Genomic DNA, 68894 nt, shown 5'->3' on the forward strand with positions numbered 1-68894 from the left:
TCTCTTGGAGTGAACAGCCTGAACTTCCTTTGCCCCATCACATAGGCATCTGCCTGTCTGAAATTTAAATTTCATACTATCTCATTCCAGTTTTCCTTATCATATTTTTTTAAATCTATCTGTGCCTTGACAGTAATTTTTTCTTAATGAATGCTTTTGACTAAGCCTTTAGAAACATTAAGATATTTATTGAGCATCCTATCTCATGCCAGGCACTACGCTAGGACACAGGATAAACAACTGTCAGGAAGAGGCCTGCTCAGAAAGGCTAGCGAGCGTTCCCTGAAGGTCAGCTGTGCTTTTGATTTAGTACAGTCCTCTTGACCTGGTGAAGAAGATCTGTCAAGCTGTATTTTCTCCAAACTGAAGCAAGAGCAGGGGTTGACTGGGCAGTTTCACTGAAAAATGTGGAGGTGGGAAAACTACACAGGCATTGTGGGGGTGCACAAAAGGGTGTGCAAGGTTGTGATGAGAATCAACGGAGAGGGGTAAGTAGGGCCAGCAAGGGGCTGATGGGGCAGGTGACACAGCCCGGTGGTCAGCCCTAGGATTTCTGCACGGAGCAGTAGGAAGTTGGCACAAAGGGGATAAAGGAAGATGGTGTTTGGGGCTGTAGAGATGGCTCACAGGTTAAGAGCACTTGTTAGTCTTGCAGAGGACTCACATTGCAGTTTACAGGTGTCTATAACTCCACCAGTGGATCAGTGCCATCTTCTGGCCTCTGGGAGTGGCAGGCCCAAGACCTACCCTAACCCATTTATGTACACAGAAGATGAATTCTAATAAGGACAGCTAGTTGGTAGCCGAGTCTTTCAGCTTTAGTCATTTCAGGATAATTGGTCAGTTTAGTGCGGGTGAGACAGGCGAAAGATGGAGAGCGAGGGTCAGAGGTGCCTGGCAGCTGTACACACCAGGCTGGTGATGCCCGAGAGGTGCAGTCTGCGGAGAGAAGTATTGAGAATGATTCTCGGATTCTGGCTGGTTCTAGATAGGAGGGAATGGAATTAACTTGAGGCACAGGAAAGAATCAGACCTTGATGTGCAAAGTGAAGTAAGCTGAAGTGTAGGAAGGACTGATGAGGAAGTCACAGATCAGAGGGAGCTGTTGCAGCATGGTGGTGAAGCCAGAAACCAGAAGATTGCAGAGCAGGGGCAGACTCTGACGGCTCTTAATCTGAGCTCTTACAATGTTTCTATTTCTTAAATTGTACATGTGTATGCAAGGGCTGTGCTGCAGAGGCCAGAAGAGATCATTGGGTCCCCTGGAGCAGGAGTTAGAGGTGGTTGATGAGGTGGCAACTGAACTCAGACCCTCTGAAAGGGCAGGAGCCATCTCCAGCTTTTTCATCTAGAAGACAGGTTGGTTCCCAAGTGCATGGCTTTTCTTGCTGATGTGATAAAAAAAAAAAAAAAAAAAAAAAAAAAAAGTGTACTGACAGAAGCGATCTAAGGGAGAAGGGATTTACTTTGGCTCCCAGTTCGTGGAGGGCAATCATGGAGGCAGGAGCTAGAGGCTAGTGGCATGCACAGTCAGGAGGCAGAGTGAAGCATGCCAGCGCCTTGCCTTTCTTTCCTCAGTGCAGAGCCCATCCTATGGAATAGCGCCTTCCCAGCTATTAGTCACTAAGCTAATCCACAGGATGCTTGCTAGGTATGCTCAGAGAGGCTGGGCTCTCAGTTGACCTTAGAGCCTGTCAGTGTGGTTGAGAAATGCACTGGCCATACTAAAGAGTCATTAGTTTTCTGTTACTGGTCTGGCAGGATTGGCTCTGCCCCCTCAGTCAGCAGTTCTTAGACAGCTGGTATGTGCCAGATCCGCAATAGGTGTTAGGTATCCCCTACCAGACAGGCCAGTCCCTGTCTCATGGAGTTTATGTTCTAGTGCGAGGGAGGAGCAATACACAGTAAAGAGATAATTTCTGCAGATAACGGAAAAATCCACCCTCCTAGCCAACCATTTTTAAGGCATATAGCTCCGTGGTGCTTAGTGTGTTCACACTGCCGTGAGGCCAGCCTACAGAAGTGTCCTGTGTTGCAAAGTTGGAATTAATTCCATTAAGCAGCTGCCCTCCCCTTTCCCAAAATCTGCCCCCACCCGGAAACCTGAAAATGTAGTGGGTGCTAGGCAAGTGTTGTGTTGTTGAGGCCCATCCCCAGCAGAGGCATACAGCACCTGACTTTTGTGGGTTAAATATTAGAAATAGGGTCAGTCAGCTGTATGAGATTTAAAAACCCTGCAAGGGAGCCCGGGTCGGGGTGGTAGCATGGTGATGCTCCTGTCTTAGCTGCCCTCAGGAAGTCAGGGCAGGAGGATAACCTTGAGTTTGACCTGCCTGGGCTGCATACTGGTTTCCATTTTACCTTGAGCTAAGTAGCTAGGCTATTTCAAACAAACGAAGCAATGGTTGAAAGGCCTGTAATGACTGAAGATCTTTGCTTAGGCCTCCCTGCAAGACTTGCTAGGCCTCCTCAGAACATTTGTTCTCAAGATTTCTGTCTCCGGACGAAATCTCCACCGTCTGGACTTTCACTCAGTGGCTTAATCTTTTGAACCTTGTTAGACGTCAGACTTCATATATCTTGTGGAAGCGGTTAAGCATGTAAAACATGATCCTAGGTCCAGGAACCATCCAGTCAGAGTCAGCTGCCCAGGCTGGCCAAGCCAGCTTTGCGGGCAGGCCCCTTGGAGGCCCGCCCACGAGAAGCTCCGCCCCTGGGAGCCCGTCACCACCCCGCAGGCTCCCTCCCACGCGAAGCTCCGCCCATAGGAACCCGCCCACGAGAAGTCCCTCCTGCTTCCCTCCCACCTGCGAGCACGGATCTCCAAGAGAAGCTCTGTCCGTGGGAAGCCCCGCCTACGACAGTCTTGCAGAGCTTTGGGCTGTTTTGGGAACCTGTGAACGAGGAGTGGGCACTGAGCATGGCGACGGGCTCCTCTTTGCTGCTTTGCTCGGCGCTGCTGGCCGCGGGGTGCACGCTGGGCCTGCGTCTGGGCCGCGGGCGGAGCGCGGTGGAGCGTGGGGTGCTCGCCTGGCTCTGTTACGATGCCCTGGTGCATTTCGTGCTGGTAAGCGTTGCCGCCTTGCCAACTGCCTGGGTTCCGCCCACGGGAGGAAGTTTGGGAACCTGCTGATGTCCCGGGAGGCCAGAGGGCGCCCCCTTTGCCGAGGCTGATTTCCTGGTTCAAACCGAGCCCTTCTTCCCAGGGGCTGCCTGGTCTTCTATCAAAGGTATCCCCTGAGAATTGCTAAAGGAATTTCACCTCCTCCAACCCTCTCCCAACACCATTCATCTTGGTTTATCTTTTGTGTGTCAGATATATCCAGAAATCCATTTCTTGTAGCTTTCCTAATTCTGTAGACTATAGGTTTTTCAAGCATGTCCCTACGAGTTTCTGAATTTCTCTGTTTGTTAAGAGATCTTTTCATCTCTAATTTTATTAATTTAGGTCTTCTGTCTTTTGGTTATTTTGGCTAGGGATTTGTCAATCTTGCTAATCTTTTCAAAGAATCAGCTTTCTCTTTTATTGATTTTTTTTTATTTCTCCCTCGGTTTTAATTATTTCTTCCAATCAATCTCCTGTTTTGGAATTTGGTTTATTCTTGTTTTTTTTTTTTTTTTTCAAATTCTTGAGGTGCATCATTAAGTTATTTATTCGAACTATTTCTGATTTTTTTTTTTGTGTGTGTGTAGGTGCTAAGAACTTTCACTCTTAGTACTGCTTTTATTTCATCCCACAAGCTTGGTATTTTTCATTTTCACGTAATTCCGAGATTATGTTTTAAATTTTCCTTGATTTATTTAACTACCCACTCATCCACGAATCTGTTGTTGTGTGTGCATTTCTGGTCTTATGCACTCAAGATACAGCTAGAAAGCAATCAGATTCTGTGTCAGGGTGTAATCTGAATGGCGTCTAGGTCAGCTTCTCAGAGGCCTTACACCCCTGTGGTGTAGGAACGCAGCCTGCTCCTCCTGTTACTACACCCCTGGGCTCTCATGAGCCTGGTTTCCGCTCTCAGCTTTTCTCACAGTATTCTGGCCTTCTAAACTTTTGCCAGAATGGCCTATAAAACGTTGCTTAGAGCATTCTAAGGCTTTTCTAGTCCAAAGTTTCAAACCATTCACGTTCTTCTTATAATCCAGTTCCAAAGGCCCAAGAACTGCATGGTCAGGTTCCCAAGTTCCTGTATTAGTTACTTGTGTTGTTGCTGCATCAAAATCCTGGCTGGAGAAATTTTAGGAAGGAAGGGTTTGCTCTGACTCACAGTGAAGGGGCCGTGGTGCGCTGAGGCGGGGAAGGTTTGGCAAGAGCAGGGGGCAGCTGCACACCTAGGGTCCACAGTCAGAAACTTCAGCCCATGCCCCCGCTGATGGCATAGTACCACCCACATGTACAGTGGGTCTCTTCCTCTCAGTTAACCTAGTATAGACAATCCCTGACAGGGCATTGTTTCCATGGTGATTCTAGATCCTGGCAAGTTGACAGTCCAGATTAACCATAATGTGTCCTTAATATTCACCTAAAATAAAGTGAATAACTTTATTTTTTTTTTCATTTATTTAATTGGATGGGTTGGGGGATCGTGGACCGGCCACAGGATTACATCTGGAGAGCAGTGGACAACTTGCAGTCACTTCTGTCCTTCCAACTATTGAGTTTTACGGCTCAAACTTTGGGCTTCGGTTGGCTGAAGGGCCTTTGTCCACTGAGCCATCTCTCTGGTCCCTCACCCCACTTTATAAATAGCCAATGTGACTATACACAGATAGTACTAATGAAATCTACTCCCCTCAAATTTTTAAAAATATAATCTTAAATACCCCCTTTTTAAAAAATAAAATAAAATCTGGCCTTCCCTTCAGCTAATGTGAAGTTAAACTCCATAGTTTTGAAATACAAAGAAGACATGGTGTTTGGCAATGGTTTAGGTCAATGAGCATTTCCAGTTAAATGTGTCAATACCAGGTGTTTGCAAAGATGAAATTCCTTCTTTCCCAGTAATTTCCTAGTGATTTTGTGCAGAGACTAGAGCAAGGTTCTTTCCCTTGAAGTCTTTGTTTAAAGAATTGATCTTTAAGCTACAGAGTCTCCCAAAAAGCAAGAGTAGTGAAACAGTACAGTGTGTACATCTGCCACCCCAGCGCTAGGGAGGGAGGCAGAAACCAAAGCCATCTTTGGTTATATAGTAAGTTCAAGGACAACTTGGGGCACATGATGTCCTGTCTCAAAAACAAACAAGCAAACGTGTCCCACTTAAAGGAAAACATAGCGATAATAACATTCCAGAAATATATAAAGGTGTAAAGATTCTCAAAAAAATATACTTGTATGTCCGCAACCTAGTTTAAGTTGACTAAGTAACATGGCACATGCCTCTATTTACGCTACCTGGAGGTGTGGTCTGTATAGAAATGGTCAGTCTCTGCCCCTCTCCACGCCCCACCACCTCTCCAGATATAAAGGAAATGCCCCCAAATAGCCTTTGATAGCCTGGTGGGAAGGGCTCCTTTGTGATCACCCTGCCCCTGCCCTAGTTCTTCCCACATGAGGTATTTTCTCCATATATGGACGTGATCACTGAGAAGCACAAGCCACTTGGTTGGTACTTTAATCTCTCTGAAATGAAGACAAATCTTACAAATCTTAATAAACTCACATTAATGGACGTTTTGCAGTTACTAACAGTGCTTTTGCCCGGTGTCTTTAGAGATCAGTGGGGAGGACAGGAATTAGCAGTGAGGCCTGTAAGTACTTGCCTGGATTAGCTTTGGTTAGCAGTTGGCTGCAAATGAAGCCTCTTAGGTAAGGGTATCCAAAAGTACGGGATGAGTAGATACTACAAGATAGAGCCTTGAGAATCAAAAGCTTCGCCCTTGGTACTCAGGCTGCCCTCATTGCCTCTTAGACCTCCCAGGTATAACATGGTATAGTTGTAGTATAGTCACCTGTGTTCCTGTTCAAATCCTTCCCACCACGTAACAGCCTTGCTCATTATCTGTCACCCTAGTCCCCTCACACAGAGGGGGTTCCACTCAGCTCCAGGCACTTCTGAATCCAGTCAGGTGGATAATCATGATTACTCAGTACACTCTGGCTGGACACCTGAGGTGAACTGCCTGTGGGATGCATAGCTTGAACCTTTGAGCTGAACTGCCCTTGGGGCTGCATGGCTTGAACTGCTGTCCCAGAGGCTGTGGTTTATCAGAAAGGTTCGGGCAGCAGCGTCTTTCTCCTTCAGCAGCTACATGGCGTCTCTTAGACACCTACTCTCTCTCTATGTCTTTTCCAGCTTGGCTCTATTCTGTCCTGCCATAGGCCAAAACAGCTTTATTCCTTAACCAATAAAAGCAACACATATACAAAAGGACATCCTACATCATCTCCCCTTTTCTGTCTAATTAAAAAAAGGAAGGTTTTAACTTTAAAATAGTAAAATTACATAAAACAGAAATCAAGCAAGAATTACAGTTACGGTATTTAGTCTATTTGTATTTGGCAAAATAAGGAAAATACTCTATCATCTATCATATCTTTGTGAGTCTAAAGTTTTATATCTAATTTATCCTTTATTATAACTAAGGAAAACTATAATTATAATTATCTAGTCTTTATCTCCACCAAAGACCCCAGAAGGATATGATATTACCTGAGTAAACAGGAAGTGCAACTTCCAAAGTTCTAGAATTGACAAAGATATCTTACTATCTGAACAGTCACCCAAAGTTCTTCTGTAATGTTGGGACATACATCTTTAGCCTACAGGCCCATAATATCTGGCAGACTTTTCAGTGAAGCAGGAAATTTGAAGATCTTTTCTGCCTTATAATGGTAAAGTTCATTAGTTGCTTTCTTTTGTGTCTTGCAAAAGATCTGGCAGTTTTTTTTCTGTGAAACAGGAACCTTGACGTACCATTCTGTATTTTGGAAAGTTCAGCAGTCATTTTTCTGTGGGTCCTGCATCTCCAGTTCATACAGCATACCATCAAGCAGTCTAGGCAAGAGCAGTTTCTTGCCCAAATTAATTGAAGGCAAATTCCATAGCAAGTTTCTTCAATGCCCATCAACCTTTCTGAAGTAATTGGTGCTGCCAGAAGCAGACATATTTCATTGTCTAGAAAAGTCTTAAGTTCTTAAAACATTTTAAATGCCATGTTTTGTAGGTCTTTGAAGTGATTAAGATTATCTAACTGAAAAATATCTCTGTATATCTAGAAAACCTAACTAACATGATTACAAGTTTGGCTATTATAAATGACTACCTATTAATCTGCAACTTTTAATTATAGATTACATTTTTAAATGAGATGTCTAAGCATAATACTTAAGAGTAGAAATATGCATATATACAGTGTAACAAAATAGCCCTTAAATCTGTATCAATAGACCAAGATTCATACCAATGGAAAGTGTTCATCTCTATATCGTATCTTCCCCCTTTTTTTTTTGAAATTGACTTGTCCATTAATCACTTATAATTAACTTCCTTTAAATGAAAACAAACATTTATAAACAATCATTTTGGGTTTTTTTTCTCAAAAAATTAATTTTTCCCAAACTGCTCCTGCTGTTTGTTGGGCGAGGTACTTTTAAGGTTCATGAAGACCTTTGGGTGGGTCTTGTTCCATCAAACTACATTAGCGTGGTAGGAATCCAGAGGTTCTCATCTTCTGTAGAAACAAAAGCAGAACCTCTTTTGCAAAGCAGCATATTCTTAGACCCAAATTTTGAAGTCAAGATACCTTTATGTTGGCTTAACTTAGCAGCCCCCAGAATCAAATGTCTCTCTGCAGTCAAAAAATTCAAAGAAAACACAATAATATGCATAATCCAGACTATCTGTGTATTTTTCACCTTTAAATGGCTTTTTTATTCTATTACTTTTAGGATTTATTTTATTATCCTTACTCCTTTAATCTATGACTGTCTGTACTCTTTCTTCTCTTTCATAAGCCCATTACAGTTATCCAACACTGTGACCCATTCAGAGGTGGGTTTTTTGTGTGAATCTGTCTTTATTACGTGCCTGTAATAATTTTCTGACAAAGAACACCTTTTTTTTTTTTTTTAAATGCTAAGCAGACATGACTAGGACCAACTCCATGGCCCTGCCTGCTGGCTTCACGCCATCCAAATTGGTAGAGGTCTGTTCACCGCCTCTGCCAGCTGTGCTCACTGCCCCGGCTGCAGGGATGCGGTCGGTCTATGTCTCCATTAAGCAACTAGTAGCATGCTGTTCACAAAACCCTCCCAAAAGTTCAGGACCTCCCAAAAGAGCCAGAGTTCCTGCTGCCAGCACAAATCAGGAAACCTTCCCTTAAAGAGGCTGTGCAGTTTTTGCTGCTAGTGCTGAGTCAGGAAGCCCGCTCTTAAAGGAGCTACACCTCTGCTTGCTGCCAGCAAACAGAGCCTATCTGAAAAAATATGGCTACCAAGAAACTGCTCGTGGCTTCCATTTTTGTGAGTCTAGAAGCTCTCTTTTTTTTTTTCCCTTAAGCTTTTATTAGGTCTTATGTGGATTCATGCCCCAGATGGTGTACACCATTTTGTAAACGAAGACTGCTAATTCATTTCCTGGCCACCCAGACCCAATAATCACACAGAAACTATATTAATTACAGCACTGCTTGGCCAGTAACTTATGTATATTCCTACCTAGCTCTTATATCTTAAATTAACCCATTTTTATTAATCTGTGTATTGTAACAAGGCTGTGGTTTACTGGCAAGGTTCCAGCCATGGCGACTTTCTCCTTCAGCAGCTAAATGGTGTCTCCTAGACTCTGCCTATTCTCTATATCTCTTCCAGCCTGGCTATATTCTGTCCTGACATAGTAGGCCAAAGCAGCTTTATTCATTAACCAATAAGAGTAACACATATACAGAAGGATATCCCACAGCATTGGTGTGCGTGTGTGTACGTGTGTGCGTGTGTCGTGTGTGCGTGTGTGTGTGTGTGTGTGTGTGTGTGTGTGTGTACATGCTGATTGGCTCTTGGCCGCCCATTCTTTTTTGTTGCTATTACATTGATTTATTATTTATTTACTTATTTGGAGGAGCATGTGTGTTTGCGACAGCATGCATGAGGTCAGAGGACAGTTTGCAAACCTTGGTTCTCTTATTTTACCATGGAAACCCTGGGGAGCAAGCTCGTCAGACTTGGCAGCAAATGCCTTTATCCACTGATCCACCTTCCTGGAGTCCCATGACTTCTTCCCTCTGTTTCTCAGTCTGTATTGCAGAAGGCAAAGATGTCATTGACCAGCTAGTCTCTGCAGGGGACTACTTTCCACCAGCCGTCCGTCTGGGAGTTACTTCCTCGAGGGTTAGTAGGTTCTGTCTTCATCTTTGGTCCAGTCACCTGCGACCTCCACAGCTATTGTGGAGAATGCCATGATAGGATTATCTGTTTGAATATTTGCTCCACAGTTGGTGGAACTGTTTGGGAAGGATTAGGAGATATACCCTTGTTGGAGGAGGTATGTCACTGGAGGCTTTGAGGTTTCAAAGCCCACACTATTCCCAGTTAGTTCTCCAACCTGCCTTATGCATTTGGATCCAGATGTAAACCCTCAGTTTCTGCTGCAGCACCATGCCTATCTGCTGCCATGTTCCCTGCCATGATTGCCATGGACTCTAATCTTCTAGAACCCTGGTCCCTCAAATTATTTTTTTCTTTTTTAAAAAAATATTTATTACACATACAATATTCTGTCTGTGTGTATGTCTGTAGGCCAGAAGAGGGCACCAGACCTCATTACAGATGGTTGTGAGCCACCATGTGGTTGCTGGGAATTGAACTCAGGACCTTTGGAAAAGCAGGCAATGCTCTTAACCTCTGAGCCATCTCTCCAGCCCAAGTTAATTTTTTTATAAGTTGCCTTGGTCATGGTATTAGAAAACTAAGACAGCTGACATACTGGAAGCTGGATGGGCTCATGCCAAGCACAGCACATACTACATAGATGTATCCCAGGAGCACCAGATGCAGGGACAGAAGGTGATAGCAGAGATATGGCAAGATGTTTTAGTTGGTAAAGGCACTTTCTTCCAAGCTTAAAGAACTGAGTTTAATCCTCAGGACTCACATGCTAGAAGGAGAAAACTGACTGCCACAAATTGTCCTCCAGCCTCCATGTGTGTACTGTGGCACATGTACACACAGCCAAAAAAGATGTCATAAATATAATAAGTAAATGTAATGAAGAACGAAGGTGGTAGCAGCTGGGTCTGAGGAACAGTCTCACGTCCCTAGTGGTTTCATTGGTCCTGGAAGCCAGGATCTTCCTGGCACACCTACTTGCCTGAGAGCTTCAGTGAGCACCATTTCTCAGGCTGGAGCAGCCCTATTTGTAGAAGTCTTTCTGATATGGAATTGAAATTGACCTCTGATGGCTTTCTTTGCCAGGCCCAGCCCAGCATTCATTTGTAACCAAGGGTAGTGAGGTCATGTGTCTACCGGTTGCTAGCTGGCCACTCTTCTTGTCCTCCCCCATTCCTGCCGGCTGTAGATTCCTCTTTACACATCGGATTGGTGGGCATAGTGGCACACACCTTTAGTCCCAACACTCGGGAGGCCCAGGGAGGCAGATGTCTGTGAGTTCAAGGCCAGCCTGGTCTACATAGCGAGTTCTAGGAAAGCCAGGGCTATTTAGTGAGACCCTGTCCTGTAAAAAACCAATAAAATAAGGTAAGCTCAGGGTCAGTTATTAAGTATTTGTTCACTGCTTGGTTTGGTAGCTCTGGGGATGGAGGGAAGGATGTGAGCTGTGAGGAAGAACAGATGTGCACTTGAGCCCAATGCTGTGCTTTGCCTGCTGGGAAGGCACAGGCAGGCCCCTCCCACAGTAAACCCTTCCAGTAATGAGGAAGAGGAGGAAGGATGGAAACTCCCGTCTCTGTTTCCTTATCCATCATTCTAGTTTGCTTGCTGGTGCTGTGATGTTCTGACCAGAAGCAGCGGGGAGAAAAGGGTTTATTTCACCATCTGCCTCCAGGCCACAGTCCACCTCTGAGGGAAATCAGGCAGGCGTCGTGGCGGAAGGAAGGCTACTTTGCTAGCTTTCCTATACTTCCCCTCCACCTACCTGGCAAGATGGTATCACGTGCAGTAAGCTGACCTCCTGTGGCAAGCTGGGCTTTCCCACATCAATCAAGACAACTCTTGGGCTGGGAAATTCCTCTGCTGAAACTCCTTCAGATGGTTGTGACAGCTGAAGCTCACTAGCATCCGTTTAAAAAAAAAAAAAAAAAGATGTATTTATTATGTATACAATGTTCCTCCTGCATGTACACTTCCATGCCAGAGGAGGGCACCAGATCTCATTACAGATAATTATGAGCCATCATGTAGTTGCTGGGAGTTGAACTCAGGACTTCTGGAAGAGCAGCCAGTGTGTTTAACCTCTGAGCCATCTCTCCAGCCTTGAGTAGCATCCTTAAAACATGGAAATAATCATTCTCTTCAAAGGGTGCTGCAAACCCAGGAGTCATGTGGCTCACTCTGAAAAGCTCAGTGTTTGAGACAGGGGGATTTTGAGATGGAGGCTAGTGCACACCACAAATTCAGACCCTGCCTCAAAACAAACAAACAAACAACCTGTTATAAGGATTAAATACCATTTGTGATTTCAAGCAGCGTTTCTCAAACTTGACCATGTACACAGTCACCCTGGGATTGGCTGAGATTCTGCACTGGTGACAAACTCCCATAGGAGATCTGTGATTCCTGGACCAGGGCTGCAAGGACACAGAGTGCCTGGCATTTCCCCAGCCTCTGCCTGCATCCTTCACCAACTCCCCTCTGCCCTTTTCATCCTGTTCATGTACCAGACAGCATAATCCCCATGTCCAGTCACAGTGATCCTCAAGGCTTCCTGACTGGTCCTTAGCCTGAGAACAGCTGTCTCAGCAGAAATGAGGATTCTCTTAGGAGGACAGAGGTTCCCATGTCCTAAATCCAACACTAAGCCCAGTATCCCGGGTGCAGTAGAATTAGTGTGACTGACACCAGGGTTAGCAGGAGCCGTCACTATCCATCGGTAATGTCAGGTGACATCCGTCTGCTGGGGCTGGGAAAGGCTCCATCAAAGGGAAGTGGTCATTTCAATAGGAGAATGGCAGCTGTCACTAGACATGTCTAAAGTCAGTAAAGCCTGGGGAAAGGGCTGCTGCAGCTGGTCCTCCCTTGAATGGTGGTGTAGGCTGTTGCCATGACAACTCCATTGTGATGAGGCTGAGACATTTGGTCAGATCTGAAAGTACTGATACGTGTCACCAGGGTTAGTGTGCACTAACCCACTCCACCTCGTTCTCCACTCTCAATGCAGAGTGCTACATTGTTTCTGAGTCTTCATTCAAATACTTTTCAAGCAAAAAAGAAAAAAAATGCCAAGATGTTTTACATACAAACTGGCCTCATTTTGTGTTTTTGTTTTTTAGTCTCGGTAAAGCCACTTTTTTTCATCTCTTTGAGGACTAAAAGAGTGCACGCACCCCTTCTTGTACAATTGTTACTCAATCCTAGATCACAGTAGCAAGATGCTGGCTTCTTTTGACTCCAAGTTTCTTGAAATCTATAAAATACATTGTTACAAGCCACAAGTCTGAATACCTGAAAAGAAAAAGGAGGCAGAGTTTTGTTAACTTCATCTGCCAAGGTCCATTTAAAGTGGCTTTGCAAGCTTCTCAGTTAGACAAAGTTAGCTCATTCCTGTTTTAGCCTTGCAACAGGAACTATCTTGGCTTTTATTGTTGTTGTTTTATTTTTTTTTTTTTGGCCAAATACCTTGATATTCAGAACCTTACTTTTTTTTTTAAATAAGCAAACTTGGTCACCTTATGCAGACCTCACTGGAGAGTAATATGCCATCTACAACCTGAGGCAGGGGTGAGCATTTTGATGACTGGCCATTTCCCATCTGGGCATGTGTGGGGAGCAGAGGAAGCCCTGAGTGAATGTGTGTTAGTGACACAGCCATGTCAAGGACCCAGTGCATCAGATCCATGAAAATGGCAAAGCCTTCCCCCGGGTCAAACTCAGGGAATTAGCACAGCCTCCCTGTGGTCCATGTGTGAGTGTTGACAGAGTAACGGAATGCATTGACTACACTCCCAGATGTGTGTGTGTGTGTGTGTGTGTGTGTTTGTGTCTTGTCTTTGTTCATTCTCTCATCACCCCAGTCCAGCTAATGGGACCAAGCTGTGCAGGAAGTGGTTGGCATGGGTAATGTTTTGGTTTGGTTATTTTCATTTTTCCCCCTTTGGGAATTTCATACTATATATATATATCATTCTTCCCTGTCCTCCAACTCCTCCCATCTCCTCCAGGCTCCATCCCTCCCCACCCACCTTCTTGTTCTTTCTCATTGGTTTCATCCCTGGATAACACTGATAATGACTTTTCTCACTTGGTTGTGTGCACAGCACCTTCTAGCACCATGGACACTAGCCAGTAGTGGTGAAGCTTCCAGTTGAGCACCAGCCTGACTTCTCCATGTTCTGTGCCAAAAGTATGCAGTGTCTCCCTGCAACATGGCCTTACTGTAAGGTTGTGGATGGTTACCAACAGCACTGGCAATAGTCTATAGAGTATGGTGGGCCTTTAAGTCCTCTTTGGCCAGTGAATCAAAAGATGCCAATCCCTATAACTGGGGTCTTTACATAGTGCCATTTGATGTCTAGTTAGAGTATTGTCTTCTCCGTTACATATTGACTCCACTTAAATTTTTTTATGTATGTATGTGTTTTAGGAAGCTTCTACAGTAGTAGGTTTCTGTGTGGGTTTTTTAGTATTATTACCATGTGAGTATATGTGTATCTACCATGGCGCTTCTGTGGAAGTCTGAGGACAACTTTGTGGCCTTGGTTCTCTTTCCATCTCTATGTGGGTTCTAGGCTCAAACAGGTCTCGCAGCTTGGACAGGAAGTGCCTTGACCTGATAAACCATTTTGTCAGCCTGATTTCTGAGACAGGGTCTCATTATGTAGCTCAGGTTAGCCTGGAATTGGAGATCCTCCTGCTTCAGCCTGGTTCTGAGATTAAAGGTGTATACTACCATTGTGCCCAGCTAGATTTTTTTAAAATTTATTTTTATGTATATGGGTGCTCTTTCTGCATTTGGAGGAAGGCATCAGATCTCATTATAGATAACTGTGGGCTGCCATCTGGTTGTTGGGACTTGAACTCAGGACCTCCGGAAGAGCAGCCAGTTCTCTTAAGCACTCTGAATGTCTCTCTAGCACCCATTCCTTGTATGCTAGGTATCCCAACTGATGTTAGATAGAGTCTCAATGTAGTTCAGATTTACTTGTCCCTGATGGCTAAAGGTGTTGAAAATTTTGTTGCATGCTTGTGGCCCTTTGAACCTTGGGAAATGTTGTTCACTTGTCCATTTGCTTATTGATTCATTGACTTGTTTTGGTGTTAAAATTGTTGTTAATCTTCTGGTTATTTTTAAGTTGTCATATACTTTGGCTCTTAATCTGAAAGGCTGGATATGGAGTGTGTGTTATGTTGAAAAACTTCTGAAGCTAGTAACTCTGGGTGCTGCTTATGAAAGGGTCCCTGCATATTTGAAGCTTCAGAGCCTAAAATAACTTGAAGGGGTAGAAAAAAAAAAGCAGCTTTTCAGTTCATCAATGCAAAGTGGATTCATGTCAGGAGCTCTGTAAGTCTCCTTCAACAATGTTGGCCCCTAGGAAATCACACTAGATGGTTTCTGGTGTAGTTCCTGTGTGGTTAGAGCAGACTTGATCAGGGGTCATCAAGAGTCTTTAGAACCCAGGTCACTGGTCTCCTTCTGTGTCCAGATTCTGCCTCCAGTGTCTTTCTGAGTGTGTTGTTGGGGCGTCTGTGGGCATCAGGGTAGCTGCTTCAGTCGGCCTGTGCTGACTTATTTGTGTTTCTCCCAAGTTCTTCCAGTGTAAGAACAGGCCAGGCTGAAGTCACAGAACCTTCCAGGAATACCATCTGAAAGAGGTGACATCTAATTGGAAGGTCATTGAGGGATATGGTAGTCCTCATGGGACCCGTTGACAGTTCACACAGAGGATTGCTGTAAAAGGACCAAGCCTGGTTTGAGATGTGGTTTCTTCTCCACATAGACTCCACCACTCTCCATCCACCCCAGGCTGGGCCATCCAGACCCTCACTCCCTGAAATGGTGAGCTGAGGGACCCCTTCCTCTGAAGTCAGCCCTTCTCGGAGGAGCTGCTGTGGTAGTGGATGCCTGGCTAATGTGGTTGCTGGGAAGGTTTACCAGATTAGAGTTGCTCTGAGGGAAAGGAGAGGGTTTCTCAGCCCTCATTGTTAACCTTGAGGAAAGACCTCACAGTTGCTCACAGTTGGTGCCTTCTCCCTTGGCCTCGGAGACCACACCTTTGTGAGATGCCAGTGTACTCTACACCTTTGTGAGATGACAGTGTACTCTCACAGCTTGGGTGCAGGTTGATGCAGTCTGCTAATCTTCTTCTTGAGACAAGATCTCGTGTGTCCCAGGCTAGCCTAGAACTCACCAGAAAGCTAAGGCTAGCCTTACTGTCCTGATCTTCTTGCCTCCACCTCCTAATGCAGTGGTTCTCCACCTTCCTAATGCTGAGACACTTTAATACAGTTCCTCATGTTGTGCTGACTCCAACCATACAATTATTTCATTGCTACTTCATAAATGTAATTTTGCTACTGTTTACAAATTGTAATGTAAGTGTGTGTGTGTGTGTGTGTGGTGTGTTGTGTGTGTGTGTGTGTGTGTGTGTGGGTGGTGTGTGGTGTGTGTGTGTGTGTGTTTGTGTGTGTGTGTGTGTGAGAGAGAGAGAGAGAGAGAGAGAGAGAGAGAGAGAGAGAGAGCGAGAGCAACTGAGATAAACTGGGTAGTTTGGTGCCCAGTCCAGTGATCAAGAGTGCAAGTCAAGAGTGCATCCTGTGCTTACAGAGGACTCAAACTGGGCTCCTAGCAACCACCTAAATGTTCACCTCGGGGAACCCAACTCTCTCTTCTGACCTCCTAAGCACCTGTACTCACTTGTACTACCATGCACACAGGCAGACACATGCATATGATTATAATAAAATATATCTTAAAACCCTTCAGCTGCTCTTGGTTTTGCTGGGAAGTAGAGATGGAATGATGGTTCTTGTGCACGCCAGACAAGTGACCTGCCTCTGCGCTGCGTCCTCGGTCTGAACACTTTAGATTCTGTTTTTCCCTTTCTCTCCCCTTTTCTTTCTTCCTTTCTTTCATTCTTGCTCTTCCTTACCCCCTATTCTTCCTTCTCTGGCTGGCCCATAACTCACAGTGCAGACTACACTAGCATTGACTTGTGTACAGGTTTTTTTTCCTGCCATGCCTGGCCTAAATCCCATGTCAAGAAGATGCATTTTAGATTGACTCAGACAAAGCACATTTACTAATTAGGTGACCCAGAAAGAGAGTCAAGAAAAGATAGCATAGACCCGCGTCCAAGCCTGTGTTAGTAGAGATTAGGGCGGGCAAGGGGCTGAATGACAGTCATGAGATTGTCATATGAAGCTGTTGTGGGGGCAGAGAGTGCCAGTGTCATATGAAGCTGTTGGGGCGGGCAGAGAGTGCTGTTTGATTTTTGGAAGCTTGGGTAAAGAAACACTTCCATGATTGGGGAATACTAGATACTTGCAGACATTTTGATCACTAAATATCCAAAGAAAACCTTTGTGGATTTTCCCTCAGGCAGCATAGGGAGGGGCTCAACTCTACTATAGACATTTGCTGGCCACATGTGTTTCATTTTTAAGGTTAAAAAGTGAACTAATGCCAGACTTGTTGAAGATTTAAGATCTTTGGAATAATCTAAAGCTAACTTTTATTTTATATAACAGTCAAGCACTCTCCATGAAATTTTCACATTTTTTCTACATAAGAACACACCTCTGGTTTGATAATGCCAGTCTTTAAAAAGTAACATTTATTATTAGGCTTGGTCACGTTCATATCCCAGTCTGGTTAGCCTCCAGAGATGCTGTGGTCCTAAGGCCTTGGACCAAATGTGAACACCTTACAGAGGGGCAGGGGGAGCTGCTGCCATGCAGTGCCTTGTGTCTGCCGTGCCCTGTGGTGGTGAGGCTAAACAGAGCCTGTCTCCCTTTTCTTCCCTCTAGGAAGGTGCTTTCATCTACCTGTCTTTAGTAGGAAATGTTGCGGATTCCCAAGGCTTGATTGCATCTTTATGTAAGTAATTAAAGACGTTTACATTTGAAATGTCTGAGGAGATTAATTGCAAGAATGGCTGTGATGAACTGAATGTCTGTATCTCATGTTGTAGGATTCCATTGACCTGTCCTATCCAGAAACAGGTGAATCTGTAGAGACAGACAGCAAATTAGTGGTTGTCCGGTGCAGGAGATGAGAGTCAGATTGTGGGCGGGAAGATGGGTACATACGTGGATGTGCTTGTATTTTACAAGTAGAGCAGCTCTCTGCCTTGGGTCTAGGGTGACGGGCACAGTAGCCCCAGACCGCCCTTGCCCTCCACAGGCATTGGGAAGGCTGTAAGACAATGGTCATTCTCATTAACTGTCATAAAAAGGCTTACTAGTCACAGAGCAGCGGACTAGGATAGAGGACCCAGACACAGACCCATGCAACAGCACAGCTCCCAGATGTTGGGCAAAGCGACATAAACACACATTGGGGGAAAAGATTACAACCTCTTCAACAAGAGTGCGAGGACTGGAGAGTCCATGAGGAAGAGTGGAACTAACCCCTCTTCCACACTGTATAAAAACCAACTCTAGGCGGATTAAGGACCTTAACATGCGGCCTGAGATACTAGACTAATAGAGAGAAATATAAGGAAAACTCTTCAAGATATCGGCACAGGCAAGGATTTTCTGAACAAAAATCCAATAACACAGGAAATAATAGCAAGTATTAGCAAATGGGATTGCAGGAAGTTTAAAGATTCCTACTCAGTAAGGAATGAGGAGAGCCCACAGAAGGAAAGATAATCTTTACCAACTATACATCTGTGCCAGATTAATACCTATTATCTATAAGAACTCAAAAATTATCAGGAGAGCCAGGCAGGCCTACACAAAGAAACCCTGTCTCAAAAAACAAACAAACAAACAAACAAACAAATTAAACAACAAAACCAAATTATCCAATCAATAAATGGGCAAGGACCACATTTCCGCAGATATAAATGAAAAGCTATACATGGCATGGAAGTAGAAAGCCGTCATTTAGGGGAGAAAAGAGAGCAGCAGAGGGGGTAACGAGGTGGCGCGCATGAATAAACCGAATAAACTGACGGGCTTGTCTGAAATTGTCATGATGCAGCCCATTTGTTTGTCTTCTCCCTAAAAGATTAACAACACAAAATGTTTGCCAGCTGAGAGACTAAACACAGGTATTTTGTCTTTAGGGAAAGAATACGGCAAGGCTGATGCAAGATGGCTGTATTTTGACCCAACCATTGTGTCTTTGGAAATTCTGACTGTTGTCTTGGATGGGATCCTGGCATTGGTTCTCATTTATGCCATAGTCAAGGAGAAATATTACCGGTAAGTTCACTGCCATCCAGCGGGAAGGGAGGGACATTAGCTGCCCAGTGCCCGCGCCACGTTTGGATACAGTTGCAAGCGTGTTTACCCACAAGACAGGAGCTTTACGTAAGACTTCAAGATGTAAAGCTTTGTCATGAAGTCTCAGATTTGAGAGTGTCCTCCAGCTTTTAACCCCCTTTCCCCACCACTTTCACAGATAGTTAGCAGTGATTTTTCTGGACTGCTTTAACATTGTTTTGGCTCCATGACCACATTTGTGGACACATTACAAATGTACATGCGTGTTGTCTCCAGCACTGATAATATGTGCATGACCTGTGTCAGCCACAGGTAATGAAGACCCTTCATCTACATAATCCATTTACTCTCCGCAGTGCAGTGCCCTTTGAGGAAGGACAGTTGTTACCTTTACAACAGATGAAGCTGGCTGGGGTCAAGTTCATATCCAGGTCTCTTGGAGGGTCAGCAGTGACCTCACTTAATCCCGAGAGTAGTACAGGCCACTCAAGTGTCCTGAGAACTCTAAATGCTGGGAGGGGCAGCACTACTTCTGCAAGCAGGGATGGTGTCTTTGCTCTCTAGGCTGGCTTGGCCCATCAAAGAAGCACCACCCGGGAGCCCACAAGTTTCTGTAGCAAAGCCTGTTGGTGCTGCCCTAAATAAAAGATGCCACAATTCAGAGTCCCAAGCTGTCCCTGCTTCATGTCGTGTGTTCTCCCACAGGCATTTCATACAGATCACCTTGTGTGTGTGTGAACTCTATGGTGGCTGGATGACCTTCTTCCCCGAGTGGCTTGTCGGAAGCCCCAACCTCAACACCGAGAGCTGGCTCTACTTTTGGGTCTACTTGCTGTTTTTTAATGGCTTGTGGGTTCTGATCCCGGGACTGCTGCTGTGGCAGTCATGGATGGAGCTGAAGGAGACACATTACCAAAGGGTCCACCTAGAGAAAAAGCACTTGTAAATTCTCAAAACGTTCCATGTGAAGTTCTGCTTTGTGAGCCAGAATTGATCAGACATTCCAATAAATACTTCCTTTTTCAGTGTTGTTCCAAGCGGCCATTACCAGATGGGTTGGAAGGTGGCAACTTTGCTGTTTGCTTTTGTCTTTATTACATGAAAATATAACGAAAAGAGGGGCTGTGGGGTGTGGTGCTTGCCTGGCACTCACAAGGCCCCGAGTTGCACTCTCAACAACAGGAGGGGGTGGCGGGTAAGTTTTCACTTGTAATAAGGTCCCATTTAACTCGATGCTCTTATGACTTGCATACTTTGTATGCCATATAAGTAAATGTACAGTATTGCAGAATAGTGTAAGGAGTAGTATACATTTTTATTCCAAAATTACATTTTCCTTCAGCTTTTATTCTTCTCAGTGGTCTTTTTGGGTTAGTGGTTTAAACCCAGAAGTAAAAGGAATGATTCTGTTTTGTACTTATATTTTTTCAAACTTGTGCACCAGGAGAAAACAGCAGCGGTGCCTGGAGCAGTGGTGTTTGTGTGTACTTGGCAAGCTAAGGCAGTTCATGGGTTTGAGGCCAGTCTGGTTGACATAGTGTATGTAGATCCTATCTCAAAAAAAAAAAAAAGAAAGAAAGAAAAGAAAGAAAGAAAGAAAGAAAGAAAGAAAGAAAGTGGTTTTTTTTTTTTTTTTTTTGAGAAACTGTTTCTTTATGTAGCCCTGACTGTCCTGGTACTCACTTTGTAGTCCAGCCTTGTCTTGAACTCATAGAGATATCCCTGCTTCTGCCTCTGACCACTGGGATTAAAGGTGTGTGCCACCATGACCAACTGGTAAACCTTAACAATATTACAAGAGCTAGTTCCAGGATAGGCCCAAAAGCTACAGAGAAACCCTTTCTCATAAAACCAAAAAATAAAATAAATTCCAATAGATTTGTCACAGTGCGATTTGTGCCTTAACAGTCGGGGTGACCGAGAGAAGTAGAATAGAAACGTGGTGTCTGTGTTCTGCACTAAGATGGGGAGCCCCGTGCTGTTTTTCAGCATGCTGGAATCAGTTCTCCCCACCATGTGGGTCCCAGGTATTGAATCCAGGTTGTCAGGCTTGACACTTTTGCCCTCTGAGCCATTTCACCAACTCTTCAAATGTGGCTTTATGCTCTGTTCTGCCCTGCTCTAGGTCCAGGGAGTTTCTTTATTAATCAGTGGTAATCACAGCATACAGAAGGGAATCCCACATCACATGAGGGTTCTCAATTCCCAGCAACCATGTGAAAACCAGGCACGGCAGGACACTTCTGGAGTTGTAACTCTGGAGAGCCAGAAACAGGAGAATCCTGGGACTTGCTAAGCAGCCGGACTCGTAGACTTGGTGAGCTTTGGACTTAGCAAGAGACATGGTAGAAAGCAGTTGAAGACATTAAACATCAATCATTGGCCTCCACACATATGTGTACTTTTTTTTTTTTTTTTTTTTTTGGATTTTCGAGACAGGGTTTCTCTGTAGCTTTTTTGGTTCCTGTCCTGGAACTAGCTCTTCTAGACCAGGCTAGCCTCAAGTTCACAGAGATCCGCCTGCCTCTGCCTCCCGAGTGCTGGGATTAAAGGCGTGTGCCACCACCGCCCGGCACAGACGTGTACTTGCACAGACAAATACACACATAAGTATGAACATGTTGCACACACAGACATAAAAATAAAATCTAAAAGCTAGAGAGTTGACTCAGTGGATAAGATTACTTGCTCTTGAAGAGGACCTGGGTTTGATTCCCAGCATTCACACACTGTCTCACAACTGTCTGTAACTCCAGTCCCAGGAATGCCCAGTGCCTTCTTCAGATGCCAGGCACACAAGTTGCATAGACATGCATGCACGCTTTAACCATCCAGGCACATACAATGAATAAATAAAACATTTAAATTTTACATTTTGCTTAGGAATCAATTGCCCTGTGCTTGACTTCTCATCATATCTGTTGTGTGGAGGCCAAAGAAACTAGGAACCATGGGAATGGAAAAAGCAGTTTTGAGGTTGTAGGAGAGGGAGGGGGTAATTAGAACACGTGGGACATGAAGGCTGAAGTAGGAAAGAGGAACCGTGGGGAAGAAGACAAATAAGGGCAAAGTATGTTTCAAGATGTCAAAATAAAACCCATTGCTTGGTATTTTTTTTAATATTTATTTATTATGTATGCAATATTCTGTCTGTGTGTTTGCCTGCAGGCCAGAAGAGGGCACCAGACCTCATTACAGATGGTTGTGAGCCACCATGTGGTTGCTGGGAATTGAACTCAGGACCTTTGGAAGAGCAGGCAATGCTCTTAACCTCTGAGCCATCTCTCCAGCCCTTGGTATTTTTTTTTTTCATTAAAACATAAATCCTGGGCTGGAGATGTAGCTCAGTTGGTCAAGGGCTTGCTTAGCATGCTGCCTAATTTTATGCTAACTTGGCACAGCTAAAGCCATCTGAGAGGGGAGAACCCCAATTGAGAAAATAAGACAGGGCAATAGGCAGGCCTGTAGGGCGTTTTGTTAATTAGTGATTCATGTGGAAGAGCCCAGCCCATTGTGTGCGGTGCCTCAGCTGGGCAGGTGGTCCTGGGTTCTGTCAGAAAGCAGGCTGAGCAAGCCATGATGAGCAAGCCAGGAAGCAGCACCCCTCCATGGCCTCTGCTTCAGCGCCTGCCTCCAGATTCCTGCCCTGTTTGAACTCCTGCCCTGACTTCCTTCAGTGATGGACTATGATGTGGAGGTGTAAACAAAACCCAATGTCTCTGCACAATTGGGCAGTCCTTGGGTAGCACAGAGGAGTTCTGGTGGGGATCCAGTGAAGACGGTGTACCAGAAACCAGAGCCCTTGATCCAGACCAACCACTCGGCCGGGCGGTGGTGGCGCACGCCTTTAATCCCAGCACTCGGGAGGCAGAGGCAGGCGGATCTCTGAGTTCGTAGACCAGCCTGGTCTACAAGAGCGAGTTCCAGGACAGGCTCCAAAACCACAGAGAAACCCTGTCTCGAAAAACCAAAAAAAAAAAAAAAAAAAAAAAAAAAAAAAAAAAAAAAAAAAAAAAAAAAAAAAAAAAAAAAAAACCAGACCAACCACTCGTTGCTATGAACATTTGCTTCTAAAGCTGATTGGACAAAAGGGTGTATCATGTGGCATACTGCTTCCGATGCCACCAGGACAAATGAGGAGGTATTGGAGAGGCAGGAAAGGAGGAGAGGCCAAGAGTTTTTTTCTGTTGTTTTGTTTTAATTTCTTGGGATGTTTTGTGCCTATTTTTTTGTTTATTTTATTTTGGTTTGATTTTTAAAAAGTTTTTCCTTTGGGGGTACTGCAGGAGTAAGGGGAGGCAATAGGGGAACTGGAAGGTGAGTGGAATTATGGTGCATGAAATTCCCAAAGAATCAATAAAGAAATTATGTTAACATAAACAAATCTATAAAGAGATTAATTGGGCAAAGTCTCAAATAAGCAGCTTAGCTGCCATACTTCCCAGGCCCTAAAGTACGAGGCAGTGCATGCCCGGCATAGGTGGACAAGGGCACCACCCTCCTCCACCCACTCTTTAATTGGAGACTGCATCTTCTTCATGAAGCACATCTGGACATCCCTGCATATCGCGTATGTAATTCATTTCTCACCTTTGCTTCACTGTAGGAAGCAATCACACCCATTAGTTAATCCTAAGAAGTTAATAGTCTAGGCAACCCAATATAGTATGCTTCCTGGATGAACTTCCTTCAAGACTTGTTTTATTACAAGGGCTTGGCTGTGGTGGTAAAGTGTGTGCCTAACACCCTGAGTTCCAATAAAAAAAAAAAAACTCTCAAACTAAAACTGGTAGATGTGCAATGCTGAGAATGGAAAGTTAGAAGAGTTAAAAGAAAAAAAAAATCAAAACAGTCTGGGTATTGGGAATGTGTATCTGTGGGTTGAGCTACTCCAGAGGCTGGGGCAGAAGGACTTTTGAGCTGAGACCAGTTGGATGACATAGTAAGACCCTGTCTCAGTGGAGAAAGAAGGGGAAGGATGGAGAGAGCATGACTCTGACCAGAGAGAATCTGGACGACAAACTTGGGTTCAGTCTCCTAAAGATTCTCCTGGGTGTGTATTAACATCTGGAACGTTACTATCCTCTGGCCCTTGTCATCTGCTTCCCACTGTGCAGCTGCAGGTCTCCGTGTTATGTGAAATCTACCTGTGGATGGTGTGAAGGATCTTTCACTTCTGAGAAATGTGTGCGCGCAGCAGGGGCCGGGTGGTAACGATGACCCTTGACTTGTGAAGCCAGTTTCTTCGGATGTTTATGTGCTGTGGAGCAAGCAGACTGCGCTGTAAAGTATTTAGAGGGTCTCTTGTCAACTCTGAGAGAGTCTCCAGTACACCCATCATGCTGCAAAGTTAGGTCCTGGTTTCATCCCTTCCCCCTGAACCCTTACCTTGTCCATGTCTCCAAGCTGTTGTCTCTGTCACTTAAGTGGCCCTGAGGAGCATTCAATAGTAATTTTTCTCACCCACTTTTCCAGTGACACAGAAGCCTTCTGAGGCCACACATGGAATCCTAGATTTGTGTTGCTTAAAGGGGTCTTTAAAAAAAAAATCCTGTTTATGAACAGGGAAACTGAGGCACACAAGGGTTAGAGGACCAATGGACTAGGTCAAATTTCACTTAAATGGCTCCATCCAGCAAGGTGTGATAGGACGTAGTTAATTAGATCCTTCCTGCAGGCGTGGTAGAACTTAGGTAATTAGATCATCAGAAGGCTGAGGCGGAAAAGCTCCAGTTAGAGCCAGCTGGGCTACAGGGCAGGACTGTGCCTCCAAGACAATAGCAGCAGCAGCAGCAGCAGCAGCAGCAGCAGCAGCAGCAGCAGCAACAACAACATGGTTTTCCTACTCCAACCGTGAGTCTCACACAGATCACTAGAGATGCTCCCAAGGACATGAAAGGTCTGAAAATCTCAGAGCGGAGGCATTGTGCACTAAAAATTACCCATGTGTCTTCTTTAATTTTCTATTGCCATGAGAAAACACCCTGACCAAGGTAACACATAGAAGGAAGCATTTAATTGGGGTTCTTGGTCCATGGCCAGCATGTGCTGTTAGGCGTGGTGCTGGAGCAGGAGCTGAGCGCTTGTATGATCCACACGAGACAGAGAGAAGACAACACATTGGGAATGGCCTTGACTTCTGAAACCTTAAAGCCAGCCTCCAGTGACACATCCCAAACAGGGTCATCCTAATCCTTCCCAAACAGTTCTACCATTGGGGACCAAGCATTCAAACGTACAAGCCCAGGGGGCCACTCTCGTTCAAACCACCAGACTCAATAACTTCTGACCACGTGGGTCTCATTATACGTGATTAGCCTTTAATTCCATCCCTTGGCTTGTTGCTTATATACTGTTCTGTTGTTTATATTTTCCTGCTTGGACCATGCAGTTGAGTGACAGCAGTTACTTGTACTTTTGTTGTTGTTTGAGACAGGGTTTCTCAGTCTAGTTATTGACCTGTAACTCTCTCTGTAGACCAGGCTAGACTCAAACTAAGGGATCTGACTGTCTCTGCTTCTGGTTTGCTGGGATCACAGGATATGTGCCAGAATGCGTGGCCTGACAGCAGTTAGTTTTAATACTTTGCTTTTTCTAGAACATTCTCAAGGATCCTCACATTTTCAAATGTAATCTGCACGTCCTGTGTCACAGCCCCCACATGTGTCTTTGTTGATGAAGCCTTTTGCTTAAGCCTTTTCCATTAAAATTTCTTCCTTTGCTCCTCATTTCTTGTCTGTGGCCCTGTGTTACGACTGCAAGTGAATTGACCTTTGACATCTCTTGGTTGTGTTTTTGTTGAGTGGGATTTCATTAGAACTGGAAGCAGTTAGCAGTTTTCTCCCATGTGCCCCTGAGTGCCCAGGGCAAGCCAGAGCTGTCTCCATTAATTCACTTCCTGCCCAGGGATCTCACCACAGATCCTTGTGTTCCTTGTTAATAGTGACATCTGCTGGCCGCAGGTTAACAAGACAGTACGGTGGTAACTTGTGGCTGTGCTGACTTTGTTCTAATACAGTACAACAGTTGCCTCTTGTGGCCTCATCCACTACTTTCTTTGGAGCCTTCTTCCTCAGTAGCCCTCTCCCAGATTGCCCACACCCAGCTGGCACCTTGGCTCCAGAAAGTTCAAGCTGGTCCTGCTGGCTGTGGGCATTGCCCTCCCGCCCCTAGCCTCTTCCTAGGCAGTAGGGAAAGCTGCTGGTAGCAGCCTGATGGGAAGAAGTGAATTTGACCCCCCTGGGGTTGTGCCCTCAGCCACAGTGAGCCTGATCTGGCTGGGATTCTGGGGTTAGAAGGCGGGTGATTGACTGTCTCCCTGGGCAGCAGGTGGCAGGGTATTTTTAGCTTTAGGAGTCTTTAGGGAAAGGCCAGGGTGAGGGTAGAAGGGCAGTGAGATCCATGGACACTGGTTCTTCCAAGACCTGAGTTCAAAAATCTCCAGAGACTGGGCCTTTCCCCAGCACCTCACAGGCTCTTGGGTTCTGGGTACAGGCTGCCCACTGTGAAAGCCACACGCTCATCCAGTCATTGGCCGTTTCCATGTCTTAGGCAGTTAGTAAATGGGGGAGGGAAAGTGGCGGCTTTGGGATACCAACCTGGCAGGCATCCAAGGAAAGACTGACCGTGGACAGTGCCCAGGCACAGACCTGTTCCTCTTCAGAGCTTCTGTTCACGGTACTTCCCAGCCCTCAGTAATCCCATGAACCCCAAGAACGACGATCTTATTCTAGCTATCAAAGAATGAGAAAATGAAAGCTGAGAGGCCTGACTGATAACATGGGTGTGGGAGGTGGATCTGAAGCACCACGGCCACAGGGCTAGGGCCTGGCAGTGTGCTCAGTGGGACCGGTTTGGAACTGTCTGCCAGTGAGACCCTGCAAGAGGCCTGGTTCGCTGGTTCTAAGCCTTCTCCAGAATGGTTGGTCCAGTGCTTGGCATGTGCTCCCGGGAGGATGGGCACAGCAAACCCCTCACTGCGCTGGGCTTTCCCATTGCAGCTCATGCGGTCATTTGGCCTTCACTCAGCCCACAGAATAGGCCCTGAACTCCATCATCACTGTCTTCCTGTGAGGGGGAAACTCAGAACAGCTGTAAGGGGAGGGGTCCGTGGCTCCCTGATCCAGTCAGCAGAGGACCAGGAACAGCCCTAAGTTTGGAGGAGAGAATCCCTATCTGGGAGAGCCTTCTTCCCTGGCCCTGGATCCTCTGAGTGCTCCCAGCTGGGAGCCCCCCAAATAACCGTATCTGAAGATCCACAGGCCACACTGATCATGAAAGCTGGCAATGATGGGACCAAGAAGGCCACCCATCTCCCAAAGACTATAGTGCTCTGGCCCAAGGGAGCCACCTTCACCATCACTTCCGTGGGCACCAAGAGACATGCTGTGCCCAGGCAGGAGGCTCCCATTCCTGTTGTGCAGCCCTGAAGCACAGACACCAGCAAGGCTGAGGAGTTCCTGGTGCCTTACCAGGTACTCACAGTTGGCTCAGAATCCCAGTGTGCAACACAGGCAGGTGGAGTTATTTGTCAAATTAAGTGATTACATCAAGAACTGAAACCCAACACTCAAAAATAATCTGGAGAGGCTCCTGCGGACCTTGAAGGTTTCAGACACTGACTCGACACCCTCCCTCTCAGAAGAAGTGGATGAGGCCAGCGACGAGGTGAAGGTGAAGGCAGCTCTCAAGGGAATTCTGGGTGACAGTCAGCTTATCCTGGCAGACTGCCACCTGTTGGCAAAATGCCACATGGTGTAGGCAGTGCTTCGAAAACACGGGGCCTTATGCTGGAAGACTTTCCTCTTCCTGTTCAGATAAAAGAGAGATAGAGGTGGCCCATGATCAAGGGTTGAAGGCCCCCACCCCGAAGAGTCTCAGTGACTACCTTGCTTACTTTGGGTTCTCCACAAAGTACCTGGGTGGCTTCTCCATTTTTAACTGAGGGATATACTCTGACATGACCAATGGGTAAGGACCTTGGGCTCTTGTGCCCAGCTAGGAAGCTGATATTGGGGTAAAATATAGGGGTGAGAAGATTTTTACCATGGAATAAGGTCAGTAGACAATGCATTTCAGTACCATGGAATGAAAGCATGCTGGGTTTGCAGGGCAAGGACAGAAGTTGCTAGAACTATGGGTGGAAAGGTAGCACCTCAGAGAAGGGCACGTTAGAGAGCAGAAGACCCTGTGTCGGGCTGCTGAGATGGTCGGCTGTTAAGAACACGTGCAGCTTCAGTTAAGCATGGCTGCTTTTCTCTATGTGTGCTGGGGATGCATGCTTAGGATCCTCCTTCTTCTGGGACAGACTTTACCCACTGAGCCATCTTGCCAGCCTTCAGTGTTAGCTTCTTAAGAAGTCCGTCCTTGATTCAGGCGAGTGGGACTTCCTCAGCTGGAGAAGTGTCCAGTCCAGGAACCCCACTAACAGGCCCTTGAACCTGGAAACTGAAGTGGAAGCCCCTGAGGAGAGCGAGTGCAAGACAGGCAGTCACCTTCAACCACTTGGGTAGAGCATTGGTGATTGGTGGTGAAGGCATCAAAATACAAGAGCCAGGTCCGGGGCTGCAGCTCAATGGTTGGCAAGCGCTTGCTTAGCAACAAAGCAAAGCAAAACAAAACCCATATTCTTTTCCTGCCAACGTCAGCCCCTTGTGCTGCATCCCTCATCTAGAAAGTGCTGCCAGTTCTCCGGTCCAGTGTTCTGTTCCCATGGAGTCTCATGGTCATGATCAACACCGCATCATCTCCCCTAACTATCTTACAGTGACCATGACCATCCTCATATGGGAAGCTCTGATATGTCCTGCACTGAAGAAATCTGGTTTATGTCAGTCAACCCAGCATCTCCTAAGCTTCTGGGAACCTGAAACCTGCTTCCCAAGTCACTTCACGTCGGTCAGCACTGCTATGTCACGGGTTTCACGGAACCAGGCCACTGCCACCTCAGGATGGTGTCAGCTGCTTTGACTTGGGGCTGCACTCTGCCCCAGCTGGCATGGAACTTGAGCCCATCTCCTCCCGAGCCAGCCCAGTCTGGCCCACGTGCTCAGCCTGTGTCCCCTCCACAGTGGCTGCCATTCAGTTTCCACTCATGAATCCCTCAGATGCTCCCATCACAGCCATCCTCACTGTCATTCCAGGACGACATGCTGAAGCCATGCTCACCTTCCAGCCGAGACCCTCACAACAGTGACTCCTCGCTCCCTGCAAAGCCAAATGACTGACAAAAACTTGAGTGATGGGGAGAGCCTGACATGTTGTAGGGCCACAGCCTAGCTGGAGTTTCTCTTGGGACACCTGCAGCTGACTATATAGCTTAGTATCCCATGACTAACAGACATAGCCAGACCTAATACCTGACAGATACCTTTAGAACATACTAGCAAAATCTTTGTATCAGTGTTGTCAGACACAATGCAAGGCCTATAGCAGTTTCCGTAGCTGGCTATAACCCATCAACTTGATGTATCCATCAGTATGTTTGAAAACCGCCCTGATTAATAGCTGTGTTCTTTTATCATAAAAAGTTCATGAAATTGATACCTTCCTGGAGCATAGTATTTTTGGAGATTGAAATCTATGTTCTTGCCCCTCGTCATTCATATTTTAGCTCCAAAATAAACCATGTCTTTTATTCCTTTGAGGTGAGAGCTGTTTCTTCAATTTTTTTCTTTTTCTTTTATCTTTCATTCTTTCCTGTTTTTTTTTTTTTATTGATGCTGGTGATGCTGACCTGTCTACATGGTTAAGTGATTTCTGCATTTTTCCCAATAATTTTGTTACAGGGCAAAAGAGTGCACAGGTTTCCCCATCTTGTGTTTTTGCTGAGACCACTTAGGTTCCAAAATTTTATCTCCTTGATGGAGAAACCCATGGAAAACTACCCACCTCTATTCTAGGAACCTGAGGTCAAGATGCCCCAGCTAACATAGCTTCTGTTAAACTGCTTGCTTGTCCAGACTGCCCCTTCGAGTGACTGTTTATCTTAGTATCTGTTAAACTATTGCAGCTACAGGGCGAGATACCAGGGTATGGTCTTGCCTTTTAAAATCCTTTACCCTAAACACTTGACATTATACTTGGGTCCTGAATACCTGGGTGTAGTTCCAGACAGTTGGAATAAAGATTTCCAACTGGCTATAAACTGTGTCTGAGTGGTCATGTCATGTGGGCTCCCCTTAAACATTTGTTTTTTACTTGTTTGTTTGTTTTTCACATAGGCCTAATGTAGCCCAGGCTAGTCTCAAATTTTCACCACATAATTTAAGCATCCAATGATGAAGCTAACCTGCAGCAGTGATTGCTAGAATATTCTAGGGTGATTTTCTGTTCCTCTCCGTACTTTTACACTTATGAACTGAAATTCTCTTGTCAGGTGGAGCTGTCCCTTCCCTTTATGGACTTAGTCACTCAATTATTGACGAGCGTTGACTCAGAATCGAGTACAATATAGGCTTACTGCTTACACTGCCCCTAGAATTTTTCAGGCCTTCTATATCATCCTCTGGAGTTCAGTGTCATTGCTACAGAGAACCTTGCTGTCATTTTGATATTCACATATCTCTCTGTATGAAAAATGAAAGTGGAAAAGCAGAAAGAAAGCATGGTGTGAACTCTGTGGATGTGGCCAGGGCTTGTCATCTGAGGACAGTGCTGACCTTCTGCTGGTCAGCATCTCAGTCCTGGTGTGGGGCACACGTGCTTTCTGTCACACGTGAGAGCTAAGTCAGAGAGGTCCCCACAGCCTCTGCTCAGTTCACGAACTTCCTGTCAATCTCCAGTTCCTTATGTGTCTTCCCCCATTCTCATCGGGCAAGGCCACCAGAGAAGAAATAACAACATTCTGCTCAGCACAGGGGCAGCTGCTGCTGGAGAGAGATGAGAGGGCGGGCTGAGGTCATTCTCCCCCTACACTCTCCACTGCCTCTGGTTTTGATCGCACTTTGGTCCTGCCTGTGGCAAGTCCTGAGACCTTCTGATTTTAGAGCCTAAGTCCTGTGTCACGTGAAAGTGTGGACTCTGGAGACATGTCTCTGAAGCGCAAATGACGTGTGTGACCCACTCTGTGTCCTGTGCCCTGTCTCTAAACCAGAGTAGAAATTTCTTAAGTCTGGGCACATCAGAGGGGTTGATGCTGCCTCCCTTGGACTGGTGAGTGCTGGAGAGGAAACCTGTCAAGCTGCACAGACCGACACAGTGTTGACTCTGCCCTGTGAACTGTTTCCACATGCCATGGTTTCAATGTTCATCTCAAACCTGTGAGTCTCTCTTCTTCTTTTTGGCTTTTATGAATTTTTTTTTCATTTTTTTCTTCCATTCTTCTTTTCTTTCCCTTCTTTTAATTCCCCTGTTGCCCGCCTGTTGAGGTTTGGGGAGCCCATACAATCAAATGTGTGTATACACGTCACTACTTAGGCTAATAACTCAATAGCCTCCTCTCTTTGGCTTCCTTGAAGACACCCCACACTACCCCAAATTAGTTTTAGCATCAATAACCATGTGTTTGTCCTGCGGCCTCAGAATTGGATTTGGTTATCTACATGCCCATCACAAAGGGCCAGAGGTGGACCTGCAGGGGAGTGACCCTGAGGTCTTCCCAAAGCTGCTTAGTCATCCCTGCCTCAAAGGAAAGCAGGCCCAGGTTGAGGCCACACACTTGTGTAAGAGCCTTGTGACCCAGTTGTGACTGAGCAAACAGCCAACAGACTCTCTCCAGCAAATACCATCTGACTGCTCTGGAGGATTTGACCCCACCCTGTCTAACAGGAGGGAGTTGTGGTGTGCCCGTTCCTGTGCCTGGGTTGTGGAAGGAAGACAGAAAGAATAGGGGATTTAAGAGGTCTGAGAAGGCAAAGATCTGGTTTGCCTTTCAGGCTGACTGAGAGTCTAGAAACTTCGACTCAACTGATAAACTAAAATATCCCTAACGATACCCTAGACAAAGATGCTAACAATGAAAAATGTCGGCTGCGCATCAAGTTTGAGGCCAGCCTGAGCTACATGAGACTCTGTTTAAAACAAAACAAAACAAACCCTCCGCTTCCACAGGGCTAAAGTATTTGTAACCTCAAGTTTTATGGGATTAACACTACTCTCATCCCCAGATCTTTTGATGTGCCTCATAATGTCACAATGCCAAGCCAGCAGGGGCGTTGTGACCAAGACTCACTGAAAGCTGTGTTGCTGGGTGGTGGTGTATTCCTTTAATCCCAGCAGAGGCAGAGGTGGAGGTGGGGGGGGGGGAGGATCTCTGTGAGTTCGAGGCCAGCCTGGTCTACAAGAGCTATTTCCAGGACAGGCTCCAAAGCTACAGAGAATCCCTCTTGGGAAAAAAAAAAAAAAAAAAGAAGAAGAAGCTGTGTCTACAAAGACTAATTGGCTGAATAGAACTGTTGTCATGTGGAGACCTTGGAATGTTGCAGTTCCAGGGCCTGATGATCTTGGGGTATCTTTACCCTCCTAAAGATACATTCATTGCCCTCCTCTGTATCTGATCCAATATCTGCTGTCATAAATCCTTTAGCATGTATAAGCAAACCTTGCCTTAGTTTGCTGTTACTGTGATAAAAAATCATGACCAAAAGCAACTTCGAGAGGAAAGAGTTTATGGGTTACAAGTCTGTTGAGCCAAGGCAAGAATTTGAGGCAGGGGCTGAAGCAGAGACCATGAAGGAAGGCCACTTACTGCCTTACTTCCTGTAGCTTGCTCAGCCAGCTTTCTTATACAGCTCAGGTTAACCTGCCCTGGTGGAACTGCCCTCAGTGGGCTGGCTCCTCCCACATCAGTCACTGATGAAGAAAATGCCCACAGACCTGCCTACAATCTGGTGAAGACATCTCACTTGAGGTTCCTCTTCCCAGTTGACTCTAGCTTGTGTCAAGTTGAACAGAAAATTAACCCAGAGAGACTGCTTCTTTCCACAAGGCAAAAGGATAGAAACACTGTCAACAACTAAAGCCCATGGCAGAGTTCTCCACGCTGTGCTGCGACCCAACTTCCTGATGGGCCCACCAATATGTTTGAATAGTGCCTTGGCTTGCAACTGTTCTTATAAAAACTTTAAACTGCTACCACACTGGAACACGGACCTTGTGGTGTCCTTAATCTGTGTTCTTGGGCCATGGTCACTCATTTTTGGCTTCAGAAAAAGTCATCTTGTATCCCTTTTGAGTGAGATCAATATTTTTCACACTGGCATTCATTAACCAGAAAAAAAAAAAAGGTAAAGTGGCATACATAATTTTCCTGAATGTTTTAAACCTTATAGGGGTTGCATCCTACACGAAGTGACTGCATATTGCATGTAACCGTGCCTTTCATGTTCAGCTTTGCCCTGAGTGACTCCATTTTGCCACGGTGCCTGGCTCCATGTAGAGCGATAATGTGGATGAAGGAAGACTCTGTGTGGTACCATGTGCATAGGTACCACTTGTGAGGCACAGGCTGAGAAGTAACTTATTCTAGGAGTTAAGAAAGAACCTCTGTAAATTTATCAAAGTCATTTAGGAACATAGGTGCATATGGCATATCAGAAAGACCAGAACCAAGGATTTCCAGAACACACCTGACTGAGCAAGGGTGCAGCATCCCACGTGAGGGTCTGCTACGGTGTGATGGTGATGGTCCCTTGGACCTGTCAAATGACCATTTGCTGTGTGCATCAAGGGACAGAAGGATAGAGAACCCCCCACTGTCTCCGGGGCTCTAGCTCAGCTTGTCTCCACTGCTCATTGTCTGTCTGTCTGTCTGTCCATCTGCCCACTCACCCAGACCTCACCTCCCTCTGCAGAGTTGAAGTCCTGTCCCCTGCATCTATAGCTCTACTCTGTGACCTTGTGACCCTGTGACCCTGCAGCCCCACTCTGCCCTTTGAGGAACTCTCCAGCTGGGTCGCTGTAGCTGCCTCTGTCTCCAATTAGGCATCCTTGAAACCCTTACTCCCTCTGCAGTCACTCTGAAGCCTATAAACATATAGAGCATAATTCATTTGTGATGTGTGAGCTGGGGTTCAGCTCAAGGGTAGAGCCTAGCAAGTACAAGGCCCTGGGTTCCCTCCTCAACTCCAAACAAACAGAAGCCAAACAAACAAACACCATAAAATTAGAAAAGAAAAACCTGTGTTTGCCAAGAGTCAGCTCAGAAGGGAAGTCTGGAGTAAGGAAGGGGTAGATTGTAACCAAGGAAATCGATGCAGTTTGTGAACCCAGTTAGGTCTCAAAGAAACTCAGGACGAAGGACTGAGATGCCCATTTAACCTATCAAAGCAGTCTCTGGCCCCAGGTGCTCTCAGCATCTCAAGTACCTGTTACAGAGTCCTGGCTGTTCTCAGCACTCCTCAACTCCACCCCCATCACCACCACCACCCGGTGCCCTACCCTAAATTTCTCCAGCACCTGAGCAAACTTTGTTTCCTTTCCCCAGCTTCTCTTTCCGACCTAACAGCCATTTTGGCCCCAGGCTGTCTTGGCTCCACTCCTTGATCCTCAGGGCCTGCTTGCCATCTCTTCTCTCTCTCTCTCTCTCTCTCTCTCTCTCTCTCTCTCTCTCTCTCTCTCTCTCTCTCTCTCTCTTTCTCGTTTTTCGAGACAGGGTTCCTCCATGACTTGGTATATTCTGCTGGCCCTGTTCAGTCTGGACTCTTCTAGATTCCTCTAGCTGTTCTCGCCCTCGTGTCCACAATAAAAACCTTCCCTTCAACCATACCTAGCCTTGGCTGCGTCATCATTTTCATTCAAAGTCTGACCCTGAAGAAAGACCTAAACATCTCTATGTTGCTGGCATAGTGTGCTCATGCCTGTTTACATTCTAAGGCTTGCTTAATTTTTAAAACATGTTGTGCATTATATCATTTGAAGAACATAACTTAGCCAGAGGGTCACCACATATACAGTTATTGTAACGTGTGAGTATCTTTCTCAAGAAACCCACACCTATAGCTTTGATGGGTACTATAATCTCTCTACCTTTCCTCTTCCCCTCCCTTCCTCCCTTCCCTCCCCCTCCCATTCCTTCTACATACGGAAATCTCTCTTCAATCTTAAAAGCTTTCCTTGCCTCATCCTAAAATTCTTGTCTGTGGTATAGTCCAGCTTTACTGTCCAAGGGGGGGGGGAGAAGACCTTGGGCTGGGGGTGGCAGTGTTGAGCTGTCTCTGTTGTCCCTGAGAGGAGCTACTCTGGAAGTGTAGGACACAGTCAGGGACACAAGGCTTCCCCCTTGAAGACCACAGCTGCTCCTTCTGACTGCTCGGGCACGCACCAGCACGCCCCAATTAACTTCACAGTTTTACTGACTTATCCCACCCCAGCCTGATTTTTCTCTAAAGCTTTATTTTTCCTGGCTTTGTATCCCAGGAGGCCAGTGACCAGTGGAGAGACTCATCAAAACTGTGAGTTGGAGAGGGGCCAGGCTGGAGGGATGCTCAGGGCCGGCCTGTCAGTTAGGTGTGTCTCCATCGGTTGGGTCTTTGCTGTCTACACACCCAGGGAAGTGGCAGCTCCATGCCCCACAGGTGCTTGTTAAAGGCATGATAACCCAGATTCACTATCACCTGTGAGGTTCCCCTCCTCCCCCTGGTACCTTGCATCCACACTTCCTTGGTCTCTTCTTAACTTCCAGCTTTGTCTATCTACAGTCCCTCCCCACAAATCTCAAGAAGTCATAGACATTAAAATAGAAATGCCTTTCCAAACATGGGGTCCCAGGTCTGTAATCCCAGAAATCGGGAGACTGGGACTCAAGGAACATGATTTGGAGGACAGCCCGAGACTTTCCGCATCCCTCACCATCCCTTGTGCTTATCCCTCATTCTGTAGATGCCTTGACCCAGGCACTCCCAGGATGCTGAGTCTTGTTTTTTTGCTTGTATATAGCTCATACTCCTCCACCGCAGGGAGGGGTTAACTCAGAACAAGAAACCCATTTCCAATGTGTGGATGTCCAGCTGTTAATAACACACACACAGGTTCCGTCTCACAATGTGGGCTACAAACGTGTCTGTAATACATACCACAGCACATCTGTCCCCCCATCCCTGGGCTGTAGAGAGAGAGTTGGAGAGAACGGCTGCTGTCACCAGGATCTTCAGATTGATCACCCAGAACTCCTGGTCCACAGGTAGCAGTGGTTCGCTGGTTGAGTTTTGTTTCTTGGCTCCTTTCCCTCCTTCCTCTGCCTTCTTCCTCCACTTCCTCTCTTTCCCTTCCTTCCTACATTCCTTTGATCCTTCCTTCTCTCTTTCTTGATTTATGTACTCTGACCCTCTTTTCCCAGGGTCTTTCTCTGTAGACTGTCCCTCTTCCCAGTGCTGTGCGGCCACCAGGCAAGGGGATTGTTTTTGTTTTTGCCACAAACAAAGCGCTCTCGCTATGTGCCTTTCATGAGAACTGAGATCTGATCTCTTCTGCTGTTATTCTTGATTCACATGGCAGCCCTGCTGCCCTGCAGCCCACAGTTCTCCTCACATGCCTGACTCCCAAACACTGGGGTTACAGAGAGGCCCCACTGTCTTCCTGCACCCCGGATCCACCCCTGATCTCTACACCTGCTACACCCCCATCCAGTGCTACAGATTGAGTCTGAAACCCTGTACATGCATTCGAGGCACTGAGCTGCGTCCCAAGCTTGATATGATTGAAAACATTGTTAGGAATATTTGCTCATCAATGTGCTAGACTTTGGTGGCTTCTCATGGAAAACCTTATCTTCTCTGAGGAGTGGATGGGGGTAGGGTGGGGGCAAGGTGGAGGGAGCAGGAATTGGGATTGGTATGTAAAATGAGAAAAGATAGTTTTAAAAAAACAAATTAATTAAAAATATTTGCTTATTTGGAGGGTGGGAGACACATGCTTACCTATATATAACATATGTAAATACATACATACACATAGATGTGTATACACACACACACACACACACATATATATATATATATATCCACATGCCACAGCACCTGTGTCGAGGACAAAGGACAATGTGTAGGAATCAGTTTTCTCTTTCCATCCTGTAGATTCTGGGGACCAAGCCCAGGCCATCAGGGTCAGCAGCAGGTGCCATTACCTGCTAAGCCATCTTCCAGGCCCCATCGTCTCAGCTTTAAGGAAAGACATGCTACAGAGAAGAAAAAGGGAGTACAAGTGGGGTCATTTTATTTTTTCACAACATAGGATGTAGGGCAGAGAAGGGCTCATCAGAGTTGGAGAGCAGGGAGAATTCTGGAAGGCTCCAGGGCCCTGGGGACGCCTGCAGCACTGTGGGAGCTGAAGCCCCTCCTGGTGACAGTGACACCTAGGTCCAGGTGACACTCAGATGCACTTTTGAAACCTCTTTTCATTTGTGAGCTTGGTTCTCAGGTATTGTCATCAACTGTCACCTTCGCACTTGGTACTGAGCTGTTACATGAAGCATTCTGAGGCTTTTTATGTTCCCGCTGGCTATGATTATTCGAAAACAAGCACTGGTTTGTTTTCAGTGTGGTGCCGACAGGAGTAAGTCCTGAGAAGAAAACATCCCGCCCAGGAGTAGAAGGATTTCGCGTGTGGTAAACTGAGCTGTAGTTTCTCAAGGATCACTTGGCCTTTCCTGCTCATAGAAGCAAGGATAAACTGTTCCCCCTGCTCAGGGGGTCTGGCTGGCCCTGACCCCTGTCCTGCTCCAGCCTGGAGTCCCAGGCTAAGGCATTTCAGCAGGATCTCAGCAAGTGCCGCAGGCTCTGCAGGGCTTCCTGTAGCCCCTGGCCCGTGAGAGCACTGCAGGCCCGGAGCTCCCAGCAACGGTCTTGGTACCTTTCCAGGCCCAGCCTGTTTCTGATTTCAAGCAATGGAAGAGCATCAGGCGCCTCCTGCTTGTTGGCCAGTACCAAGAAAGGGACGCCGGCCATGTTGGGGTCTTCCAGGACTTCCTGGAGCTCAGCCACTGCCTCAGGCAAGCGGGCTTCATCGGTGCTGTCTAGCACATACACAAGGATGTCAATGCCTTCCAGGTAGTCCTTCCAGGTAGCCCTGAGCTGCGGCTGTCCCCCGATGTCCCAGAGAATCAGTGACACACGTCCAGGAGATTCAAGGGGCTCCACATTGAAGCCCACAGTGGGTGAGGTCTCCACCAGAGGATTGCCTTTTAGTTTGTACAGGATCATGGTCTTGCCAGCAGAGTCGAGACCCATCATTATCACCTGGGCTTCTGCCTTGTGACCTCTGGAATTCACAGAGCCCATGGTGGCCTCTAATACATCCAACTGCAGAGAGCCTGGGGGCGCGCATCTGCTATTCTTTCTTCCTGAAGAAAGGCGAACCCATGCAGACGACACGCTGAGCATCTACCCTAGAACGAAAGAAGTCGTTTCAGGGAAGGCGTTCAGACCCAGGCCGGGCCTTTGAAAGGTCCAGGAAGTGAGGAAGTGTGAGTCTCTGATCTCTGGCGCCGCTGAAGGACTGTCGGAAGATACAGAACTCAGGTGTCCTTCCTAGGTAGTTAGAGCAGAGGCGAGAGGAAGCTGCTGTCAGACCCTGGTCAGTGGAGGAGGCAGAAACTGTTCTCAGTTTGCACCGTCTGAGGCCTTTGGCCCTTCTAGGTTCCTCCCTAGACCCAGAAGTGGCAGCACACTGCATTCCAGACAGAGTAGAGAAGCCGGGTCGCCGAGTGCTGACTTCTTGGAACTCCTCCCAGGCCCAGCACACTGGCCTCTCCAACATCTATTGACAAACTCTGCTGACTCAGGCGAATTTGAGTCCGAGCCAGGACGTTTTCCACACCATCTAAAAGGTCTCTAGAACACCCCACGTGGTTTTTAAGAAACCCTAGTCTTTAAGGCCTACGGACTGTCTACAGTTTAGGAAGAACTTGGGGGAGGGAAGAGGGAGGACACAGCACTCCTGGGAGTCCGCATTAAGGGCCCTTTTTCACTCCTGCGCGGGCAGGAGAGCAGGCCCTGAAGTTACCTCTGTGGTGAGCCTGGTCTGTGGCAGGTGTCCCTCCGCCAAGGCACTCCTCCGCCATCAAGCTGCTCTCTGCTGGTCGCCAGTCCCAAGAGTGAGGCCTGAAGGAAGTGTGGTAAACTGTTGCAATTTGTCCCTCTTCTGCTTCCTCTCTCAAGTGGTTAGGGCGGACATCCTCCCGTAGTGGGGATGTACCAGAGACGGTAGCTCTCCAGTGGTTGGTGGAGCCCAGACCAGCACCAGTTCTCATTTTTAGCAGCTGAGTCCCAAGGACTGTGGGGGATTGCGCAAGCGCAAGCGTAGCTGCTTTCTGTCGCTCTTTGCCTTGATTCCTATGGCGGACCTCCGTGGGAATTCTGAACACAGGGGCACGTGCATCGGTACTTTTCTGGTGACTGGAGAGTCTTTGATTTGCAAAACGGTGATGCTTGTAGCAATCAAAATGGAGTCACTTGTCAAGCCCTAACAAAAAAGGAAAAAAAATGAATTAATGAATAATAAATAAGTAAATAAAGGAGGGGATCTCATGCATACATAACTGATAAGAATATTCATAAAAGACTAGAACCACAACCTTACACACACAAACACGCGCACGCACACACACACGTGCACACACACATACACGCACACTCACATGCACACAGTGGTTATACAAATCGTGCCCAACAACCGTTTTATCTTGGACTAGCACAACCCTTTTGATTTTTCTTTGTAGCCTAAGTAGTTTCAAAATAGTTTTGTAATCCTCTTACATTGGGTGTGTGCATGTGTGCACATGTGTATGTGTGTGTATAATACAAGTATGTATGTATGGGTATATCCACATGCACAAACATGTGCAGGCATGTGGAGGTCATAGGTCAATGTCAGGCATCCTCTTCAGTTACTCACTGCGTTATTTCCTGAGACAAGGTCTCTCACTGAACCCCAAGGCCCTTGTATTTCTGTATACTTGAATCTCAGCCTTTCTTAAGTCAGCCCCTGTGAAGCTCACTGACTTGGGTGCATGAACCCACGTTGCAGTGCTCTGTTAGTCCCAAATAAAGAACATTAGATATCAGAGAATCCCTCTGTTTAGTCAGACAGAACCATATGTGTATTAAAATGTGCAGTGTGATTCTAAACAAAAAAAACTCTCCAAAAGTGTGTGTGTGTGTATGTGTGTATGTATGTGTGTGGTGTATACATGTTGGGCCTGTTGGCTGTATACGCCACACACACACACACACACACACACACACACACATATATGTCAAGGAAAATCTAAATAAGTGTTTATGCAGTGACACTATGGGAGGAAGGACTGTGGTGGTCTCACTTTATAGCAAGCTGCTCTTGATCTAGTCTCCTGAGGACCGGACCTACAGAAAAGCAGCGTTAGCCACTGGTGAGGGTGATGCTGCGGCGGATGCTTTGCCTCTCCCTGGGCTCCATCTCTCTGTGGTCCACCATTGTCAGGTGCCATTGCCTATGTGCAGGTTCTATGTGCTCACGCCTGAACACTTTACATGTGGACTTCTCTTCCACTTTGTCACGCCACTTTCCTTTTATTTAGTCCTTATGTTGATTTTATCTCAAGATCCTATGGGTGGGTAGTCCTGTGTAGAACAGGAGTTGGGCGGAGCCGGACTCAAAAGCTCTTTGCAGTTGGGCCTGTTGGCTGCATACCTTTCCTCATGGGAGGAGGGGGCAGAGAGGGTAAAGCTACCCTAGCTAAGGCTGCGCAATTCTTCCCTAATTGCAAGTGGCCTTGGGGTCTTGGGGGAGGGACTAGAGGATGTAGGTGGGGAAGGATAAAGGGAGGAGACTCCAACTACACAGCCATGGGAGAAGCTGCCATCCCTTTTGGGTGCAGACCTTCTAAAGTGTCTGGTTAAGGTTACCTACAGTCCTGCCTGTAAGCCTCCCCCATTGGCCTGATACAATGACTGGTTCCCAGTGAACTCTGGAGGAATCTCTCTGTGGTTTATCTCTGGGACCTGAGGGGGTGGGGACAATGTTATTTTTGTCTCTCCCAAGGAAGGGGTTTGGGCAACACACTGCTATTTACAGTTTCATTCCTACAGCTTCAGAATGGCCATTGGAAATGTGCTCTGTAGGGGAAGCGCCAGCCAATCACCTTGCTTGTAGGGTGGGGTCCCCTGAGGATATTTTTTACTAATAAATATTGCTGGTGTGCTCCCTCCCCCCCCTTCCCTTCGGCTTTCCTGTTCTCCGTTCTGTAAGTCTTTTCCTAATTAAAGCTGAATATTTTATTATAATTTCTGTCTGCCGTTCATTTACGCCGCTACAGTGGTCCAGAAAAATGGGGGGCCTTCCTTTGTTTTGGGGTTCAGCTGTAGCGAGGAACACAGCTGGAGGAAGACACCCATGAGTAAGTGGTCTGAAGAGGTGGGGGGCAGGAGGAGGCCCTGAGTCAGAAGTCCTCTGAGATGACCTGTACTGAGCGAGTGGGCTGTTTCTTCCACCCAGAATGTGGGCTTATTCCTATGTGGAGCATGCTTATTTCTGCCCATAACCTGTAGGCCAGGAGGGGACGTGGGTGTCTGTGTGAGCCTGGTGGCAGAGAAGCCAGATAATGTGACGTTCATGAAAAAAAATGTCATTTATAACCTCATGGATAACAAATCGTTACTCAGTATTTAGGAAGCGGAGGCAGGAAAATTAGAAAAAAAAAAAAAGTCCAGAGTTGTTTTCCTTGGCTCCATAATGAGTATGTGCTGGGTTACTGAGCTGGAGACTTTGTTTCAAAAGTAAAGAACATTGATGTATGAATGTAGAAAGGTCTATGCCAGTCACAGGGCACAGTAGACAGAAAATGGAAAGAAATTTTTCTTCTGTTTAGAGAATGTAATAATACCTATGTATTTATTTTCACATGCTTTTTTAAAAAAGTAATCATCTATGTATAGGGGGCATAAGGGTTCTGTTGCACCCTCTCAAAGGCCCCTTCTTCACACACTTGTAAGTGTATTTGTGAGCACCCTCTTGCAGGTTTCCTAGCCGGCTGTCCTAACCGGAAGTGGCTGCCTTATTGTTCTCCACAGCCTCCCCCTCCCTCCCTAGGAAGGCAGAGATCTGGCTGTCCTTGCTTTCTAGTACCGGCCACAAGCACAGCTTTCCCTGAAGCTGCGTATCTGTAGCGAACATACTAGAAGGAATATTTATCCTGGCAGCGGCACCTGGACCCTGCGCTGCGTTCCGTCAGGGCCAGTTCTCCAGTGCTCCTCAAATTGCTGGACCTGTCCTGGTACGGGATCTCACACCACTGCTCCGGGGTGCTGCGTGGATAGGATGGCCGCTTACACCTCCGCGGCTCCGGCCACATTCAGCTCTGCTCTTGGCTGCCTGGGCCACTTTGATGATCTTGGTGAACGGGAGTGATGCCCTTTATAGCTTTCACGGTCTTTTATTTCTCTCACTTCCTGTCTGAGCAGCTTCATGAATCCACAACACTTTCCTTCCCTGTGTTCAGCTGGGTGCATGTTAACAATGTTTGCCAATGACAGCTCAGGCTAAGTCTAGCTATGCTCCCAGTGCTTGTAATCAGAGGGTTCTGATTGTTTTCATGTAAGATTGTATTGAAAACGACATGATCTTACTCCAGTCTCCAGCAGAAATAGTGTAATGTCTTCATGATTATACTGTCGAGTATACAGCAGGGGTTACATTCTAAGTCCAAACAGTTGTGGTCACCTACAGGCCTTTCTCAAAATGGGATTTGTTGACAGGTGCTAGGTGGTGGGGAGAACCGTTAGACATTGATATGCGATTCTAGCCACTGTGTCTAGAATCTCTCGATTTCTACTGCCCCTTTCTGGGACCGGAGCAAAGACAGAGTATACTGAGAATAGAGGGCTGGTTAAAAGGGGGCACTCTATCAATACTGCCATGGGGAAGTATTCACACCAGCTGAGGTAAGATTTGGTGATGATGTTCTTTTGGGGTTGCTCACCCTCCTGTGGTAATTCCTTATGAATATGACTGTAAGAAAGAAAATAAAACCCAACAACTCCTTGGTTCACTGACCCATACTTGGATGGAATTATTACTTGGTCTTTGTTGATACCCTGCAACGGATAGACATTTGTGAATTTCCATAAGAAAAGTCCATGCAACAATGTGATTTGTTACTGAAATCTACAAAGAGCAAAAACCAAACCAACCCAAAATATCCCCCTGCCCTCCAAAGGAAAGTGTTAAATTAGCGAGTTATTTCATCAGATAGATTACAGGGTTGTGGCTTCTGGGACAGAAGAAATGAACACTCCCTGTTGCCTAGAGCCTTGCCATATAGGATGCCGCAGTACCAATTCTGCTTTAGATTTACAGGATGCTTATTTCTTCCCCCTCTCTCTTTGTTATAGGTTAGACTTCTTAGTGACACCCATGGCTGAGTTCTTTAGCGGTGACAGGAGGCAGTGGCTGACAGTACTGTCCCAGACCACTGTGGGACGGTGGTAGGCAGAGAGAGAGAGAGGAGAATGCGGTCTATCATGGTTGTCATGGTTACCCTGCTATCACCTGTTGTTCCTTGACTCCTCTGTGTCAGGTGTTTCACTCCCTCCTTTCTCCTTTCGTCAGGACTGACACTTGAAGTCACAGCACACCTTGTGGCATGTGTGGGGCTCAGTGCAGTGTCGTGGTGCACTACAGGTTGGCCTTCGGCCCAGGCTCATAAAGGAATGCATCTTTCCACATTTCTTTTTTTTTTTAAATTTATTTATTTATTTGTTTCGTATACAATATTCTGTCTGCGTATATATGCCTGCATGTCAGAAGAGGGCACCAGACCTCATTACAGATGGTTGTGAGCCACCATGTAGTTGCTGGGAATTGAACTCAGGACCATTGGAAGAGCAGGCAATGCTCTTAACCGCTGAGCCATCTCTCCAGCCCTATCTTTCCACATTTCTATTTATGATTATATGGACGGTGGGTCCTTTACACAAAACAATTATCCACCTCCAAGTAGAACTAAAAGCCCAAAGAAAGAATGACGCACTTCCTCCCCAGTGTCTTCCAGCCATTGTCACCTGTTTATCTCACTGGCCAGAACATTGCTCCTGTCTCTCGGTATCTGAATAAAATAGCGCTACTCTTGGCAAGAAGAAAGCAGGAGTGGGGTGAGATCAAAACACTATTGCTCCATTTACCCTCCCCCGTGTTCCATGTTAGCTTTTCGTTGCACAAGGCAATGCTGTCTTCCAAAGCCTTGGCCTTTGACCTATGCTAACAGTGTGTATAGCTATGTGTGTGTGTATGCATATGTATGTGCACATGTGTACATGAAGCTGTGTCTTAGATGGATGTTCCTGGTATCGCATCATGATCATGTGATGTGGGATTCCCCTCTGTATGCTGTGAATGACATTTGTTACTAAAGAATTTGCTTTGGGCCTACTGCAGCACAGAATATGGTAAGGTGGGAATTCCAAATAGATAGAGGAAAAAAGAAGGCGGAGTCAGGGAGAAGCCATGTAGCTGCCACAGGAGACAGATGCTGGACACCAGATGGAACCTTACCCATAGGCTACAACCTCGTGGTGATACACAGATTAATAGAAACATTTAAATTAAGATATAAAAACTAGCTAGAAATATGCATAAGCTAATAGGCCAAACAATGTTGCAATTAATATAGTTTCAGTGTGGTTCTTTCAGGTCTGGCAGCCAGGAAATGAACAAGAAACCTCTGACAACTGATTGGTAAACCAACGTGCCAGCTAAATCCACATACAAGCTGAGAGAGCTTGGAAAGGAATTCTTGATGCAAAAAAAATCAAAGTTCAGCTGCATTTTTTTTTCCAGATAGGCTCTGTTTGCTGGTGGTGAGCAGGAGTGTTATGGCTCTTTTAAGAGTAGGCTTACTGACTCAGCATAAAAAAAAACCTGGCAGCTTCCTGGATTGTGCTGCTAGTTGCTTAATGGTGACATAAACCTGCTGTGACCCTGGAGCTTGGGCAGCATGCATGACTCTCAGAGGCAGCAAACATGCCTCTGCCATGTTGGGCTGAGTGAAGTCAACAGGCAGGACCCTGGAGTTAGTCCTAGCCATGCCCACTTAGCATTAAAAGAAAAGCATTCCTGGTCAAAAAATAATTATAGATACACATGGAATAAAGACAAATCCAGATGAAAAAGACCTCTAAATGGATCGTGATGTTGGATAAATGCATGTAGGCTTGGGAGAGAGAAGAAATAGTTATAAAAAGAAGTAAATGGTTTAAAAAAAAAGTATAGTCTTTAAAGAGACAGAGTACAGTCAAAGATTAAAGGAGTAAAGATAATAAAATAAATATTAAACTTGTAAAAAAGTAATAGAGTAAGAAAAATAAGCCACTTAAAGATGGAAAATACAGAGTCTGGATTATGTATATTGTGTTTTCTTTGATTTTTTTCAGCTGTGAATGAGCTAAGTACATAGAGACATTTAATTGAACAGGTTGCTAAGCTAAACCAACACATATACTTTAAAGGTATCTTGACTTCAAAATTTGGGTCTAAGGATATGTTGTTTGAAAAAGAGGTTCTGCTTTTGTTTCCACAGAGGATGATAACCTGTGGATTGCTTCCAGACTAATGTGGTTTGATGGAACAAGAGCCCCTGAAAGGTCTCCAAATTCCTAAAATTATTTCACCCAGCAAAAAGCAGGAAGCAGTTTGGAGAGAATTATGCCCAAATTCCCTAAATGATTGTTTATAAATGTTTGTTTACATTTAAAAGGGGAAATGATATAGAGATGAATACTTTGCATTGGCATGAATCTTGATCTATTGATACAAATTTAACATCAACTTTGTTATATGTATACTTCTGCTCTTAATTAAGGTATTGCATTTGTGCAGCTCATTTAAAAATGTAATGTGTAATTAAGAAATACAGGTTAATAGATAATTATCTATAACAGTCAAGCGTGTGGTCATGTTAGTTAGATTTTCTAGATGTACAGAGACATATTTCAGATAGGTATTCTTCAAACCTTTCAAAGACTAACAGAATATGGCATTTAAAATGTTTTAAGAACTTAGGACTTTTCATGACAATAAGACATATCTGCTCCTGGCAGCACCAATCTACTTCAAGAGGATGATGGGCATCAGAGACTCCTTATTCAGCTTGTTAGCCATTTGGGCAAAAAAAAATGCTTTTGCCTGGACTGATTGATGTTATGCTATATGAACTGGACATTCAGGACCCACAGAGAAATGACTGCTAACATTGCCTAAAGAAGGTTTTTGCTTCATGAAAGAGTCTGTCAGACATTCTGCAGGGCACAGAAGAAAGTAACTAACAAACTGCCAATATAGGGAGAACTATCTTTGAAATTTCCTGCTTCATGAAAAAGTCTGCCAGATACTATTGGCCTGTAGGCTGAAGATGGATGCCTAGGAGAATGTTACAGAAGAACTTTGGGTGACTTTCCAGGCAGTGAGATGTCTAGAGTTTTGGAATTTGTTTACAATGTATGTACTTCCTGTTAGCTTAGGTAATATTATATCCTTCTGGAGTCTTTGATGGAGTAGAAGAATAGCTATACAGTTTTCCTTGGTTATGGTAAAAGATAGATTAGATATAAAACTTTAGACTAACAAAGATAGGATAAATGATAGAGTATTTTTCTTAATTTGCCAAATGTAAATGGACTAAATATTGTAACTATAATTCTTGTTTGATAACTGTTTTGTTGTATGTAATCTTGATATATTAAAGTTAGATTCTTCCTTTTTATTTAGACAAAAAAGGGGAGGTGATGTGAAATTCCCCTCTATATGCTAGAATGTCATTGGTTAATAAAGAAGCTGCTTTGGGCCTATTGGAGCACAGAATAGGGCAAGGCAGGAATTCCAAGCAGATAGAGAAAAAAGATGGCAGAATCAGGGAGAAACCATGTAGCTGCCACAGGAGACAGATGCCAGATACCAGATGGAACCTTACCCATAGGCCACAACCACATGGTGATACACAAATTAATAGAAATGGGTTAATTTAAGATGTAAGAACTAGCTAGAAATATGCATAAGCTAATAGGCCAAACAGTGTTGCAATTAATATAGTTTCAGTGTGGTTCTTTCAGGTCTGGGTGGCCAGGAAGTGAACAAGCAGCCTCTGACAACAATCATGCTTGAACCCTCCTACTTTGGGGAATTCTTTTCTTATCCTTCCTTAATAAATCTATGTTTGCTTTGTTTAAAGCAAGCAATTAAGCAAATAAATAATTTTAGAAACAGTACAAGAAGATAAGCGAGCAAGGTTGATTGCCTGTAACATCAGTACTTAGAATTAGGAGGACTGGGAGCTCAAGGCCAGCCAGGGCTACATGGTAAGATCTTGTCTCAATAAAGGGGGGAGGGGCGATTCTGCAGCACTCTTGTTTGCTGTTTTGCAGTGGATATGGGGCTGGGAAGCATGGTTGTATTAGTGAGGCCACATTATAAACTAGGAAGAACATAATGACAGAATGAGAGCTAGATTGTAGCACCACATCCATTCCTCTTTCACCTGGTATCAGTTTTATGTTGCTGTAACAGAATACCACTAAATGAGTAGTTTATAAAGAAAAAATGTACTTTGTTCAAGTTTTGGAGTTTGTGAAGACCCAAGAACACTATGCCAGTTCTGGTGAGGATGCTTGCCCTATGTGATTCCATCGCAGAAGGACACAAAGGCAGGAGGAAACAAGACGAGACAAAACTAGGTTCTCAAAATTAGAATAGGTTGTTTGTACAAAATGATGGGTTAGTTTTATCAGACACTTTCATACTCGTGTGAAGGGTCTTTAATCACCCCCCCCCTTTTGTCTCTCTCTCCAACCCCGGTATCCTAGAGTCCTACTGCCTTCTACCTATATGCCATTTTTAAAAACTACATTTGCATAATAAAACTATTCAGTATTTGTCTTATGAGTCTGGTTTAGTTTGTTTACTATGAAGGTCTCCATCCATTTTCCTAGAAATAGCCAATTAGTTCTGTGTGTGTGTGTGTGTGTGTGTGTGTGTGTGTGTGTGTGTGATTCTGGTTTGCCACATCACTGACTGCCATCATGGTTTTCCAAACTTCACTTAGACCTGTCACATCCCACAGTCCTCCTATAGAAATACTAAAGCTTTGTCTCTGGAAGACTTTAGAATCTTAGAAGAGGTAGGTAGACCCCGATTTACTCTCACTATGTATGCACGCACAAGGGGATTCTTTTATTGGGCCTTAAAAACAAACAAACAAACAAAAAGCAAAAAAAAAAGTATCTCTGATTAAATCCTGAATCCATACCTTATGTCCTATCAATGTGTCAATGTTAGCTTATGTATGCCTCTCTGAAGTGTCGAGATAATACTTTTGTTGTGGGCATGCCGAGGATTGAACATAGGGCCTCACAAGTAAGTACCTGACTGCTAAGCTATTCTAAACTAAGTTTGAGAGATAAAGTTTATTATTTTTTATTTTTATTTTTATTGTTTTCAGGACAAGGACCTTGTCTTGCTATGTAGCTTTGGCTGGTCTGGAACTCACTTTGTAAACCAGTCTGCTTCATACTTTCAGCAGTCCCTCCCCTATCTCAGCCTACTGAGCCTTGTGATTATAGCCAGGTCCAGTCACACCTAACTTGAGATCTAAAATTAATTTTTAGCAGATGCTAGGGAGAGTAGGTAGCTTGTTGAATCCTCGTTTATTTATCTTTTTTGCCTCGATCAAATAGCACATCACTTGGTCTGGAGAGATGGTTTAGAGAGTAAACACGCTTGCTGCTCTTTCAGAGGATTGAGGATCGTTCCCCATCACCATTATCAGATATCACAGAGGCCTGTAACTCCCCCTTCCTGGGATATGATGCCCTTTTCTGGCCCCAGCAGAAGTGGTATTTTTTTTTTTCTGAAAATTTTAATCATTTTAAGGACACTAATTTCACATTTTCTGCTTTTCTGATAAAAACGTGTAGCTAAATAAATCCACTTCAAGCAGCACTTTTCTTGTGACTACAACCTTACTGTGCTGCACTTGCACTACTGTAGTGATCCTTGCTTCTGTGATCTGTGAGATTCTTACTTCTTCTGTGATCTATGAGATATTTAGAAACACATTTTTAATTTCAAGTAATCTGAGATTTCTTCAGACTGTTATTTATCTCCACTTTCATTCCACGTGGCCACACAGAGGTCATACTCTATATGATCACAGTTCTTTAACAATCATTGGTGTTTGTTCAAGTCCCTACATAAACTCTGTGCTGCTGAGTGTTCGGGCTCCCTCCCTCTGCCATCAGTGCACACACTGACGAGACTGTGTCTGTTTTAGGACCTGGCTAGAAATGGACTGGAAGACTCTGTACTAAGAGATAGACTACATGTTTCTTTGAAGGTGATTTAAAAGCTAAAAATAACCCCTTGGTTCTCACTACATGTTTTCTGACTCAAGTCACTCATTATTATACTGATTCGATGGGTCCACAGGTATATAAAATAAGGAAACTTTTGTTTTCTTTTTTGTCATCTGATGGTCTTTGATCCATTTAGACTTGAGTTTTGTGCATGGCAATATATAGATGGATCTATATTTATTCTTTTACATGTTGATATCCAGTGATGCCAGCACCATTTTTGAATATGTTTTCTTTCTTCCATTTTATATTTTTTGCTTCTTTGACAAAATCAGGTGTTCATGGGTGTGTGGATTGATATCTAGGTCTTTGATTTGGTTCCATTGGTCCTCCTATTTGTTTTTATGCCAATACCAGGCTGTTTTCAGTACTGTAGCTCTGTAGTAGAGTTTGAAGTCAGAGATTGTGATGCCCCCAGAAGTTCCTTTATTGTACAAGATTGTTTTGACTATCCTGGATTTTTTGCTTTTCCACATGAAGTTGAGTATTGTTCTTTCAAGATCTGTGAAGAATTTTGATGGTATTTTTGTTAGGCATTGTATTGAATCTATAGATTGTTTTTGGTAAGATTGTCATTTTTACTATGTTAATTCTACCTACCCAAGATCATGGGAGAGCTTTCCATTTTCTGGTGTCTTTTTCAATTTCTTTCTTCAAAGATTTAAAGTTCTTGTTATACAGGTATTCCACTTGTTTGGTTACACTTACTCCAAGATATTATATGTTATTTTTGGCTATTGTGAAGGGCATTGTTTCTCTGATTTCTTTCTCAGTCCATTTATCATCTTCATTAAGGTGGGGGGCCTATTGATTTTTTTTGTTAATACTATATTCTGCTACATTACTGAAAGTGTTTATTAGTTGTAGAATTTTTGGGGTCACTTATGTAAACGATCATATCATCAGCAAATAGTGAGAATTTTACTTCTTTTCTGATTTGTTTCCCCTTGATTTCCTTTTCTTGTCTTATTGCTCTATCTAGAATCTCAAGTACTATATTTAATAGATATGGAGAGAGTGAACAACTTTGTCTTGTTTCTGATTTCAGTGGGATCACTTTGAGTTTCTCTCCATTTAGTTTGATATCGGCTGTTGGCTTTGCTGTATGTTGCCTTTATTAAGTATGTTCCTTATATCCTTGCTCTCTCCAAGACCTTTATCATGAAGGGAGGTTGTATTTTATTGAAAGCTTTTTCAGCCTGTAATGAGATGATCATGTAGTTTTTTTTTCCCCAACTTGTTTATGTGGCAGATTACATTGACAGATTTTCATATGTTGAACCATCCCCACATCTATGGGATGGTGGATGATTTTTCTGATGTGTTCTTAGATTCACTTTGCCAGTATTGTATTGAGTATTTTTACACTAATGTTCATGAATGAGCTTGGTCTGCAATTCTCTTTCTTAGTTGTGTCTTTGTGTGACTTGGGTATTAGGGTAATTGTGGCCTTGTAAAAAGAATTTGGCAATGATCCTTCTGTTTCTATTGTGTGGAACAATGTGAAAAGTATTAATGTTAGTTCTTCTTTGAAAATCTTGTAGAATTCTGCACTGAAACCATCTGGCCCTGGGCTTTTTTTTTTTTTTTTTTTGGTTGGGAGACTTTTAATGACTGTTTCTATTTCTTTAGTGGTTATAGGACTATTTAATTTGCTTATCTGGTCTTGATTTAATTTTGGTAGGTGATATTTATACAGTAAACTGTTCTTTTACTTTAAGTTTTCCAATTTTGTAGAGTACAGGTTTTTGAAGTATGACCTGATAATTCTCTGGATTTTTTCCATGTCTGTTGTTATGTCCCCCCTTTTCTTTCTTATTTTATTAATTTAGATATTTTCTCTCTGCCTTTTGGTTAGTTTGGATAAAGGTTTGTCTATTTTGTTGATTTTCTCAAAGAACCAACTCATTGTCTCATTGATTTTTGTATTGTTTTCTTTGTTTCTATTTTGTTGATTTCAGCTCTCCGTTTGATTATTTTTTGCCATCTAGTCCTAATGGGTGAGTTTGCTTCTTTTTGTTCTAGAGCTTTCATGTGTTCTGTTAATTCACCAGTGTGGGAACTTTCCAGCTTCTTTATTTAGGCATTTAGTGCTATGAACTTTCCTCTTAACACTGCTTTTATTGTGTCATGGATTTGGGTATATTATGTGGTCATTTTCATTTCATCTATCACTAAATACAGCAGGGTTTACACCCTTGAGAGCAGCACTGCCTGCTGGGCACCATTCTGGCTATACTTTGTGGCAGGCTTGTCCCCAGATCTACTTGTACACCCCTGTGCTGTGGTTACAGATGCATGTTACTGGGATGACATTTGTGGAGATCCTGGCGGAACGTAGCTCGTGGAGTAGGAAACCATGGGGCATTAAGTTAATTTCCTACTGCAGACGACTATACTGCATCTGTGTGAGACGCCAGCATGAAGGAGAGCTAGGTAAAGTCATAGGGCAGAACTCTACACAACTCGATTCTTCTCTGCGTGTCTAATTCGCTTTAAGATAAGAACACACACACCACACAGAGCTTATGGAGAATTATTTTTGCCCTACAATTTTATACCCAATCAAATTATGCATCCATTGTGATGACAGAACAATGGCAGTTCTCAGACATGGGAGTCACATGTGAGGACAGGACACTACAGTTCTCAGACATGGGAGTCACATGTGAGCTGAAGATGAAGATTCAGGTAACACTGAAGTCTACAATAGAGAAAATCATTTCTTTCTGGAACAACGCTATGCAGAGGCCTCTGACTAAACCAGTGTAGATGGGAACTAGGAACTAATGTTTCCTCGGAGGCTTCTAACCCACCAAACACCTACTTATTTAATGATACCAGTAAAATTTTCATTCCGATTTTTTAAAATTTTATTTGAAAATGTGTGTTTGTGTGCATGTATGGATGTCTACCACATGGCTTATGCCCACGGTGACTGGAAGGGGCATCAAGACTCCTCGACTTAGAGCTACATATGGTTGTGAGCTGCCTTGTGCACACCATCTCTCTAGCCCTACTTTGATTTTTGAGACAGGGTCTCATTCTATAAACCGCCCTGTCTCAGTATCCAAAGAGTTGGGATTATAAGTGTGATTATAAATCCACTGATTCAGGTGACTTTGTTTTCCAATCCTGGGAATGAACCCAGGACCTTTGTACATGCCCCATTACTCAGTACAAGTTTTTAGTATTGAGAGTTTGGAGCTGAATTATGGATACACATGCAGAAAACTGGTGTGGGAAGTCCTTCTGTATATGTGTTGCTTCTATTAGTTAATTAATAACGCTGATTTGGTCAGTCCCTGAGCAGAATAGGGCAAGGCGAGAGTTCCAAGCAGGTAAAGTAGGAGAGAGTAGACAGAGTTAGAGAGACCCCTGTAGCCCTGCCAGAGACAGATTGCCAGATGGAACTTTACCTGGTAAGCCACAGCTACATGGCTATACACAGATTAATAGCAATAGTTTTACTTAAGATATAAGAGTTAGTCAGAAATATGCTTAAGCTGTTGGCCAAAGAGTATTGCAAATAACACAGATTTCTGTGTGATTGTTTTGTGTCAGAGTGACAGGAAACAAATGAGCAGCCTCCACCAACAGAAAACTAACACACACACACACACACACACACACACACACACACAGAGAGAGAGAGAGAGAGAGAGAGAGAGAGAGAGAGAGAGAGAGAGAGATGTAACCTGAGGAGAGAGAATTGCACTAAAAAGAAATATAACCCTACTACCCTAAATAGCTTGGCTGTAAACAATATTTGCATAGTCTAAGAACATAAACACTAAGTATTCATTTAACCAAATGCCCCTTTGGGGAGAAGGGAGGGAGGGAAGTTTGTGGTAGAGGAGGAAGGAAAGTAAACTCTTGTCTTTCCAGGAGGAAAAGCAGGGAGCGAGGAGTCACTGTCCTGGGGGTCTCCGCTGGAAAGTAAGCATGGCCGCAGCATGTCGTTCTGGAATGACAGTGAGGATGGCTGTGACGGGAACACCTGAGGGATTCATGAGTGGAAACTGAATGGCAGCCACTGTGGAGGGGACACAGGCTGAGCACATGGGCCAGACTGGGCTGGCTCGGGAGGAGATGGGCTCAAGTTCCATGCCAGCAGGGGTCAGTCCAACTCCATGCCAGCTGGGGCAGAGTGCAGCCCCAAGTCAAAGCAGCTGACACCATCCTGAGGTGGCAGTGGCCTGGTTCCGTGAAACATGAAATGACTTGGGAAGCAGGTTTCAGGTTCCCAGAAGCTTGGGAGATGCTGGGTTGACTGACATAAACCAGATTTCTCCAGTGCAGGACATATCAGAGCTTCCCATATGAGGATGGTCATGGTCACTGTAAGATAGTTAGGGGAGATGATGCGGTGTTGATCATGACCATGAGATTCCATGGGAACAGAACACTGGACCGGAGAACTGGCAGCATTTTCTAGATGAGGGATGCAGCACGAGGGGCTGACGTTGGCAGGAAAAGAATATGGGTTTTGTTTTGCTTTGCTTTGTTGCTAAGCAAGCGCTTTGCCAACCATTGAGCTGCAGCCCCGGACCTGGCTCTTGTATTTTGATGCCTTCACCACCAATCACAATGCTCTATCCAGCTGGTTGGATCTAATTCAGGCTTCGAGGCCAAGAGATAAATGATTTGAGGTTTGAGACAAGATGAGGGAAAGACTATAGAATGACAAACAGTGAAACCTATAGACATTCAGCAAGGAGGTAGGATCCGGGGACCTCAGAGAACGCTCACAGGCCAACACAAAGATCACAACCATACTAGCCCTTGGCCAGCCTGGGAATGGTGGGGGCAGCTGTAGAAGGCACTGTGTGAAATGCAGGGGTGACTGCCTGTCTTGCACTCAGTCTTCTCAGGGGCTTCCACTTCAGTTTCCAGGTTCAAGGGCCTGTAGTGGGGTTTCCTGGACTGGACACTTCTCCATCCAGCTCAGGAAGTCCCACTCGCCTGAATCAAGGACAGACTCCTTGAGACATTAACACGGAAGGCTAGCAAGATAGCTCAGTGGGTAAAGTCTGTCCCAGAAGAAGGAGGATCCTAAGCATGCATCCCCAGCACACACAGAGAAAAGCAGCCATGCTTAACTGAAGCTGCACGTGTTCTTAACAGCCGACCATCTCAGCAGCTCGACACAGGGACTTTCCCTTTCTCTTCTTCTGCTCTCTAACGTGCCCTTCTCTGAGGTGCTACCTTTCCACCCATAGTTCTAGCAACTTCCATCCTTGCTTTCATTCCATTTTACTGAAATGCATTATCTATTGACCCACGTGGGTAAGTTAACGGAGACCCTAGTGGGGGAGTGAGGATGGAAAGAGACAAGAGACACAACAGATGGCTACAAGACAGGATTCTGATCAAGTCTCATTTATTCAAGGGAATAAGCAAGGTAAATATAGGGTAAGGGAAATGAGGAAGTTCTTCTTGTGTAAATGGGTATCTAGGCAACTTACTAGGCAACCTAACCATGGCTTAATTGTCAGGCAGAAACTCCCTAACTGCAACACACAGAAAAGTCGGAAGGTTCAGAACACAGGAACAATGGAGCAATAACTCCTTGCAGGGTTAGTATTTGACAGATCAGAACAGCAGGAGGAGCCAAGCACAACAGGGTGGACGAAACTGATCCAGGGAGCAGTAAGTCTCCCACACTGACCTTAATCCATGGTAAAAATCTTATCCTCATCTGCTATATTTCCCCCCAATCTCAGATTCCTAGTCCTGCACAAGAGCACAAGATCCTTGCCCATTGGTTGTTTTGGGGGTATATTCACTGAGTAGAAATAGAGAAGCCACCCAGGTACTTTCTGAGAAACACAAAGTAGGCAAGGGAGTCACTGAGACCCTTCGGGGTAGTGGCCTTCACCACTTACTTGATCATGGGTGGACTCTGTTACCTGAATAAGAAGATGAACCTCTTCCAGCATAAGGTCCTGTGTTTTGGAAGCACTACCTACACCATGTGGCATTTTGCCAACAGGTTGCAGTTTGCAAGGATAAGCTGACTGTCACCCAGAATTCCCTTGAGAGCTGCCTTCACCTATCTTCAGCGCTGGCCTCATCCACTTCTTCTGAGAGGGAGGGTGTCGAGTCATTGTCTGAAACCTTCAAGGTCCGCAGGAGCCTCTCCAGATTATCTTTGAGTGTTGGGTTCCAATTCTTGATGTAGGCACTTAGTTTGACAAATAACTCCACCTGCCTGTGTTGCACACTAGGATTCTGAGCCAACTGTGAGTACCTGGTGATGATGGATACAGGTCCTATTCTGTGGGTTGAGTGAAGGCCAAATGACCGCATGAGCTGAGATGGGAAAGCCCAGCGCAGTGAGGGGTTTGCTGTGCCCATCCTCCCGGGAGCACATGCCAAGCACTGAACCAACCATTCTGAGAAAGCTGAGAGCCAGGGATGCACAAGTCTTGCAGGGTCTCATGGGCAGAGCAGTTCCAACCTCATCCCACTGAGCACACAGCTAGGCTCTAGTTCTGTGTTGGTGGTACCTCAGATCCACCTCCTATACCCATGGCTTCAGGGGGGGGGGGTCTTGCTTTCATTGCCTAGTTCTTTGGAAGATAGAATAAGACCATCATCCTCAGGGTTTATGGGATAGTGAGGGCTGGGCAGTACCGTGAAAGAAGCTCTGCAGAGGAACAGGTCTGTGCCTGGGCACTGACTATGGTCAGTCTTTCCTTGGATGTCTGTCAGTCTGGCATCCCAAAGTGGCATCCCACCTTCCCTCCCCCACTTACTAACTGCCTAAGACATGGAAACGGCCAATGACTGGATGAGCGTGTGGCTTTCACAGTGGGCAACCTGTACCCAGAACCCAAGAGCCCATGGGGTGTTGGGAAAAGGCTCAGACTCTAGAGATTTTTGAACTCAGGTCTTGGAAGAACCAGTGTCCTTGGATCTCACTGTTCTTCTGTCCCCCACTCCCACCTTGCCTTAAAGACTTCAGATGCTAAAAATACCCTGGCCACCTGCTGCCCAGAGAGACACTGGCTTTTAACTCCAGAATCCCAACCAGATCTGGCTCAATGTGACTGAGGGTACAAACACGAGGCAACTGTTGTACTGTATTAGAACAAAGTCAGCACAACCACAAGTTACCACCGTACTGTCTTGTTAACCTGCGGCCAGCAGATGTCACTATTAACAAGGAACACAAGGATCTGTGGTGAGATCCCTGGGCAGGAAGTGAATTAATGGAGACAGCTCAGGCTTGCCCTGGGCACTCAGGGGCACATGGGAGAAAACTGCTAACTGCTTCCAGTTCTAATGAAATCCCACTCAACAAAAACACAACCAAGAGATGTCAAAGGTCAATTCACTTGCAGTCGTAACACAGGGCCACAGACAAGAAATGAGGAGCAAAGGAAGAAATTTTAATGGAAAAGGCTTAAGCAAAAGGCTTCATCAACAAAGACACTTGTGGGGGTATGACACAGGACGTGCAGATTATATCTGAAAATGTGAGGATCCCTGAGAATGTTCTAGAAAAGCAAAGTATTATAACTAACTGCTGTCAGGCCAGCTGTTATGGCGCTTGCCTTTGATCCCAGCAAACCAGAAGCAGAGACAGCCAGATCCTCCCTTCAGTTTGAGTCTAGCCTGGTCTACAGAGACAGTTCCAGGATAGTCGGCTACACAGAGAAACCCTGTCTCAAACAACAACAACAACAATAAAAGTGTAAGTAACTGCCGACACTCAACTGCATGGTCCAATCAGTAAAATATAAAAAACAGAACAGTATATAAGCAAAAAGCCAATTGATGAAATTAAGGGCTGTTCATGTATAATGAGAGGATCCACGTGGTTTGAATGAGAAAGCCCCCCCCCCACCCCCCTGCCCCGGCTTGTACATTTGAATGCTTGGTCTCCGAAGGTAGAACTGTTTGGGAGGATTAGGAGGTGTGACCTTGTTGGAGATGTGTCACTGGGGGCTGGCTTTAAAGGAGGTGGATGCCATTTGTGAGGATACTTGAGGTTGTCCTCTAATCTATACAGGCATGCACATACACCCACCTTACAGTGTGATGGCAGTGTGCTGTGGATTATTTTAACTGGGCAAAGACGTGTTACATTTGTTTCTGCGGCAGAGTATTACTTTGACTGTGTAAAGGTGTGTTGCGCTGGTTTCTGATGCCTTTGTTACCGATATAAAGATGTGTTCCGTTTGGTTATCCTGCATTTGCTTAATTATGTCAAGATGTGTTGCATCTGTTTCACCCTGCCTCCCTAAGGCACCTGATTGGTCGGATAAAAAGCTGAGTGGCCAACAGCTAGGCAAAAGAAGGATAGCAAGGCTGGTGGGCAGATGGAATAAATAGGAGGAGGAATCCAGGCTCCAGAGGAGAGAAGAAAAAAGAGAACGAGGAGAAATAGGGGAATATGCCTAGGCCAGAAGTCAGGCAGCTGCCAGCCAGCTAGACAGAGATAGCAGCAAAGTAAGGTATCCAGAAATACAGAAGGGAATTCCACATCACAGAAGGAAAGGTAAAAAGCCCCAAAGGCAAAAACATAGATAAAGAAAAACAGATTAAAATAAGATCTAAACTAAGGCTGAATATTCATAACTAATAAGAAGTCTCCGTGGATGGCCCAAAAGAGAGCCTGGCACAGCAGTGTTGACTGTGACTTATCACAACCTAGGATCACATGGGAGATGGGCATCTTGGGTTGGGGCTGCTTTGCTATCACTAATGGAGGCGGGAATCCTGCCCACTGTTGGTGGCATCACTCCCTGGGTGGGGAATCCTGGACTGTGTGAGGGCTGAGAGAGCAAGCTGAGCATCGTATGTGTGCGTCCATGGCTCTCTGTTCCCGACTGTGGTTGTGAAGGGTCCAGCTCCCGCAAACTCCCACCACAGTGACTTCTGGGTTATGAGGGACTGCTCCTGAGCTGTAAGCTGGGCAAACCCTTCTCCTTCAGGTGGCTTCTGTCATTTTATCACAGAGACAGGAACAAAAGTAAGATACACATGCGTGAAAAAAGGCAGGCAGGATGGCCCAGTGGGTAAAGTCTCCTGCTTCCAAGTCTCACAAGCTGTGTTCCACCCCAAGGACCCACAGGGTAGAAAAGAACACTGACCTCCCATGGGGTGTTCACACACACACACACACACACACACAAATTTAATTTTAAAAATTAACAATCTTATGAAAGCATTGCAGTTACTCCAAATATAAAGTTTCAAGTGTAATTTATATGTGGGAAATTATAAGGAAATATTTCTTAGAACACATTCTGAGGGGCTGGAGAGAGCGCAGTGACTAAGGGCACCCACTACTACTGCAGAGGGCCCAGGTTCACTACTACTGCAGAGGGCCCAGGTTCCGTTCCAGCACCCACCTGGAGGCTGCCACCCCCTGTAACTGCAGTTCTTGGTGATCTGAAGCCCTCCCACTTCTGGCTTCTGTGGGTAGCAGGTCTGCATGTGGTGCACATATATACATATACATTCAGGAGAAACATTCGTGCACATAAAAACAAATAGATCTTATATAATAAAACATACTTGTACCTGGACATGGTGGCACATGCCTTTAATCCCAGCACTTAGGAGGCAGAAGTGGGTAGACCTCTGTGAGACCCTGTCTTCAAAATCCCATTTTGTGATTTTTGAATGTTTACTTAGTTTTACTAAAAAGAAGGCTCTGCCATTCCACCCATGCCAGCCTTGAGCTTGAGATAGCCCACCTCTGCCTCCTGAAGACACCCGACACATCTGCCAGCTGAAGACAACTGAGTGCTGAAAGCCTCAGATGACGCAGCCTGAACTCCAGGGTGAACCCCAAATGGACAGTGTCCATCACCCCACCCTGCCAGGTAGTAGCTGGAAAGCAGTTATATTCAAGAATCTTCCAGACCCATGGTCAGGATGTCTCTTCTAGAATGTACCATGAGTCAGGAAGTCTTTCCCCAGTTTGAGAAGAGGGTCTTCTACTTTAGAGGCCATTTTTATTCCCACTTTAATTGTTACTAGTATTTTTAAAAAGAGAAAGAGAATGTGTGTGTGTGTGTGTGTGCATATGTGTGTGTGTATACACATGTATATGGATGCCCAGAAGAGGGTGCTGTGTACCCTGAAACTGGAGTTACAGGCAATTGTGAACTGCCCAGTATGAGTGCTGGGAACTGAGCTCAGGTGCTCTGTAAGACCAGCAGTGCTCTTAACCACTGAGCCATCCTTTCAACTCCTGACAACCTGAATTTGATTACTAGGAAACCACAAGGTGGAAGGGGCAGACTACTTCCTGAAAACTTTCCTCTGCCCTCCACATATATACACACTAAATAAATAAATTAATTAAAAACAAAAATCATAAAAGAATGAGAACTTGAAACACACATAGAGTTGCATATACCATACACAGAGATGCTTAATAAATAAATGAAGATAAAATAAAGGCAGAGTAAAATAATAAAATAAAGAAAAAAGGGGGGAAAAGACACCGTGGATAATGCAGAATTACAGATGCCAAACCTGACACTAAGAGATGCTGGTGCCCGACTCTCTGACTTAACCACACTGGTATAGAACACACTGGGAAGCCAATATCAGTTGACTAAGTGCTGGTCAATTTATACTGAGTGTAGAGAAGATGGCAGAACTACTTGATAGCTCTATAGGGTAGGAGGGATTTGGAGAATTATTTAGAAGACAGGTATAGACATACAATCAAGGGCAGACTGAGGGCTGGAGAGGTGGCTCAGCAGTTAAGAGTATGTATGCTTTTCCAGAAGACCTGAGTTCAACTACCAGCAACCACACTGGGCACTGACAACTGCCTGACTCCAGCTCTAAGGGAGCTGGTGCCCTCTTCTGGCCTCTGAGGAAACTGCTCACACGACAAACCCACACAGACACACACATGCAGAATTAAAAAATAAAGTTTTAAGACACCATGACCACAGCAACTCTTACAAAGAAAACATTTAACTGAGGGAGTGGCTTACAGTTTCAGAGGTTCCATCCATTACCATCATAACGGGAGCATGACAACGTGCAGGCAGACGTGGAGCTGTGATATGAGATTCCCTCCTGTATGCTGTGAATACCATTGATTAATAAAAAAAAAAACTGTTTTGGACCTATAGCAGAGCTATAGAGGAACAGAGCTAGGTGGGGAAAACTAAACTGAATGCTGGGAGAAAGAAGGCGGAGTGAGGGAGACACCATGTAGACACTGCCAGAGACAGACACCAGAACAGGGTTCACACAGCAGGACAATGTAGGAATGTCTATTACATGCAGGCTACAAATCATCAATCAAGAAAAGGCCCCACAGACCTGCCTACAGACTGATCCTAAAAGGCATTTTCTCAACACAGGTTCCCTGCTCTTAGATGGCTCTCTGGTGTGTCGAGTTGACAAAAACTAATCAACATAATTGTCACTGTTTTTTTTGCAGAGAAACACGGTGTCATTTGTTTGTGGCCACTAAAGGAGGGTGCTAGGGTTTGAACACGGGAGTCCACATGCTCAGTAACACTATTCCACTCATTTTGGAGAATTACTGAGGACCTTTGAGTCGTCCTCTTGAGGAATGTCATCTACAGACTTCCGCTGCAGAGGCTGCTAGATCATATCACATACAGGTCTGTCCCTTCTTGGTCCGTCAGGCCCTAGACTGGGTTCGAGTGGACAAGTGTGAGAGGTAAGAGGGGTGTCCAGACAGGGGGTGTTAGCACCCTGGAGAACACAAGCATGTTGTCGTGTAAAATTCTGAACACTTGTGCATTAGCGGTCTATTTGGAAGGAAAACGTGTAGATTTTTGCTGAAGTGTGGGTTTCTCAGAGGAAGGACATCATCAGAAGACTTAAGACTGACTTAGACGCCCAATGTCATGTGGGATGCGGTAAGCGTTGAAACTCTGCAATCCTGAAGTGTCCTCACGGCAGGCACTCTGCCAGTCTCTCTTGAAAGTTTCAAAGCATGTACAATACTGTTCTTATTCTGCTATTTCACTAAACCTTGGTCTTTCACAGAAAAGGCCCTTGAGGTCTAAATTTATGAATTTGAATGCGCTGACTTCAGCGTGTCCTAAGCACACAAGAAAGAGACAAGAACTAATAATGGATTCTGAGGCACAGTGCAAAGTCAGCAGCCAGAAAGACGTGTGAGGACAGTGAGTTAGTTTCCTAGTGGAGAAAGTAGAAGTCACTTGTTGGCTCAGACCAGGTGCAGGGTGAAGCAGTTAATGCCCCATCGGCCGCTCGGCTTTGAAGACAGTCATGAGTTTCTGTCATCTCACTGGAAAAGCATTGAGATGATGAAGGTCAACCCTGAATGGAACAAATAACCTCAGGCAGCACGAAGCCCAGGGACAGAGGGTGAGTAGGTAAGATGTGTGGTCCAGCGTTGGAAACGATGGTGACAATGGGAAGTAGGGGTGTTGAACAGGTTGGGGCTGGGAGTTGTGATGGTTAAGCAGGGAGTGAGGTGCCATGGAGAAGTGGTGTGTGACTAAGGGCTGTGGAAAAGTGAGGGGGAAACTATTAATAGGTTATAGGAGGACCCCCGGGGTTCTAAACCCAGCAAGAGACCCAGTTTGCTCACCCCCAAAGACAGGATGAAGCGTGGGCGTAGTGTTTTGGGCTGTGTAAGGCAAAGCCCTTGAATGACTTGATCAGTTTGTGTTCCTCCCAACCCTATGCGTTGAAGGAGTCTTGAGTACCCATTTGACTTTGGAGTTGGCTCCTTGGAAGAGATTATGAAGATAAACGAAGTCACAAAGGATGGGGCCTGATGCGGTTTAACTATATCCCCAAAATTTATGTGTTGAGAAGTAAGAACCTCCGATAGGTGATGGGGACATGTGAGTGGATTTAAGATGTTTTGTGGGAAGAGTTCATTATCATGGGCATGACACTGGGGTAGAAGGTGAATTTTCACACAGCTCACCCTGCCTTAGTCCCACCCACAGGGAGGTGACTCAGCAAGAAAACCCTTGTAGAATTCAGATCCCTCACCATTGATGGTGATGTCCTTTGTGTCAAATGATGATGTATTTGGTGCAGTTGTGATAGTGGAGCAGTCTTCCAGCAAACTGACTGGATATCTTAAACTGTGATCTAAAAATTGTGAACATCTGGGTTGCAAACCGTAGATGTTTCCATTTTATTACAAGAGAAACATTTCAAATGCCTCCAGAAGCTTTATTACCTGTTTGCTCTAGACAGCATTTTTTTTTCTTATTTGAAATAATAGAGCTCACTAGCACGCCCCTTTCAGGAACTGTGACCATCAGCATCTTCAGCACATCTAGGGAACATCTCCCCATACCTGGGCTAGCCACAGGAAACAGCTAACAGCAGGAGGCTCTCCCGCAGTGCCCCCAAACGTGTGTGTCGTGGGTAAATACACAACACACTCAGCACCAATCACAACTCTCAGTATCCCACCCTGCCTTGAAAAAAATTACAATAAAACCACTTCTTCCAACTACTGGATGAGCAGCCAAGCCTTCGCCACTGTCGCCTCTCAAGCCCGAGGGCGTCCCCTGGTGGCCGGTCACCTGACCTTACTGAAGATCGACTTCTCTGAAGGAGCTTAAACTATGCTGTGCTGATGAGGGATGTGGAGTTCCAGAGAGACCCGATTGGGGGAAAGACTGCAAAAGAAGATGCTCGGGCACCTGAGCCCCTTAAGACCCAGAAGAGCTGAGGTTCGTGCAGCGGATCATTGCACCGGGCCGAGATGGCTCTGCAAGTCGTCAGTTGAGCCGCCAAGGGGACCTAAGCTAAGAGTCATGCCCCCTGAAGTTACCACACTACGAGATGAGGAGCCAGGCAGCGCGACTCAGGGAGGAGAGTCAGCTACAGCCTGGGAACCCATGGGGGGCGCGGGAAGGGAGGGGGCGGGTGGGACGGGCATAGAGGTTCTCTGGTGCTGGAGTTCCCGGCCAAAGTAGAAGGAGTTCAGAGTTGCTGGAGAGAGGGGCGGTGGTGGACCTGGTGGAGGCACTTGGGCTGTTGGCTTCGGGGGAGCGCTGGGGACCTCTGCAAGTGCCAAGTGCAGCGTTGGTGCCTAGGAGTGGACAGGTAGAGGAATTGTCGGGGACACAGGCGGGGTTTTGTGCAGTGCCGGGACTTAGAGGAGCAGAGGTCAGGAAAGGAATGATGGGTCATGTGACCGCCTACTGCGGGCTGGGTTCCCAGTGACCCCTGACTCCCCCACCCTGGGGCAGCTGTTCCTAGAACCTGCTGGATGTGCCCCCCCCCCGTGTCGGGGACCGCCCCGCCTGGAGCAGAGTTGCTGGGTAAGGAGGAGCCAGTCAAGATCCAGGTTGGTCTGGATCAAGAAAAAGTCTGTGTCTGGAATACAGCGGAATCTGGGGTTGTTTGAACCCCAGACCCCCGAAGCACAACAGCATCAAAAAAGAACTGCCACCATCCACCGCCCAGTACAGACAGCCCTCTTCTCCAGCCTCCTAACCATCCACTAAGGTAAGGGTCCCAGCCTGGCTTTAGCCTTCCCCAAGACCTCCCACCACTTCGAGTCCCCCCTAACCCCGCTCCCATGCTGCGCAGCCTACTCTGCTGAGACCTCAGAGGGCTGGGCACAGTCCCGCAGAGAGGCTTAGACTGGACTCGCTTTGCCTGTAAGACTGCCGTCTGACATGCGCTCTGAGGCAAGACTCGGAGTGCTGTGTCCTGTGAGAGAATGGGGGTGAATCTGTTCTCTGTGCGTGGATTTTACACAGGAGCCAGCAGGTGATTTTGGGGAAGCAGAGAGTCTGTGCTAAGTGCAAAGGTCCAAGAGGTTTGTTTGCTTTGGGGTCTTGGAAAGAAACCAAGGTCCACAGAGCCCTGATGGCCACTGTCATGCCAGGCTCAACATCGTCTCCCAGTCATGTTCCGTTACTTCTAAAGTTTGATGTTTATGTATCCGCAAGCCCCAATAGGAAGATGCTGATTTTAAAACCCTATTGGATAGACATCCTGATGGTTACAAACATTAGTGTGATCTCAGTTTATCAGAGAAACAACCACTCCTCAAGTGATATTGCTAGGGAGAGTCCATAGTGCACGAGGGCTCAGAGTCCTGTCTTGATGTTTCTAAAAGGAGATAAGCCTGTGTGTTGTGGCAGGCTGTGAGGATGATCCCACAGGTGTGGGATCACTTGGGAACTTTGAAAATCCCACAGCTGACTGCAGGCATTTTGAACTCCCCGAACCTGCGTTCCTGTTACTTTTAATGACTGTGCTGCAGGATAAGACATCAGACTCAATGGTTAGCAGATGCCACACACAGATTCTAACTTGTGTGGCACACACACACACAGAGGGGGTTCTGACTCACCATTGTCATCTATGAGATCAACTCTCTCCTTAAGAAAAAGAGCTCACCATGGTGATCCACCAAGCAAAGGCTCAGAACTCCACAGCTGACTCTGGGAGAGAGAAGCAAACTCTTGTGTTTACCAAAAGGTTTGCCTCCGTGAAACCATCAAAATACCGTTCAGAGAGCAAGAGGGTAGTAAATTCATTCTTTTTAAAGATACACCTAGATAATTATGGTTAGAAGAACATTTAAAACCCCTTAGTTCTCACACATTTGCAAACTATACACACAAACACAATTCGAATCAGCAGCGTTTTGTCACCATGGGAATTTCTCTAATTTGCCAGAGCACCATTTAGATAGCAACCACGTCAGGCTGACCCACAGGGGTTGCTGTCCTGCCCTGCAGTTAAGTGAAACAGATATAGTTTCAACGAAATGAAAAGGGTAAGCCCAATTCTGTTGCCTTTTCTGGAGTTGTATTGACAGAACGTGACCTGTATAGACAGGGTAATGTTGGCACAGAGATCTCAACAGTCTGCAGTCTGAAGGTGGGAACAAAAGCTGTGTCCCAGAAAGCCCATCTCCCTGTAGCTGAATTGATGGGATGTGACCCCAACAGACATGTGCTGGCGATGGTACAAAGCTTGATCTCTCTTCCAGGATCAGTTTGATGAATTCCCAAACATTACCTTCCTGGGCCTGACAGTTAAATTAGGAAATGAAATGACTGCATTCCAGCTTCTGCCCAGCGGCAGGCACTTTAGTTCCTTCCTCGGTGGTGCCTGTGAGACTTCCTGACTCAGTTTCTTTTTAAGTGTTTATTATGATGCACGTGTGACAGGCATGTGGCGAAGGGGAATGTGCCCAGCCAGGTGCCTGTGGGGAAGCTAGAGACAACTTTCAGCAGGCAGTTCTCGAGTTCACCTTTGCTTCCGGTTTGGGATCAACCTCAGGTAGTCAGGCTTGTACAGCAAGCACTATCTACAGAGCTATCCCACGGCCCCTCGACTCGTTCTCTACTCTTTCTTTACAAATCACCCTCGGTTCAAACGATCCAATCTAAATATTCAATCCGTTTCCAGATGACTTCTCACGTGTGTGTGTGTGGGGGGGGGGAGCTTCGTGCCTTTTTTATGTGCCCCGCACTCCCTAAAAGGAGATGCTGTGTAGATCACGTTGCCCCAGCTTCTCCGTGAAGCCATGTACCCTGGCTATTTCATTTCATCCACCTGCGCCTGCCCCTGCTTCAGCCAATGGCCTTTGAGAGGTTGGGCGTGGCTTTAAGTACCAAAAGACCCGCCCTCTCGCTCCCCCCTCGCCACACCTGCCCGGATATTTCTTTCTATTCCTGTTTCCTCGTTGTGATCTGTGAGTTCTCTTTTTAATAAAGAACGCATTTACATACCATATTAGAAGCTTAGCTCCAAAACTTTGCTTTGGAGCCCAGCATCATACAAAGGAAGCTGTGCCAGAGCCTCTGGTAAGTTTCAGAGCTGGTACCCAAATATCCTTCCTGTCAGAGTACAGCATCCTAGACAACTGCCATTCTTCCTGTGCGTGCAGACTAACAACACATGAGTGCTATTAACCCGCCTGAATCCAGAGGAAGGAAGGCCTCACGTTCAGGTGCGCAGCTAAGTGGACGGGGTGGCGCTGTGCAGAAAGGGCTCGCAGACAATTCAATGGCCAGGGCTTGACCCCTGGGATCCACATAGAGGGAAGGAACTTACTCCTGCGAGTTGTCCTCTGACCCCCCCCCCACAGACCTGCCATGACAAGAGTGTACTTGTAAACACACACATACACACTCACTGAATAAATAATAAATATAATGTCAAAAAATGTTAGCATGTCAAGAATGGAAACCAGTAACCTAAGATCCCTCTGAGCAAATCTGAGCATGATGGCACAGTTCTGGTCCTAGCACTGGGCAGGTGGAGAAAGGACGATTTGGAGCGCATTGGCCAGCTCATCTGTCCAAATCAGTGAGCCTTGGGTGTAGTGAGAGACCCTGCCTCAAAAATCAGGTTGAGAGTGATTGGGGTAAATAGCTGAGGTTGGCCTCTGGTTTCCAGACACACATGTGCACATGTGCATACACACCCATATACAAGTATGCAGACACACATGTGCACATGTGCATACACACCCATACACAAGTATGCAGACACACATGTGCACATGTGCATACATACCCATGCACAAGTATGCAGACACACATGTGCATATGTGCATACACACCCATATACAAGAATGCAGACATGTTACATAAAATTCATATGCCACACACACAAATTTTTAATAAAGTACATGTAATTTATAAAAATTAAGATTAACACAAAGAGAGAGATCCTATTCTTTTTTAGAAATAGAATATTTTCAAAGAATCATCTGTGTGAGGTTTTATGCACTATGCTGTATTAGATCATCCTTCAAGTTTATCACCAAAAATACATAATAACTCAAAAAGTAGGAAGCTATCGATATGCATACTCTGTATTTCAAATGTGTCATTCGTATTGTTCTATCAGTAACCATAGTCATTTGCACAGATATTATTTTTATCATTTTATCACTGCTTCACTAGTTAAGTGAAGTGGGCAGAGAGGTCCTTAAGAATATACAGAATGTATGTACATGAGCTAGAAGTAAGGTTAAAAAGATGAAAATAGTTCATAAATTGTGCTTCTCATGATTGGAGAAAGATTTTTCAATTTCTCTAAACTAAATTTTCTTAGTTTCAAACTAAGAGGAGTTGAATGCTTTCCTCTGCTGCCTAAATTTAAAACCCTTAACTGCATATCTAAGGAGTAATGTTGTGTTTTCTACCCATTGAATAGTCTGTAGTTTTCAAACTCTGGACTCTGGTTCTTTGTAGCCCCACCCCCTTAAGTAGAATAAACATCCCAGACGAAGGAGAACCTCTGCACACACAATCGTTAAGACTGTTTCCATGGAGAAGAATGCTTTCCAGTAGTTAACTACTTTTGTCTTTGCTTTTGCATTTTAGATAGGGTCTCATCATGAAGTCCAGGCTGGCTCTCAAATTCCCAGCAGTCTTCCTGCCTCTGCCTCCCAAGTACAGCTATGGACCATCTAAACGTTTTTATTAGATGTAGGAAGTGAGCCCGAGGTGGAGGTGACACCCTGCTGCTTACTGGATGGAGGTAGGAAATGTTTACTGTGTGTATTATGAAGAGGCAGACTCAGTGTCTGGTCAGAATCCAAAGTTTGATAGACAAGGTGTTTCACCAACCTCAAGTTAAAGAAGTAACATTGAACTGTAGCCTGAGCACAATAGAAACAATTCCCCTGCTATAATCAGTTGACACAATGTCTGCTGTGTTTCTGACACACGACCCACATTTGCTAATCCCAGCATCTATCAAACAAACAGAAAACCCCCATTTCACTATCATTACATGAATTGCATATCCGTGTTCTTAAGACTTCTGGCCGTAACACCAAGCTGCCTGCTCCCATCTCCACCCAGCAGTCCAGCCCAGTCTACACCCTGTGTGTCCACAATGGACTCTGCCATCATTTCTTCCACATCTTCCCTGCTCTGGGGGAAAATGCTGCTGTTCCTTCCATTGTTTCCCACTCAGACACAGGGATAATATCATGTCTATAAACATCAACCCTGGGCTACAGTTTGGACCTTGACTGTTCCTCAAAGACCCAAGTGTTCAGGGTTTGATCATAGAGGCAATGGGAGGCGGGAACCGGTAGGAGGTGGTTCTAGTGGGAGGAAGTTAGGCTGTTGGGGACACAACCTTAGAGGATACTGAGACCCCAGAGTACATTACATGTATGAATTAGTTCAGGGCTAGGTGTATAGATGAGAACCTGATAAAAGAAAGACTTATTGGGAGCAATGGTCTCTAGACAAGTGAGTAGCTTATCGAAGATGGAAAATAGAAAAATTGAATATCCCTTGCCTGCAGGGATTGGGACCAGGATTGCTTCAGTTCTTCTTAGGAGGTACAATCAGAATATTGCATACACACGGAGATGTCTTGAGGATGAGACCCAAGCCTAGATGTAAGAATCATTTCCATTTCACTCACATAGCCACAGCCTACCGGTAACTTCATAAAATACTTTAAGTTACTTTGTACATGAAACCATGTGTGTGTGTGTGTGTGCTGTTACTCAACTGTGCATCACTACTGTAACAAAACACTTGAGATACCTTATAGTAAGGTGCAGCAGGCTTTCTTGGGCTGCCAGCCCCCAAATCATGACACAGAGACTTATTAATTATGGATGTTTGGTTAGCTTGCTTCTAGTTAGCTTTTTCTCCCTTTAACTTAAACCATCCCATTTCTGTTCATCTATGTGCTGCCCCGAGGCTTATTTACCTCCTCTGAGTATTGTCCATCCTGCTTTCCTGCTTCCTCCCCACCTGATTGCCTGCCTCCCAAAGGCTAGCTGGCTCCCCTTTTCTCTCTGCCTCCTATTCCTGCCTATTCTTCCTCTGCCTAGCTATTGGCCATTCAGCTTTTTATTAGACCAATCAAGTGACTCAGACAGGCAAGGTAAGAACAGAAACACATCTTTACACAGTTAAACAAATGCAACATCAACAGATGCAACACACCTTTACATACTTAAACAAATACTCTATTCCACAACAATAAAGAAAGGTTTGTTTGGCTTAGAATTTCAGACCATGTTCTGGCAAGGAATATGTGACAGGAAGCTGCTC

At 45.4% G+C, this 68894-nt stretch overlaps 2 protein-coding genes across 4 annotated transcripts; one reads left to right on the top strand and one right to left on the bottom strand.

Annotated features, from left to right (window-relative positions):
• The first annotated feature begins 870 nt into the window (after window positions 1-870).
• Window positions 871-19587, top strand: Ebpl (EBP like). Its single transcript, XM_050152163.1, has 5 exons — window positions 871-951; window positions 2618-3067; window positions 17135-17204; window positions 18403-18541; window positions 19268-19587. The coding sequence occupies exons 1-5, from the start codon at window positions 871-873 to the stop codon at window positions 19506-19508; spliced, it is 981 nt and encodes a 326-aa protein (XP_050008120.1). The 3' UTR covers window positions 19509-19587.
• A 16984-nt stretch (window positions 19588-36571) lies between these two features.
• On the bottom strand, window positions 36572-38998 carry Arl11 (ADP ribosylation factor like GTPase 11). Of its 3 annotated transcripts, none has more exons than XM_050152229.1 (2): window positions 38501-38998; window positions 36572-38025 (listed from the first exon to the last, which is right to left on the bottom strand). In XM_050152229.1, the coding sequence occupies exon 2, from the start codon at window positions 37876-37878 to the stop codon at window positions 37246-37248; it is 633 nt and encodes a 210-aa protein (XP_050008186.1). In that variant the 5' UTR covers window positions 37879-38025; window positions 38501-38998; the 3' UTR covers window positions 36572-37245. The 3 variants fall into 3 exon arrangements, with proteins under 3 accessions (XP_050008186.1, XP_050008187.1, XP_050008185.1); XM_050152230.1 differs by having other exon boundaries at window positions 36572-38068; XM_050152228.1 differs by having other exon boundaries at window positions 36572-37883; window positions 38501-38997.
• Window positions 38999-68894: the final 29896 nt, after the last annotated feature.

The sequence above is a fragment of the Alexandromys fortis genome, unplaced genomic scaffold, assembly GCF_014885135.2.
Source record: "Alexandromys fortis isolate MF-2015 unplaced genomic scaffold, M_Fortis_MF-2015_v1.1 scaffold_75, whole genome shotgun sequence".
NCBI lineage: Eukaryota > Metazoa > Chordata > Mammalia > Rodentia > Cricetidae > Alexandromys > Alexandromys fortis.

What these genes read in the sequence shown, in the direction of transcription:
- Ebpl (XM_050152163.1), top strand. Translation starts at nt 871, where the DNA reads ATGGAGAGCGAGGGTCAGAGGTGCCTGGCAGCTGTACACACCAGGCTG. An exon ending in CCCTGGTGCATTTCGTGCTG is followed by an intron (nt 3,068 to 17,134) that starts GTAAGCGTTGCC and finishes TCTTCCCTCTAG; the next exon opens with GAAGGTGCTTTCATCTACCT. An exon ending in AGGCTTGATTGCATCTTTAT is followed by an intron (nt 17,205 to 18,402) that starts GTAAGTAATTAA and finishes TTTTGTCTTTAG; the next exon opens with GGAAAGAATACGGCAAGGCT.
- Arl11 (XM_050152229.1), bottom strand. Translation starts at nt 37,878, where the DNA reads ATGCTCAGCGTGTCGTCTGCATGGGTTCGCCTTTCTTCAGGAAGAAAG.